This window comes from Hemicordylus capensis, chromosome 7, assembly GCF_027244095.1.
Source record: "Hemicordylus capensis ecotype Gifberg chromosome 7, rHemCap1.1.pri, whole genome shotgun sequence".
Lineage (NCBI taxonomy): Eukaryota > Metazoa > Chordata > Lepidosauria > Squamata > Cordylidae > Hemicordylus > Hemicordylus capensis.
Window position 1 is genome coordinate 4,570,657 of NC_069663.1, and position 60,948 is coordinate 4,631,604.

A 60,948-nucleotide genomic window follows, 5' to 3' on the forward strand; every position below is an offset into this window, starting at 1 on the left:
TTTGCTGCTTTATTATTTCCAGGACTTCTCTCATTTTCCTTGAATCTAGGTGGTATTTTTGGATCAGATACTGTTTGGTGTTTTCATTCTTCAGCTTCTTGTCTGGCATATCTTTCAATTTACTAGCATCTGATCTAAGCCTGGAGATTGTATTTTCTAATCAAATCTTCCATTTAGGTGATGTACTGCTTTCTTTTTTGACAGGTCCACTGATCTTCTATCCGAGCTCTTGTGTTGTTATTGTTGCTGCACTGTACATGAGTTGGTTTGTTTCTTGCAAATTATTAGTTGTTATTTCTGCAAGTGCAGCATTGACATCTTTTAATGCCTGAGCAAGTTGTTTTTTGGCAACTGTTTTTAGAGCGGGAAGTCGAACCCTGGTGGTTGTTTGCTTCATGTGCTCAGTTATTTTTTGCTTTAGTTCTTGTTGCTTTCCTGTTAAACGGCATTTGGGTTTTTGAGGTGAAGGCAAAGGGGAGGTTGCCTGGTTTTAATTTTAAAACAGTTCAGCAACGGTGGTATCCTCTATTTCCAACACCTCCTCCATCTGCGCCTGAGCAACTGCTTCCGTTGGTGGTAATTCTTCTTCCATATCTTGAGCCTGTGTTGCTCTTTGCAGTTCTTCCAGCTCAACTCCTGTGAATACTTTATTTCTTATTCTGAATCTTCTCTGGTCTGCTAGCCTTTGTTCTGTTATTTCTGTATCTGGATGCTTCTCTTTCCAAATTTGGTACATTCTTTTTAAATCACCTCTTCTAGTTGGACTAGACTTGTAATAGCAGATCATTATTTCCTTCTTGGCATTTTTTGTATATTTTTTTCGGTTAAGCGACGTTTCTTCCAGTAGCTTTGCTGTCTCCAGCCCTGGTTGCTCAACTGAAGATCCTGAGTCCTGTAGCCCACTTGCCACCAGATGTCCCGGGACTATAGCACCTGGCGCGGTCCTTGTTGACCCGGGCGATGACCAATCCGGTATAGATTTATTAAAGTTACGTCTCACCATATTGTTGATGGGAGAGGCACTCTTTGTCTGGATCCTCTGGTGAGACCTGTCTTGTAATAATTATTATTATTATTATTATTTTTAATAATTAATAATAATGATGATATTATTATTATTATTATTAACATTTATATCCTGCTCTTCCTCCAAGTAGCCCAAAGCAGTTTACTACATACTTAAATTTCTCTTCACAACAACCCTGTGAAGTAGGTTAGGCTGAGGGAGAAGCGACTGGCCCAGAGTCACCCAGCTAGTATCATGGCTGAATGGGGATTTGAACTCAAGTCTCCCCGGTCCTAGTCCAGCACTCTAACCACTACACCACGCTGGCTCTTCCGATAGCCTTTGAAGTACCCCTAGGGGTGCTTGTACCCCCTGTTGGGAACCCCAATCTATCTCAATATTGTCTGTTCTGTCTGGCAGTGGCACTCCAGAGTTTCAGGCAAGAGTTTTCCCCAGCTCTCCCTGTAGATGCCAGGGATTGAACCTGGGACCTTCAGCATCTTTAAGCAGATACTCTACCACTGAAATACAGCCCCATCCCTAACACAGTCCAAGGGACAATAAAATGCTCCTTTAGGGAATAATGTTTGAAAACTGCATGCAGAAGGTTCCATATTCCCTCCCTGGCAGCATCTCCAAGATAGGACAAGATTTTTTTTTATTTTTAGGACAAGATTTTAGGACAAATTTTTATTTTATTTTTTAGGACAAGATTTTTTTATTGAACCAACAAACTACGAAAGCATATGAAACCCTTGCCTGTAAACTTTGAAAAGCTGCTGCCAGTCTGTGTAGACAATACTGAGCTAGATGGACCAAGGGCCTGACTCAATATAGAGCAGCTTCTGATGTTCCTAAGTTCCTATATTCACAGTGAAGTCCTAAGTGTTTTGAAACGGAGGGGGAAAATGTTTAAAACTGAAAACCTGGACATTTTTGATGGAACTGTGAGTCTGGATTTGCTCAAAATGGCAAGAGGGTGGTGGACATTAGGAAGGCAGGAAGGCAGTCTAAATAAATATCATAGGATTTGTCTTACACATAGTCTTACACAATGCTTGCTTGTGGTAAAACTTGTTTTTGTTTTTAAAAAAGCATGTGGTTTCTGCATAGAATAAATGTGTGGTTTTTTCCCCTGGGGAAGAGCATGAGCAATACCCTGCTAACTAGGCAAAGAGGCACCTTTTAACGTTGTGATTCTCTTTATTTAGCAGGGGGAGAGTAACTGGCCCTATCCATCCCCAGCACAGCATCCCTCCAGTGACTTTTGCTGGTGTCTATCTTATGTTTCTTTTTAGAGTGTTAGCCCTTCGGGGACAGGGATCCATCTTATTTAGTTATTTATTATTCCTCTGTGTAAACCACCCTGAGCCATTTTTGAAAGGGTGGTATAAAAATCAAATGAATGAATGAATGAATGAATGAATGAATGAAATCTTACTTGCAATCTGAATAGGGGGAGGCGGTCCACAATTCTGAAAATGATGCTAATGCACCAAACTGGCCACGTGGGAAGCTTCGGGGCAGAGAGCGTCCAAGGCAGGAGCGTTCTTAAATTCTTCTTAAATTTGGATTCCCACAAGTTGTTTGAGAAGGAGAGCTGGTCTTGCGGTACTAAGCATCATCATCATCATCATCATCATCATCATCATCTATTCAACTAGCACTTTGCAGAGTTGTAATAAAGGCCTTGGGAAAGATATTTAGATGCCATGAAGTGTCTATACCTACAGAGATTAGAATAGTTTGGACAATTGTTTTCCCCGTGACACTCTGTGGATGCAAAAGCTGGATTTTTAAGAAGCAAGATAGAAAAAGTATTGACACTTTTGAACTTTGGTGCTAGAGAAGACTTTTGAGGATACCATGGATAGCCAGGAAAATAAACAAATGGATCACAGAACAAACCAATCCAGAATTTTCACTCAAGGCACAAATGACCAGGCTCAAACTATCATACTTTGGACACATTATGCGAAAACCCAGCTCCCTTGAGAAGTCCATAATGCTGGGGAAAGCTGAAGGCAAGAGAAGAAAATGGCCAGCAGCAAGGTGGATGGACCTGATCACGACAGCAATGGATGCACCACTGAGAGACCTTAAAGGCCAAGTTGAAGACAGATCATCCTGGAGAGAATCTATCTATGTGGTCGCTAAGAGTCGACACTGACTTGACAGCACTTAATCAATCAATCAATCAATCAATCAATCAGGGAGAGAGAGGGGGATATGTCTCCATCATCTCTCTAGGAGGAAACAAAGAAGATTGACTCACCACAGGAGGTACCTGAGGAGTCAAAGCAGGGTTCATAGAGTAGAGGCAAGCAGGGACAGGTGAGGAGACCCTGACTAGCTCCCTCTGATCCCAATGCCCCTAGTTGCCATTAGGTTAGTTGGTGCAAAAGGTCGATGCACTGGAACTCCATCTCCAACACGTATAGACAATAGTGAGCTAAGCAGACCAATGGTCCGGCTTGGTATAAGACAGCTTCCTATGTTCCTATGTACAACTCCCATAGAATCACAGGATCATAGAATGTCAGAGTTGGAAGGTACCTTAGAGTTCTTCAGTCCCCTACTCCGTGCAGGAAACTGCTACAGCAGCTCGGAGAGATGCCTGTCCAGCCTCTGTTTGAAAACCTCCAGAAAAGGAAAGCCTACCACTGCATGAGGGAGACTGCTTCGCTGTCGAACAGCTCTTACAATTAAGAAATTCTTCCTAATGCCTAGCCTAAATCTGCTTCCTTGCCATTTCAACCCATGGATTCTAGTAGCCCAGCCCTAAGGAGCAACAGAGAACCAGTCTGTTCCTTCTTCTATAAGGCCATGGTGGCCAGGGATGTTGTAGTTCAGTATCATCTGGAGACCCAAATATGAGGACCCCTGACCTTCGAATGATGAGTTAGTGTTCTAGCATACAGTCGAGATGTGCAACGAAACCAGACCACACCCTTGTGCAGCAACTATAATGTGCCAAGGGAAGGCAGGTAGTTTGCGTAAGAGAAAACACACTCAGAATTGATCATTTCTACAGTCCTTTTTAGTGCTTCACAATGGATATCACATTGCTCCTCTTCCGTTTCTGTTGTGAAATGTCATGATGCATCTCTTGAACTCCTCCCTCCTCCTTCCATGATCTTCTGGGTATTTGAAGACCATCTTTCCAGGCCTTCACAACTCTGGTCCTGCCCCCAGTAGAAACATAGGAAGTTGCCTTATACCAAGTCAGACCCTGGGTCCGCCTGGCTCAGAACTTTCTGGCACAATATTGTCTATTCTGACTGGTAGCAGCTCTCCAAGGTCACAGGCAGCTTTTCTCTGTTGCCCCCGAGGACTGGATTAGAAATTGGATTAGAAATTCCATGGGTTGAAATTGCAAGGAAGCAGATTTAGGAGACGACAGGGATCAAACCTGGGACCTTCTGCGAGCAAAGCAGACGCAATTCCAGCTCCGTGATTTCCAGCTCTCTGCTCTTAAATGATCGGGGTGGGGGTGGGGGCCAGTTCTCTCCTGCGTCTGCTTCCCTCTTCACTGTTCTAGCTATGTTTCTCAGGAAGACGGTTCCCAGAAGCAGTTTAACCCAGGCTGCTCGTCTGCAGCGCAGGCATCCCTATGGATCACAGTACTGCTGGCCCGCCTAACCCCACTTTGAAGCCTGGCCTTTAGACAAAGTTTAGGGTGCGAGCGTGCCCTTTACCCCGGCACTGGGATCAGATGGGTGCTCAGGCTGCTTGTTGCCTGAGTGCACACAGAGATGGGTGCCTAGAGCGCCCGTCTCAGAGGAGAGGAGAGCTGGTCTTGTGGTAGCAAGCGTGTCTTCCCCCCTTAGCTGAGCAGTGTCTGCCTTGGTTTCATTTGAATGGGAGATTAGACGTGTGAGCACTATAAGAGATTCCCCATCTGGGGATGGAGCCGCTCTGGGAAGAGCATCTAGGTTCCAGGTTCCCTCCCTGGCAGCATCTCCAAGATAGGACTGAGAGAGATTCCTGCCTGCAACCTTGGAGAAGCTGCTGCCAGTCTGTGTAGGCAATACTGAGCTAGATGGACCAATGGTCTGACTGGCAGCTTCGTATGTTCCTATCCCCCAATGCACCACGCTCGACACACTATGAATTGTGGGATATCCAAAGGTTGGGATGTGTCATCCCAGCCTCCAAAGATCCACACTGCTGGGAGCAGTGAGGATCATGTGAGCGCATGGTAGTATACCTGAAGAAAAGCAGAAGAATCATCTGGGGGGAAGATGAGTTGGACTCTGCCTACCCCACTGCCCGCCCTCCGCATCCCAGGACTATCATGTGAATAGCCTCAGGGTCTTACTCCTAGTCAGCTCTAATTCCAGCTTTAGCGCCAACTTTAAACTCTTCCTCCAGCTTTCACGAACTTTCTGCTGCAGGCAAGCCTCCTTTTATTCTCTTCCCCCCCACCAATTTTCCGAAACTAACCGATTTAAAATTGACTGCATGTTATGCTTTAAAAGAAAATTATTACAAAATGATGTATAGATGGTATATGACACCCAAAAAATTGGCATTAATGTATAAAAATGTATCAAACAAATGTTGGAAGTGTGGACAGTCTGAAGGCACTTTTTTTCCTATGTGGTGGACCTGTGGGAAGGCTAAAGCATATTGGGAGATGATATATAATGAGTTAAAGAAAATATTTAAAATGACATTTCCTAAGAGGCCAGAATCCTTCCTGCTGGGAATAATAGAAGGTGCAATTTCTACAAGTAATTCAACGCTTTTTATGTACGCTTCGGCGGCGGCTAGAATTATATATGCACAGAAATGGAAGAGTAATGAAGTGCCTTCAAAAGAAGATTGGCTGATAAAATTCTTGGAATATGCGGAGATGGCAAAACTTACAACACTAATAAGAGACCAAAATTTGGAATGCTTCAAAGAAGGTTGGAAACCATTCTTGTTGTATCTAAAGAACTATTTTCCTACTATGGACTTTACAGCAGGGTTCGAAATTCAGTAAAAAAACCTGCAGGTTGGGTGGATTAGCTGTGTTTGTAAGGATTTAAATTTATGTTTTGAACTATTATTATAGCAAGGGTGAACTTTATAGCTGATGATTCACAAAGAGATGTGTGCGGGAAGTCCACTTTTGTCTATTCGTAATCAATGACATATTAATATTGTTAAAAATAATAAAAATTGAATTTGGGGAAAAAACCAAACCAACCAATCAAAATTAATGCGAGCTCCCCCCATTAAAAAAACAAAACCAAACCAATCCAATCCAACCCTCTCCTCCCTCCAAAAACCAAACAGCAGGACTCTTTCCCCAACCAGACCAAACTGTCAAAGGGGAGCTGTGAACTCTTGATCCCTGCCAGCTTCTTCTTACAGAGCACAGGAAGGAAGCAAATACGCATTCAAAACAGAAATGTGAAGAGCACAAGAGGAGGTCAAGGCCTTGTTCCTGCACAAATGGCATTTCATACTTGGCAGGACTTTTTAATCCCTGGAATGTAATCACATGTCATATTTGGCTGTATTGGAGGCAGTCAGTGATGGTTTGTAAGCTTGCCAGGCCTTGCCAAGGCTGTGCTTTCCGGGCACTCGATTGGAAGGTGCAGCTTGCTCCCAGGATCCTGTGCCCAGCAAACCTCATTGGCGGCAAACCTCAAGTGGGCTCCTCTGGAGTGATCCAAGCCAATTGTCTGAGTGAGTGCTTCCAAGCAAGAGGCATTTGCATGGACCTGTAGCAGTGTAGCAGCGTCTCCCTCAGCCAAGAGGTGAGCTTGGGAGTCTGTGGGCACAAACGCTCCAAGGGAGATGAGAAGAAAAGAGGAACTCAGAAACGACTGGCTGTTAACAAAGTGGCAACTTTATTAATATACTTAAATAGGTTACAAATCGTCACTTAACTTTCTAACTAAAGGAAACAAAACAAGACAGAATGGAGTAGGCAAAAAAACTTTCCATCTCGGCCAATCTGTTGGAAAGCCAAAAATTCCTACTCGGCCCCCAACAGGGCGACCAGCAAAGCCCATTCTGCCCCTGGGAGGGAGAAGGAGGGAGGGAGGGAAGGAGGGAAGGGAGGAAGCCCAGGGTCACACAGAAGAAGGGAATGGCAGGGCAAACAAAATTGGGGGGAGTCCCAGCCAGCCCCCAACCCCACCCCACCCCCGCTCCTTGCAGGCACGTTCACTTGGTCTCCTCTTCTGGGGCGGATCGACTCCTCCAGCCGCCCAGCAGCAGCACAAGCCTGCAAGAAGCACAAAGCAGTGTCAGTGGGGTTGCCCTGCTCCTCCGCCCTTTCCACTCCGGCAGCCCAGCAAGCGGGGATTGGGCAGGGGGCTGGGGGTTGAGGGGGGGGGGGAAGCCAGAGAATTCTGCTTGACCTCGGGCTCCCCACTGTGCAGCCACAGCATGGAGCAGGAGGGAGAGGAGGATTCTCTGGCCTGCCACCGGGCAGCACCAGGGGGCGCTACTGGGGCTGCAGGGGGGCCCCAGAGTCTCCCAGGCTCCTCTGCTGCTGCACCGGTTTGGGAGGAAGGAGGAGGGAGCGGAGGGGGGAGTGAGGCGTGGCTGCGGGAGTGGAGGGGGGGAGGAGCACACCCTCGGCAGGGGAGGGGGCGGATGCCTGGATGGGGCTTCCCCTGCCAGGGGAAGCCAGGCCGCTGGGGAAGGGGAGAAAGGTGGAAGGAGGAGGGGGCGCTCCTTGGCCAGCTGGTGGGAATGGAGGGAGGCGGTGACCTTGCCCTCCTGCTGGGGCCACACAGCCTCCCCGGACCCAAGGGAAGCCCAAGAATGTTTCCAAAGGGCCACTTGGGGGCAGGGTGGTCCTGTAGCCTCCTCCCACTGCCTGCCAGCAGAAGCAAGGGGAGGGGCTTCTGCACCCCAGGGGAGGGGCTTCCTTGGGCCAGGGGAGTGGAGCCTGCTTCCCCCTCACTCCTCAGACAGAACTGCACTTCCCTGCTGGATGTCTTCTTGTGGACAGATCTTGTGTCCACGCGGTTGGAGGAGGTCTTCTGGGAGGCCCCTGCGCTGCACGGTCTTTCCTGAACCTCCCTTCAGCTGCTGATCTTCAAGGGGAGAGCACGGGGCTGTTGTTCCTGGAAAGAGAGAAGGACATTGGTTCAGAGATGGGGGGTCTTCTCACACTCTCCCCCATGACACCACCAAGCACCAGGGACTCCTGGCAGAATATCCGTGTCCTCATTTCCCAGAGGGAAGAGAGATCTTTCCTCTTTCCCTTGGGCTACTGGTACAACCAGCCACAAGGGCCGAAGTTGGCATTCCAACACGAGGGAGGGTTGCCCAGATTCCTGCCCACCCTTCCTGCAGCCCCAGCCCCCTCCCTAACCATCGGGGCCCCTTCAAGTGAAGCCCTGCCTTGGTCTGCTCACCAGTCGGTCAGGTGGAGAGATCACCGTACTCTGGCGGGTGTCTCTTCTTCTTACAGCCCGCCCACAAGCGCCGAACGGCAGCCCGCAGCCCGTGCCGGGAGTGGAGGGAAAAGGCCTTCTTCACGATCTTCTGTCTTGCAGGCAACTCTCCCGACCTCGGGGTCATGGTCGCCAAGCAAGCTCTCCAGCGCTGGAGGGATGAAGGAGAAGGTTTAGAAATGGCATGAAGAGATCACCCCACCCTTGGCCAAGCCCCACCATTTCCACACCAAGAGGGCGCAAGTCCTGACTCTTTCTCCCCTGCACTCTGGGAAAGCCTACTGCTGAGCATCCCTGAGGATGCAAGCGGGACCTTCCATTTGAGGGGACAGGTGGCCCATTCCAGCTCTGTGGTCCCTAAATCTAGGCCTCTCCCCTCACAGAAACCTCCCCTTCCCACCCAGAAACCGGCACTTACCAGCATGGAAGGTCTCTATGTTCCCTTCAGTGAGGATGCTGCCCTTTTTGTGGACCAGGTGACCTAAAAACAAGGGTGGAAGGAAATCGGACCACAGTTCAGGACCCTGCGCATGGACAGCCCACTTCCGATCATTCAGGAGAGGAAGTCCTCCCCTCTCTGCTCCCTCTGGGACTGACAGATTGAGCCATTCCTCCAGGGACTCTTACGTCACCTTGGAAGGAAATTAAACCAAGAGACCTCGCTAACGCTCACTGGGCCAGTCCTCCTGGGGAGGGAACAGCTCCTGCCCCTCCACACCCTTCTGGCTGTGCCTTCCAAGAGAATGAACCTTTGCCCACCAAGACGACCCACTAAGGGAGACCCCAAAGTCTTGTTTCGCTTACCGATCAGCAGGGCAGCCGTTCTCCTCACTGAAGGCTGCTCGCTGCGGAAGAAGCCCAGGATCTTGGTGGCCTCCATCTCCACGGCGATCTCTGTGCCGAGCTGCCGAATCTGGGATCAAGAGCAAAGACAAATCCCGAGTGAGCAAAGCATCGCCCAAAGGTCCTTGAGCCATTTGAGCCGAGGGATGGACAGGGAGGGCCTGCCCTTACCAGACGCTTGGCGATCTTGTGGAGCAGCTCCTGCAGGCTGTAAGTGTCCCGCGCCAGCAGCTTGCCCTCCAGGTGCCATAGGAGGGCTTCCGCCAGGAGGCTCAGATTGTCCTTCGCAGCCTGCCAAAAGAAAGACCGGAATGGGAGTGAAAAAGGCTGCCAAGGGATTCCAAGAAACCTCTTAGGGGGCTTCAAGGAGTAGGGCCTGGATGGGCCAAACCACAGCAGGACAGCTCGTGGATTCACCACCCCGTGAGGCTAACTCTGGGGCCTGCCACTGGGTGGCTGGACTTGGGGAAGCCTAAACACCTTTGTAGGGGTCGCAGGAAGAAGGGGGCCCTCACCTGTGCTACCTCCAGGTCTTCATCCTCCACATGCATCAGCACCGCGATGAGGGTGGTGATGTTCTCCTCTGTACCCTTGTGGTGGTGGTGGCGGTGCTGCAAGAGATCCAGGTGGGTCCTCATGGCTGCCCTTCGGATCTTAGCCTCCTCCTACAAAGAAGAACAGGGCTTGTTATTAGGGAGGAATTCCTCACCTCCATAATTGATGAAGAGCTTGCATGGGTCTCTAGGGGGTGTCTGGTTTCCCTTCTCCAACCCAGTCAGAACCTGCAGGTTGGCCGGCCCTCATAGAGCCGGGGCGGAGGGCTGGCGTGCAAGTACTCACGTGGTGGAAGAGAGGGCGGCACAGGGCAGCCAGGACAGCATTCACCGTGGCCTGGTGTTCTGATGGACAGTGCCTCAGCCGCTCCATGAAGGCCAGGACCCCCAAAGTGGCTTCCAGACTGGAGGTCCTGAGCCCTCCCAGGATCCCGGCACTAAAATCCTGGAGTTTCTTCGCCTAGGGAGGGAAAAGGTGGATCCTTGAAAACACATGCTAGTCGACCCACTGCTAAACGGACCACAGAGCTGTCCGTGTTTGATGCTGCTTGGCCACCATCCACTGCCTTGGGGAGGAGATGACTCAAGCCATCCCAGAGGCACAAAGAGCGGGGAGAATGCGGCATTGGAGCACGTGGTTAATCAGGCTCCTACTGAGAGATGCATTCCTGTGCCTTCCCTTAAGGATTTCTCCTTCGTCCTGTGGCAAGGGTTCCCCAGACTGAATGCACCCAACTGGAGAAATCTCCCGATCACACCTGGGGATGCCTAGGAACACCAGCCTCAGGAAGGGCTCCCCAAAGAGAGGAATCTCCATGCCTAGGGATGCTCCATGCCCAGGGATGTCACTCACCGCCTTCAGGGTGCCATAAATTTGGAGAAGTCCCCTTTCGCTCAGGTAGCGGATGTTCTGGCTGGGGTGGACTAGCCACGCTACCAGGAGCGTCCAGGTCTTCTCTAAGGCAGCAAAGTCTTGGTCTTTCAGGAGCAGCTAAAAGAGGGAAAGGAGGAAAACATCCATCAGCCTCTGGGGCCAGACCCTCCTCTCAGACAAGCCCACCCTGAGGAAGACGCTGCTCACCTCCACAAAGAAGGCCACCTCTGCGAGGGAATGCTCTTCTGGATCTTTGTCCAGGCTGAAGAGGGAAGCCAGGTATGCCTTCAGCCTGGCCACTGTGGAGGACCGTGTCTGGAGGAGAGCCCTGCAAATCACCAAAAGACCCTGCTGAGTCCTGGGCCGAAGGCCCAGAAAGAGCAGACCTGACCCAAACCACACCAGCCCCCAGGCCTCCGGAGAGATCTCCTATTCACTCCTACTTACCTCACCAAGAGGGCCACACCCTGGAGGCAGCTCTGCGTAGAGCACAGGGATTGCCAGCAGGTCTTCTCCGGGGTCACCTGTGCCACCCTCTCCAGCAGGGTCCGGACAATCTGCGCGGTCTCCCTGCAGAGAAGAGAAGGTTGCTGTCACCAAAGTGTGTGTCTCCTTGCGGGGTGGTGTAGTGTCAAGGGTGGATGGACTGTGTTGGACCATGGGAGGGAGACCACAGGGGTGAAGTGACTTTCCCCACAGCTGGTTTTTTAACACTGCAGACGCATTTTAAGGTTCTCTGCAGAGCCAAGAGGGCTGCAAATTCTGGGATCTCCCCTGTGGAGCTGAGGGAAGGGACCACCGTGCCAGAGTCACCCCAACAGGCCAGAAATGCTCCTCACAAATCAGAGTGGGACATGGGAGAAATGACCCTAGCCTGTCCTCCCAGAGTGCTTGAAGGAGGGCTTGCTGGCCCCGCTTTCCCCACCGCCATGACTTACTCAGGAGGCAGGTCTTGGCTGTCTCGGTTCCCGACTCCCTCGGTGGTGTTCTGCAGGCCGGTGAGGATCTTGTTGACCAGGCCCACCAGGAGTTCGGGGAACCTCTCCTCCACCTCACTGGCATACTCCACACACCGGACGACGTCCCCGATCTTCTTTGTTGCTCTCCCCTGCGAAGAAGAGGAGGGTCAGGCCTCAGCACTCAGTCCGAGGGACGGTTATAGGTCAGGAGAATCCCCAGGGCCAGGCCAGTGCCATGGGTGTCTGCACCCACATCTTGGCCTGAAGGGTGCTGCCTCTGGCTCAGGGTGCATGAGGTCAACTGGAAGGGAAAGACATCCACAAGGGGAAAGGGCAAGTCCCCACCTCCCGTGTGAACAGTGACTGCCATCCAAGCCGCCATCCTGTGTAGTGCAAGAAAGGTGGGGCAGAGGGGTGGAGTCAAGTCACCCTTGGTTTGCACCCATTACCTCTCCCAGATGGACCGAGGAGAACCAATCTGGGGCCAGCTGTCCTCTTCTTTCCTCTTCGCCGATGTTCCTGAGAGAGGAGAGGAGAGAGAAAAGCTTCTCAAAGAACTGTCCTGTTGGAGATGGCAGCCAGCTGAAGAAGAACACGGGCACCCAAAGAGATGCTAAGCAAAGATCTCGCCTCCCTTGGGAGGTGGCTGGCAGGGGAACTTCATCAGGCCAGAGATCTCTCAAGTCCAGCCTTTCGTTCCCCACTGAGAAGCCCTGGGAAGTGTTCAAAGGGGGCATCGAGACAGGAGCCCGCCCCTGCTCCTTCTCCCCAACACCCGCTCATGCCAACAACATGGGGGTCTCAGAGCTCCCTCTGCTAACAGCCAGCAATAGACTTGCTGGTGTCTGTCTTGCACCTGCTGCCAATCGGCCTCCTTGGGTGAACTCCCCCTCCAGATTTCTCAGGGAGCAGGTAGGAGGAAACATCCCTCTATGGGGCTCAGACATGGGGAGCTGCCCCTGTCCCCTGCAGCCATCTGCTGGCTACGCTAAAAGCCCCCCAGCTCCCTACTGGCTCCTCAGCTGAGACGAGGGTACCTACCTGGTCGAAATGGGGGTCAGCGGAGAGTCCCACACCTCATCCTCGATGCTGCTGATGTCATGCATCGTGTCATCCTCATCCATCGAGGAGCACTGGGGAGGAGAGAGAAGAGAAACGGGAGTGTTCCGGGGCTTGCATTGACCTTGCGAGGCTTCTGAGAGGAACCAAGCCCAAGGGACGGTTGGGAAGACATCCTGCTCTAAAATAAGACCTGCCTCTTGGTAGAAAAGGCATTTGGCATCTCAGCCCAGAAGAGCCTTTCACCACACTTTTGCCCCCTTTCCAATGCCTCAGATGCATTTCCTCCCATCCCACCAATCACAATCCCTCCCATCCTGCAGCATCTAGAACTAGAACCATTCCATGTTCTGTCTCCTGCTGGGGAACAGGGCACACACACACACACACACATAGAGACACACAACCTAGAACCCGTTCACATGAAAAAATGGATGATGAAATGGATCAGTTCTGACCTCCGCGGAGGACGAGTCTTCCACCGTGTAGGTGTTCTTCATCATCTTCTTGATGAGCCACTTCTTTGGCTTCTGGACTCTGAGAGGAGAAAGGAGAGACATGGCATAAGAACAGCAATGCATGCCCTGTGGATCAATTGAAAGACACGTGTAGCCCAGAACCCAACAGTGGACAGCCAGATGCCTATTTAGTTGTTTGTGAACCACTTGAGACCTGGTTACATGTGGCATTAAAGTGTGTTTATTCAGAGAGAGAGAGAGAGAGAGAGAGAGATCTCGAGATTCGGAGGTTCCTTGGCTGTCATGGGTAATAGTCTTCAACTGGCTTCTCCTCCATGAACATGTCTAATCAACCAAGGCTTCCAGGGAAGGTGATCCACCTCTATGATCCCTGGAGCGGCCCTTCAGCTGAGAAAGGTACCTGGGGGAACTGGTGGCATAGTCCTCTTCCGACCCCTCTTCCTCCACGCTGGCATGTGGAGTCTCGGCCCCCGGGAAGGAAGAACTCTGTGAAGGAGAGAAGGGGGAGAAATGGTTGCTCTGGCCCTCGCATTAAGCTTCCTAGGCTTCAGCAGGGAAAAGGCCAGCCTTCCAGCGGTCATCACCGGGTGAGCTGAACGCAGGAAGTGGGCCGGAAGGGGATCATCCCGTTCTGGACACAACTCTTCCCTCTTTCCTGATTTTCAACTTTCTTAAAAACCACTTTGGAGCCCAGGCATGCTGGCTGGAGGCAGGTGGGAGAGATGGCAAAAGAGCTCCTCTCTCGTGCCGCCTTCCTCGCAATGAGGTCGGTCGGGCTGATTTCAGGCCTTCGCGCACTCATGCAAATGGCAGAGGGGAAAGGCATCAACTCCCCCCACCCCAAGACATGCTGCGCTCCCTCACTCAGCTGGGGCCCCGATGGCTCTGGTGACTGGAAAAGACCACTTCCAGTCCACTTTATGCTTTCAGTCGGCTCCTTAGTGAGGACACTAAAGGCACGAGCAAAAACATGCCAAAACTGGGTCTCCTTTCCTCTTTCTTTCCCATTTCTTTCCCCTTTTTCATTTAGTTCATTTCTCATTGGTTTGGTTGAGTTTGCTTATTGTTTTGTATTTTTATTCATTCTTCATTTATTTGTCACTGTTTTTCAATGGTTGCCATTAAAGCAACAGGATGCTCCACCTTTAACTGTGAGATCTCGACCAGAAGTCAAGGCCATAGCCACCATCTCCTTGCGGCCATATTCTTTAATCCTATCACCCCCACCGTGCCACCATTGTGATGCAGTGTTGTTAAGGTCATGGCTGTCCCTTTACCATAGCTTTAAGCAAACAACTGTCAGAAGATGGCCGCCCACCCGGCAGCATCAAAAACTGGGGCCATTCCACATGCTCTCTACTCCTGGGCAACACGGGGGACCCACACGCCCAACCCACAGTTCTTCCAAGGGAGTTACTGGATGTTGAGGCTTCCTGACCTCTCCAAGGGATGGCTCTTGGTCAGCGGCGGTGTTTTGCAGCCTCCTCAACACGGTGCTTGGCCTCTGGACGCTAAGAAAAGAAAGAAAGAAGACACATGAGATCAGAACACGAGTGCTTAGAAAGAGCTCTGCTTGATGAGATGAATGAGGCATGCAGCCCAACACCCTGTTTCCAGGAGTGGACAGCCAGATGCCTGCAGGAAGCCCACGGGCTGGGCATGGAGACACCTGTCTCCATGGAATCAACCCTCCATGCTGCTCGGAGCTTCTCTCCACCCTTGGCTTCTTGCTAAACTAACCACCTCCACCCCCCAAAAACTTGCATGGGCTCCTAAGGAAGGTCCTCTACTTCCATGAGCGATGGAGCTGCCCCTCCAGGTGAGAAAAGAGTACCTTGGGGAACTGACAAAGCTCTCCACGTCCAGCTCCTGATCCCTAGTGTTGTCTTCTGGGATCTTGGCCTCTTGGATGTCAGGACTCTGCAAATGAGACAAAGGTTTCCTATGAGTGTACTCACTCTGATCTTCCTAGGGCCCAGGATTCGAAGGGAGTTTTCCCCCTGACATTTTCTTTGAGTTCATTTTTATTTCTTTAAATTATTTTGGTTTTTTTTTTTAAGACAAAAAAAAATTATAAAAAAGAAACCATGTGTTCTAATTCTAACTGGTTGGGAGTGCCAGGGCACAGCCACCACATGCTTGTGGCCATTTGGTTTCATCCTATGTCCAACAATGAACCTCCATTGTGATATGATCTACTGTGTCATTTCTTGTCATTTTTTCTGCATTCCTTTCATGGGGAATGGAAACAAACAGGAACGGGAACCACTGGCATCAATAGTTTGGCCCAGAGAGTCTTCTTGATCCCACCCCTTCATGTCCTCTTCTCTCCTCTCCCCAAGAAACAGGGTTAGCTCAGCCTTTCCAAAGGGAGAGACAAGGTGGGCCCCTGAGTCCGGAGTGAGGGCCATCCCTCCTGCTGTGGGCTGTTTTTACCTGAGGGGACCAGGATTGTCTCTCCAGAAATGCCTCTTCAGTCAAGAGACCTGGAGGATCTCTGCCAGGAAGACCCTCTCCTCTCCTGACCCGTCTCAGGGTCTTGGGAGCCGTTTGATGCCTCCAATCCAAAGCACACCAACCCAGAAAGGTGGCCATTGGAAGGAGAGGGAGAGGGTGGCAGAATCCTTCCCTAGCCACGACGTTCCCACTGTAATCCTCTGGCCAACATGCAGCAGCTGGATTTCCTCCCCTTTCAGGATCTGACCCCCCTCTGTCTCCTGACGGTGGAGATGCAATCTCCCCTCACCCCTCCACCAGCCCATCCACAAAAGCGACTGGAATCGTTTCCTCACCTCACAAGACCATTCGGTGTCCACGGTCTGGAGAAACCATCCATCCTCCTCAACCGTGAAGACACTGCAGGGAGAAATACAATGGCCTGAGTACCTCGGAAGAGCCTTGCTGGATCCGACCAAAGATGCATCTGGCCCAGCACTCTGCTTCCAATAGGGGACAGCCATCCGGCAGGCCTCCAGGAAGCTATCCTCTGTGCCCTTCAAGCTAGCGGACATCACCACCACATCTTGGAAGAGTGAATGCTTCTACGCAGGGGCGTAACTACCATGAGGCCGGGGGAGGCCGTCGCCTCGGGGCCCCACTGCCTTGAGGGGCCCCCCAGAGACACCTCCCATGACTCCCCATTGCCCCCTGCCCAGCCCCAAGACCCTTCAGCCACTTGCCCTGTTTGCCCTCCCTCCTGCTGGTCCTCCTGGTCGGCCATCCAAGCAGCAGGCAAGCTGCTTTTCTCCCGGGCGCCTCTCAGCTGATCGGCGGCTGGGCGGGGCTTCCAGGGAGGCCTCCGTGTAGGCCTCCGTGAAGCCTGAATTCGAGTAGGCTGGCCAGCCCCAGGAAGAAGGCTGGCAGTCAGAGTGGCCACTCCAGTTCTCTGCAGCAGACCCTCTTCTTCCCAGGCCAGACAGCTCAGCCGTGGCCAGGTAGAATGTGGATTCCTTTGGGTGGTCACACCCCGCCCCCCGCCCCCTATATCCAGGTAGGGATCTGCTTGCCATAGGGCTTGGATGGGGGGTGGGGAGACTGGAAGTCTCTGAATATTTCATGGAAGACTGATTGGAAAATTTGCTGGCATAAAAAAAACCTCTATAAAGTCCTATAAGTGGCTTGTTTCATGGCAGGAAATTACAAAAACTTCTGGAACAAATTTATTTATGTATTCATTCATTCATTCATTCATAAATACACTTCTGTTCAAGTTGTTTTGCAACCCAGGTCTGAGTGAGAACTGAGACATGAGTGAGAACTGTGACGCATGTGTTGTGCTTTTATGTTTTTTCCCCTTAGGGTCAATCTGGCCAACATGTGAATGCAGCACCTCCATTCCAGAGGAGATGTGTGTTAAAGGGCTTTCAAAGCCTCTTGTGAAAAACCTCCTGGAATCAAACTGGACTGAATTTGTTCAGAATTCTGAGAAAACAAACATAGGCTCACCCTGCATGGTTGAAAGTCTCCTTTGCTAATCTGCAGCAAGGGGCCCATCTTAATAATTAGTGTTTCTAGTGTGTTCTAGGCATTAAAAGTAGCACAAAGATATAGTATTCAATGTATATCACTATATATTGTGAAGTGTGTGTGTATTCAGTGAAATGTATTTCTTGGCAGCATACATATTTTGAAATATCAGACTTAAATCCTTGGAAGCCTGGGGTGTGTGGAAGCCCTGGACTTTGGGCGGGGGGCATTTTGAAATCTCTTCTCAGGGCCCACTCCAACCTTGCTACGCCCCTGAGTGCATTTGGCTCCGTTCTTAGAGCTCTACTTCGAAAACGGAGCACAATGCAGAGAGCTTCATGATTGAAAAGGGAGCTGCATCTGCTGTCCACAGAGCCACCACTGGGTATTACTTGCTGGCAGACTGGAAGTCGCTTAGATGAACTTCAAGCTCAAATCCTTGGTTTTGCAAATACACCACATGAAAAAGGAATTTTTGACTTGGAAATAGTTGTGCCTGAAAGGTATCCATTTGAGCCTCCAAAGATGCGCTTACTGACTCCTTTAAAAAAAGGTTTTACTCCCATATAATTCTTCTCTTCTCATTTGCTCAATTTTGTACATCTGTTTTTTGTATGTTTTGAATGAGGACAGAAATGTGAGAATAAAAGCCCCCTGCTTACGGGGCAAAGAGGCACCTTTTTCTCTTTGTAAACTGCCCCGAGGCATTTTTGGAAGGGCGGTATAGAAATCGAATTATTATTATTATTATTATTATTATTATTATTATTATTATTATTATTATTATTATTATTATTAAAAATCTCGGCGGGGGGCCCATTTAAGAATCTTGTCTCGGGGCCCACTCCAACCTAGTTACGCCCCTGCTTCTACACAATGTATGAAGACATCGTTTTTGTCTGCCCTGCACCTCTTGCCGGTCAGCGGCACTGGATCTATCCCAGATCCAGGCTGGCAGGGGGCAGAAAACCTTCCCTACACAAAAGTTCAAGAAGAAACTCTACCTCCTCGGGGAACTGATGGCATGTGCGTCTTCCAGGATCTCGTTCCCAGTGTTGACGGTCTGAATCCTGGAGCCATCCGAGAATGACTTCTGTGGATGAGAATGGAGAGAGGAATGGGTGCTCTGGTGCCCACTTGACCTTTCCAGGGCATCTGGGGTCCAAACGTCAACCCTTCTTCAAGAGGTCCTTCTTAACAGAGGAGCTTAAAGCAGGAGGTGGCTCCTTAGCACCTCAAAACCGTGTCTACCAACGTGTAACTGGGCTCAGAGAGGAAACCAAACCCAAGAATCTACTGAACCTCAGAAACCAGCTTTCCGCTTATTCCTGGGCAGTCGGGTGAGATCATGGGTATTACACAACATTTGGAGTGGCAGGATCCCGAAGAAGAGTCAGGCCTCCTTCTACATGGGACACTGTGGTTTCTTGAATGGTGCCTTTAATTAAGGAAAGCCTAGCTAAGTTCTTCTCTTTGCTGGGCAGAGCTATTGGCCACTTGATGCTGCAGACCCGTGTTTTGAGGCCCTTTTCAATGACACCAGAAAGTGGGCCATGAGGAGCCAAGAAGTGGCAGTGGGGGAAGAATGCACCATCTACCCCAAAGAAGACTTTCCCACTCTAGTTCCCCTCCAGACTGCTCCCTTCCTGGACGTGTTTTCTGCTTGGTAGTCCAGAACAAAATCAAAGTCTAGAACCCTGGGGGAGGGAGTGATTTGGGGCAGGAGAGCGGAATGAAGGAGCGAGGTTGGAAGATAGGTAGACACACCCCTCTTCCCTCTCAGCACTTCCCATCCCAAAAGTTCCCATGATGCTTCCTCCATAGCGAGGGTCTCCAACCTTTGCCTGAGTCACTTGTAGTTGAGCCGGGATTGTCACTCATCCCACCCACCCAATTCACTGCTACTACCACTGCAAATATCAAGGCATATGGCTTTTCCAGACAAGTTCTCAAAGCATCCCTTCAACCTGCTAAGACTGGATCTCTACCACACGCCCTCTATTCTTGCTCGAAATGGGGTCTATCCCACCCCCTCCCAGCCCTGACATGTACAGACTGGGTTTTCATCTCTTACCAGTGACCATTTGCTCGTTTTGGCCACGGAGCACTCTTCATATATCTCCTGTGGCTGGAAGTCACTGAGAGGGAAAAAGGACAAAAGACACAAGTTAATGAGTGAGTGAGTGAGTGTGTCAAAGGAACCCAGAGTAGCCAGTTTACAGCAGTGGGCAGGGGTGAAGGTAAGAACCCTCCAAGCTCCTTGCAACATAAGGGTTACTTTCTTTCTTTATTTTATTTTATTTTATTTTATTTTATTTTATTATTTATATACCCTCCCCGCTCTCCACAACATAAAGGGCTTTCTTTCTTTCTTTCTTTCTTTCTTTCTTTCTTTCTTTCTTTCTTTCTTTCTTTCCTGATTCATTCATTCATTCATTCATTCATTCATTGGATTTATATATATTTATATACTGCCTAATGTAAAAACCTCTAAAACAGCTCAGCTCCCTTGGTTGGGGTTTGGAGAGCGGCTACTTGTCAGAATAGAGCAATGGTCTGACTCAGCATCACCTGTTCCGAGGGGCTGCCACGGCCCCCTCCTCTGCCCCCCAGAGGGGCTTCCACTGCTCCCCATCCCAGTTGCTCCCTTTGCCCTGCAACCACTCAAGGAGGCACCAGCAGATCCAGCCCTGAAGGAGCAGCCAGCCACACCCTGGCTCCAGTCTCCTTCTCCCGCTCTGGGTGGCTGCAGGGCTCACCTGGAATCCAGGGCCTGAGAAATAGTGGGCCAGGCCCACCAGCCCATGGAGCCCCACAGCCCCTCAGTCCTCAGAGAGGGGACCGATCCCCCCACCCCATCCATCCTCATTTGAAACCCTAGGGAGCAAAATGTGCACGAGAACCCTCCCTGGCCTCCTGTGCCTGAACCCCTGGATCCTCTCCCAGAACCCAGCTAGCTCAGACGGATCGGCTCTTCTCCTTTGGAACTCCCTTTGCCTGCCCCTGCTCTCATTCCTTTCTGTCTTTCCCACATTCCAATAGTCAGAACTTAGACTGGGTGCCCCTTGCAAACTGGGACCTCTTGGGGGTTTGGGCTTTAATGTTGGGGGTCATGACTTCTATGGCAGAGTATTCAGGAGCTAATTCACTCCCATTACAGCAGAAGTCAACAGGGTCTCCGGGGCAACAGCTTGTCCATGATAAGCAGGGAGATTCACACAAGGTTAAACTAATCTGCTTTATTCAGAAGTAGATGCTGAGAGGAAAAGACCTCTATCTGACTTCTGGCTACGTGTTGGTCAGAGAGAGACCTGTCGTGGTCATCAGGGTTACTGGTGCCAAAGGCCGATGGCATCTGGAGCTGGATCTCCAACAATGAAACCCTGGCAGGGGCCATGTTTCTTGAAAGGATCACAAGTGGTCTTGAAATCCAAGGTGCCATAAATCAAGAATGGGCCCAGATAACCCAGGAGGAGCAGGAGGACGTACCTGAGAGGAGCCACAGGAGTTGCCTCATCAAGGCTGCCCACGCCGCGGAGTGAGGGGCATCCTTCTCCCATGTCCTGTCAAGGAGAGAGGAGAGCAGGAGTGAGGATGGGCTGGGCCAGTTCACACCCACCGGGGTCATTCCTAAGCAGCCAGTGGGGACTCCCACCCTAGATTTCTCATCAAACCGCTTTGAGAACTTTGGTGGTCTTTCCCCCACATTGGACCTCTTTGGAGCAGGGTGGTGAACCCTCCCTCTAAACCCCCTGCCGGAGGCCATGTTCAGCGCTCCCACATGGCCCCAAATGGACCAAATTTGGCATGAGCCGCAGGGGAGACAGGTTGCTCTCCCCCTGCTAAATATCAGAGGATGACCACTTTGAAGGGGTCTCTTGGCTCAGTTAGCTGAACTCCCTGGGCCCCGTGGTTGGCATGGCTGGTCAAGCTTTTGCTCAGAGCAGAGGAGCCTGGCCACATCAAGAGGCAGCAATTCCCATCTTCCACAGAACCTGCACCTCCCCCTTGGCAGAAATGGCCCTTTCGGTCCTCCCTCCATCCCCCTTCTCAACATTTCATTTCTTTTACCGAAGAATGACCAGTGTTGTTTTCTTTACTCCCTCATATGGCCATCCTGCCACTCTGAAGGGGGAAGCTGCAGGGATCTCGGAGAGACCAGAAACCCCTTCCCTTCCTCTGCAGTTCCTCGCTGGATGAGGTCCTGGAGTAGGGAGGGGGCTGATGGGGCTCTGACCCATCGATGGGGGGCTGCTACTCCATGAAGACCCCGTGAAGATGGTCTGGGCCAGTCCCTTCCTGCCCTACAAGGTCAGCCCAGAGGGGCCAGGACAGTCTCACTTCCTAAATGTCTCCACCTTGACCCAAATCCAAACCCTGGGGGTTTCCCCACCCCCAACCCCTTCATCGAGAGGGGGCAATTCCCGTCCTCCACATAAGTGCCACTTGGCAGATCTTGCCATTTCTATCTTCCCTCCATCCTCCTACACAACATTTCATTTCTTTTCTATCCTACTTTTAGTTTAAAAATATCAAAGAGGCTTACAAGCAATAAAACTTGTATTATTTCATTCTAAGCTACTGAGGAAGAAGCCTTTCAAAACAAGGTCATCATCACCATCAATCCAGGGAGGGAGGGAGGGAGAGCGCCTCTCTGCAGGGGTGTTGCTGGATGCTGAAAGTGCTCCCGAGTTTGGGCTCTTTTCACCATCCATTCCAGTCATGCTCAAATACCAAGAATGACCAGTGTTATTTTCTTCAAGTCCCTCATATGGCCATCCTGCCCCTCTGAAGGGGGAAGCTGCAGGGAGCACGGAGAGGCCAGGAACTCTTTCCCCTGTTCTGTGCGGGTGGCTCCACTTTGTGCTTTCTCGCTGGAAGAGGTCCTGGAGGAGGGAGGGGGCTGGCGGAGCTCTGAGCCATCCATGGGGGGGCTGGTGCTCTATGAAGACCTTGTGAAGGTGCGCTGGGCCAGTTCATTCACGCCCACCTTGGTCAGCCCAAAGGGGCCAGGACAGTGTTGCTTCCTAAATGTCTCCACCTGGACCCAAATCCAACCCCTCTGGGTCTCACCTGCCCCCACCAAACACTGAACCTATTTGGGGCAGGGCGGTGGACACTCACTCTGGAATCCTTGCCCGAAGCCATTTTCTGCACTCCCTCACGGCCAAAATTGGACAGAAATTGGCCGTGAGCAGCAGGAGAGGCCAGAAAGTCTTCCTATCAACTGTGGAGTCCAGAGAGTTTGAAGGCAACAGTGGAACCTCCAGCCCCATCAGCATCCGTTGCAACCGGTAAACACACCCAGCCGGGGACTCCCCCCTCCAGCAACCGCCATGTTTGAATGTACACAAGGATGGTGGAACTCCCAGGCCCATTGGTGGGCACGAGGCACCAGTAGGCTGGGTTGCCAACTCTTTACCTGGTCCTGCTCCTGTGACTTCAGCAGACGCCTGACATGCAGATCTTAAGCTGGTGAAGCAGTTTCCCATTTCTTTGGGCTAGGAATGCCTTCACCTGCTCAATCTGCTCAAGCTTTTGCTCAAAGCAGAGGAGCCAGGCTACATCAAGAGGGGGCAATTCTCATCCTCCACATAAGTGCCACTTGGCAGATCCTGCCATTTCTATCTTCCCTCCACCCCCCCCCACCTCAACATTTCATTTCTTTTACCCAAGAAAGACCAGTGTTGTTTTCTTCACTCCCTAATATGGCCATCCTGCCCCTCTGAAGGGGGGAACTGCAGAGAGCTCAGAGAGGCCAGGAACCCCTTCCCTTCCTCTGTGCAGGTGGCTCCACTCTGCACGTTCCTCGCTGGATGCTGTCCTGGAGGAGGGAGGGGGCTGATGGAGCTCTGAGCCATCCATGGAGGGCTGCTGCTCCATGAGGACCCCGTGAAGCTGCACTGGGCCACTCCCTTCCTGCCCTACAAGGTCAGCCCAGAGGGGCCAGGACAGTGTCGCTTCCTAAATGTCTCCACCTGGACCCAAATCCAACCCCTGGGGGTCTCCCCCGCCCAAAAAACATTGAAACTATTTGGGGCAGGGCGGTGGACACTCACTCTGGACTCCTTGCCTGAGGCCATGTTCTGCGCTACCTCACGGCCAAACTGGGACAGAAATTTGCTGTTAGAAGCAGGAGAGGCCAGAAAGTCTTCCTGCCAACGGTCGAGTCCAGAGAGACTGAAGGCAGCAGCGGAACCTCCAGCCCCATCAGGATCCGTCACGACCGGTAAACACTCCCGGCTTGGACCCCCCCCCCAGCAACCGCCATGTTTGAATGTACACAAGGATGGCGGAACTCCCATGCCCAATGCTGGCCACGAGGCACCAGCAAGCAGAGTTGCCAACTCTCTACCTGCTCCTGCTCTTATGCTTTTAGAGGAAACCTGGCATATAGAAATTAAACTGATGAAGATTTCCCCATCTCTTCATTTCCATTGCAGCAAAAGCTTCATCTGCTTAATTTTGGACTGTCAAGCTCTTTTTCAAGGCACAGGAGCCAGGCTAGCAAAGAGGTTGGCAACCCTGCAGGATCCAGACTGAAGTCCATCCCTGATCACAATGGAAGGGGACAACAATGATGTGAATTTGGTTCGTCCCTGGGTCTGCCTTTTAGCCAATCAAACAGACACAGTGGGAATCTCTTTTGAGGTGTTTATTGCTACTGCAGATTAGCAAGGTATCCAGTGGGCTTTGGCTCTGCACTGAATACAAATTGGTTATAGGTGCATCTTACATTTATACAAACAATCTGAATGATGCTGACACCCTAGACATAGTATACGTGGCAATAAAATGGTGGGCTAAGTATCTAGTACGCATGCGAATGATTCATTGTTCATCTGGTGATTACTCCTTATTTGGTTACATCCTGTTTTCTTAATTGTCAGCAAAGAACAGTGAGAATCCTGTGAGAACCAAGTTTGCTTAGATACAATTTAGTGGAGAGAGATAACGACGTTGATCATGAGAGGCCGTGATGGGCCTGAGCTGGGCTGGGGTTACTTTCAGTCAGACTGAGGTTTTCTAAGTAAAATGGAGTTACTTTGGTTTTCTAAAACACATCAATTCCCCCCTGAAACACTGGATCATCCTGAATCTTCAGGATATATGGGCTTGTAAAGGTACAGCTGTATGTATGGGTCTTACATTATGGCAAGGTTGAAAGGTTCTCATAAACATTTGGATTCAAGCTAGAATGCATTATAAGCAGCAACATGTGATTATCAATAAAAGGAAAATACATACTATAATTAGAATTATCTTCTTTGCCCATAAATCAAAAGGCTCTCCATATTAGTTAAATGAAAGTCCTAACTGTTTGGAAATATTAATACTAGCTCTTTCTAACACATCAACTCCTAATCTTGGAAATATAGTTCTGTGTTTTGTGTAGCTAAAGGATTTGGGACATAAAGGTGCTGAAGGGGCTGTACATATGGCAATAAAACTAGATACATTGCATATAATATCCTAGAGCTACAAACATAATTAGTATAATTCTGATTTGATATAGATAAAAAGTTTTACACATAGCAGCAAGGTTTACATATAAAGATCATACAACTTATAGCAAGCAACATTGTTTTAACCCATCTTTATCCCAAATAAGGTATCAATAACAGTCTTGCATTGTGGAACCAGGTGCTTCTAGTGATTAATGGATTATCAGCTTGTGGAAAGCGATAGCAATGACAAGTCATGTACAATCACATTGCTTAAATACAAGTGTCTATAAAATTAGCAGGTCAAGCTTGGGCTAGCTTAATGTCTTAGAGCACAAACTTGGGGATAGGTGCAGACTTGCAGGTAAATGCTCTGGGAAATGACTGGAGAGCAAGCATGTGAGGTCCATGTCCTTACAGCACAGGAGATAGCATGGTTTTCAACATAATGATAGCACATAGTCACTACAAGAAAGTAATCTAAGAAAGTGGTGTAAATCATCAACTCCCACCACTCTTAGTGTCCTCTAGAGTCTGTCATGGCCAAAAAGGAAGCCATGGAGAGCTTTAGAATTAAAATTAAAAAAAACCCTAAGAGTCCTTGGTAAAAAAAATATTTTAGTCCTTCAGTTGAGAACCAAATGCTCTTGTACAACGTTGCAGGATTTTGGCTATCCTGGATGTTCTCTGATCCGTGTTGTTTTGGCTTGTTTGGCTAGTGTCCATAGACAAGCTCGAATGTTCATGTGTTTGGGAGCCTTGACTCCCCCCCTTGTGGGCAATCTGAAATAGTCTCTTTGGCAGAATTTGAAATAGTGTCTTTGGCAAGGTATCTTACCCAGGTAGGATGGTTCCAGGGCTTTACAGCTTGGGGAGATGCTGTTAAGTATGACTCCAGAGAAAAGTGGCAGTCTTCAGGCATTTGTTGTCTATCCCTCTCCTATAGCACTTAGGAGCAGGAAGATGAACTGTGCATTAGGCCTTCTTCTTCAAACACAGGACAGGGTAGCAGATGGACGTTCTGTCACCATTGGGTTGGATTGGAAATTCAGATAGGGACTGCCCTCGGGTAGCTGCTGCTGCTGCTGGTTAGTTTTCCTGGGTCAGTGTTGATGTCCCTTGGGATCACGTTCTGGCGCTGGATCCAGGTATTCCTTCATTCTGGGGAGGACCAATCCTTCTTGGAAAGACAATTCAAGGCACTGTTGGTTGCAAACCTGTTTACTTGAGAGAAAGACAGGCAAGTGAGTTGCCAATTCCCTCCCCCCATGTAGGGACAGCGTCCTGAGACTAAGTCTCTGGGTGCCAACCATCAACACAAAAGGAAAAGTCAAGTTTTCAAGGCAAATAATACAAAGGATGGATAAAACCTGAGGCTATTTTCAATTTGGTCTTTTGGCATTTTTTCTTTTGTTCCTATGTTCATGGAGCCGCTCTGGGAAGAGCATCTGAAGGTTCCAAGTTCCCTCCTTGGCTTCGCCAAGATAGGGCTGAGAGAGATTCCTGTCTGCAGCCCTGGAGAAGCCGCTGCCAGCCTGTAAAGACAATACTGAGCTAGGTAGATCAGTGGTCTGACTCAGTATATGGCAGATTCCTAGGTTCCTAGGTTCAAATGATCTGGCTGCTCACAGTTACAGTGGCAATTGTCTGCATAAGGAAACACCGTCCCCATGATGGCCAGCACTTCTGTGATCAGCAGTATGTATGACCCTCTGAATATAAATATTTGTAGTAGTTGTAGTAGCAGCAGCAGCAGTATAGTATATAAATGTGCTTAAGTAAATAAATAAATATGTATGTAATATTTCTATTAAACATATGAAAATTACAAAATATGAAATATGAGATAGAAAGAAAGAAAGAAAGAAAGAAAGAAAGAAAGAAAGAAAGAAAGAAAGAAAGAAAGAATTAGTTTGTGAGGAGATACAGTGATGAGGAAGCCACTTAATTGTGCAGCAGAGAAATGACTTGATTATCAAGCCAGAGGTTGGTGGTTCAAATCCCCGCAGGTATGTTTTCCCAATATAGGAAGATGCTTAAAGGCATCATCTCATGCTTCAGAGGAGGCAATGGTCAACCCCTCCTGTATTCTACCCAAGCCATGTTTGTTTTTAGATTGTGAGCCCTTTGGGGACAGGGATCCATCTTATTTATTTGTTATTTCTCTGTGTAAAGCTGGACTTGGAAGAAGCAAGATAGAAAAAGTATTGACGCTGCTGGAGAAGACTTTGCTGCTGGAGAAGACTTTTGAAGATACCATGGACAGCCAGGAAAACAAACAAATGGATTATAGAACAAATCAATCCAAAATTTTCACTCAAGGCAGAAATGACCAGGCTTAAACTTTCATACTTGGGACCCAGCTCCCTTGAGAAGTCTATAATGCTGGGAAAAGTTGAAGGACAGAGAGAACGAGGAGGACCAGCAGCAAAGTGGATGCACTCAATTACGGCTGCAATGAACGCAGCCCTGAGAGACGTTAAAGGCCAGTTTGAAGACAGATCATCTTGGAGAGAATCCTCTATGTGGTCACTAAGAGTCGACACCAACTTGACGGTACTTAGTCAATCAATCAAGAGAAAAATGACATTGAGGACAGATTATGGGGAGGTAAGTCATAGACAGGAGGTGATTCAGCACTTGAATCAGATTCCCTCCTCCTAGTTCTTACGTGACTGTGTGAGAGTGAGAGCTGCATGTAGAGAGACTGCTCTGCCACTGCCATGTCTAGTTTGGCTCCCAGTCAGACCATTGGTCCAGCTAGCCCAGAACTCCGTGCTCTGACAGGAAGCAGCTCTCCAAGATCCCAGGGGATGGGGCCGTAGCTCAGTGCTAGAGTATATGCAGAAGGTCCCAAGTTCTGGCCCTGGCAGCATCTCCAGAGAGAGCTGAGAAAGACTCCTGCCTGCAACCTTGAAATGTTTTAGCTGGACTTCACTGAGCAGAATGATTAACTGCACTTCACTGAGCAGGTGTGAATGGGTAGAAGGCCAAAATCTGTCATTCTCCTGGGACAATTAATTACCTGGGATTATCAGCAGGTAGCCATGCCCATGACATTTCTGGCTGATTCCGGCAGTTAAAGGCATGGGGAAAGGGAAGAACAAAGACTCATAAAGTCCCCATTCCTCCTGGTCACCTTGACCCTCTAGATTCTTTTTAACAAATACATGTCTGTGGATTTCAGCCTTTCGCCTTCCACCAAAGTCTAGGAAATGTTTTTTAAAAGAACACATTACATCATGAACACATTACAACCAAATCCAGTCCAGCTACATCCATGCAGTTTCCAGGCCTCCCGACTTTGTGATGTTTACCTCCTGGCAACTTTGAGCCGTGTTACTTCCTTAATTCGTTCTCTTGTGGCCGTTTCGAGGAACTGTGGGCGTCACTGGCCCTCTAATTGCACTAACATTTCTCCCGGGGGAGGAACAGCGGAACAGGTGCTGGAGGCGAATGGTTTGGTCGAAACCAGACTCAGCTGGAAATCTTGGCATTTCCCTGGGCCTCTTTTGGCCTTGTGGGACTATTGATGGCTCTGCTTATATGCAAACGTCCGTCTACAGTTCCAGAAGTGAAACACGGCAGGGGGAGAGAGGAAAGTAGATCTGGTGGAGAACATGAAGAGATGTGCGTACTCCCGTCAGTGACGGAGACCCTGTTGCTGGCTGTACCGGTGACTCCCATTGAAATGAACAGAACAAGTCAACTTGTCCCATTCATTTCCATAAGACTGCTTAGAGTCAGCCGCAGAGGGAGGCCAGCGGTGACCCAGGTGCTGCCCCCACCGTGGCCCCCTCCAGCCCAACCCCCTGCGTCTGATGTCAGATGCAGGCGTGTAGTTTTGCTCCCCAACAGGCCCACGTGGCCCTGTTTAGGAGCTCAGTTGGCCAGCGCTGCGTTCACCTTCAAAAGTCAGGGGGAGCTGCTCTGGCCGCACTGCAAAGGTAGTGCTGGCCAATTTCGCTCCCAAACGGGGCCACAGGGCCCCATTTGGGAGCAAAATCTCACACACACCCCTGTATCAGACAACTTAATCTGGATTTAAGCCAGTCAGTGACTGGAGTAGCCCATCTCATGGCTGCTGCACTTAATTGTGTGTGTGTGTATACACATATATACACAAAAACACAAATTTAAGTGGTACAGAGACTATTGCAGTCACTGGTTCACATCCACACTAAGTTACTCATAAGCAGCCTGATTGAAATTCATGGGACAAGTGCAATTTTCTGAAGCCTGTCGCTTAGGCTGAGGAGGAGGGATACGCTGAGCTTCAGCACATAGCCAGCCAATCAGCAGCGGAGGGGGAGGGTCTTCACGCTGCTCCCTCCCCTTCTGCAGCAGACACAGCACTGAGGACACCTCAGCTTCAAGCCGGCAATCCTGAGAAGGGGAACAAAGAGCACAGCTGCAGTGTGGGGGCAGGAGGGCTCTGAGCCCCCCCTCGATATGATTTATTTATTGATTTATTTATTTACATAGACAGGTGTTATTGACTGGTTTGTTTTATCCAGACATCGAGTCCTTCCCAAGGACCTGCGATGGCTGAATTTTATTGTCAATGTTGTTGCTGTTGTTATAGATATCGGCGCAGAATATAGGCTGTTCCCAGTAAAGTTGCTTTTTGTAATTGGCTGATGGTGATTTCTGTGGCCCCTATGGTGTTGAGGTGCTCTTCAAAGTCTTTTAGAGCTGCAACCAGGGCGCCAATGACTACTGGGATTATTTTGGTCTTTTTCTGCCACAGCCTTTCAATTTCAGTTTGTAGATCTTTGTATTTTATTATTTTTTCTATTTCTTTTTCTTCTATTCTGCTATCCCCTGGTATGGCTATGTCGATTATTTTGACTTGTTTTTCTTTCTTCTCGACTACAGTTATATCTGTTGTATTGTGTGGCAGATGTTTGTCTGTTTGTAGTCAGAAGTCCCATAATATTTTTGCATCTTCATTTTCTTCAACTTTTTCAATTTTATGGTCCCACCAATGTTTGGCTACAGGTAGCTTGTATTTTTTGCAGATGTTCCAGTGTATCATCCCTGCTACCTTGTCATGCCTTTGATTGTAGTCAGTCTGTGCAATCTTTTTACAAAAACAACAACAACTATTATTATTATTATTATTATTATTATTATTATTATTATTATTATTTGCATTTATATCCCGCTCTTCATCCAAGGAGCCCAAAGCAGTGTACTACATACACAAGTTTCTCTTCACAACATCCTTGTGAAGTAGGTTAGGCTGAGAGAGAAGCGACTGGCCCAGAGTCACCCAGCTAGTATCATGGCTGAAGGGGGATTTGAACTCGAGTCTCCCTGGTCCTAGTCCAGCACTCTAACCACTACACCACGCTGGCTCTTCTGATAGCCTTTGAAGTACCCCTAGGGGTACTTGTACCCCCTGTTAGGAACCCCAATCTATCTCAATATTGTCTGTTCTGTCTGGCAGTGGCACTCCAGAGTTTCAGGCAAGAGTTTTCCCCAGCTCTCCCTGTAGATGCCAGGGATTGAACCTGGGACCTTCAGCATCTTTAAGCAGATACTCTACCACTGAAATACAGCCCCATCCCTAACACAGTCCAAGGGACAATAAAATGCTCCTTTAGGGAATAATGTTTGAAAACTACATGCAGAAGGTTCCACATTCCCTCCCTGGCAGCATCTCCAAGACAGGTCAAGATTATTATTATTATTTTTTTAGGACAAGATTTTAGGGCTGAGAGAAACCCTTGCCTGAAACCTTGGAAAAGCTGCTGCCAGTCTGTGTAGACAATACTGAGCTAGATGGACCAAGGGCCTGACTCAATATAGAGCAGCTTCCGATGTTCCTAAGTTCCTATATTCACAGTGAAGTCCTAAGTGTTTTGAAACGGAGGGGGGAAATGTTTAAAACTGAACACCTGGACATTTTTGATGAAACTGTGAGTCTGGATTTGCTTAAAATGTCAAGAGGGTGGTGGACAGTAGGTAGGCAGGAAGGCAGTCTAAATAAATATCATAGGATTTGTCTTACACATAGTCTTACACAATGCTTGCTTGTGGTAAAACTTGTTTTTGTATTTAAAAAAGCATGTGGTTTCTGCATAGAATAATCATGTCTGAGCTTTTCTCCCCCCCCCACCAGAACGAGAACATTGAGGCGCTCCAGAGGATGATCAGGGCTTTGCTGGAGGAGGCCCCCTCTGTCTGGAACTTAATCAGCATCTTGAAGGTAAGAGCAATGAAAGCCCCATTCAGACAGTTGGTAGTACATGTGTGCAGGTGTCTGAACATTGGTACGTGATTCTGTGTGCATGACTGTAGTTGCTTCATTTTAAAAGTGAACCTGGGCACGGGCCCCTCACAGGCCTGGTCCAGCTAGAAAGTGTCATGCAGTGCCTGAAAACAGGACTGCCTAATGGTTACATGGTTTCCATTCACCCCTGAGCTCGTTCATGGTTCTTCTCTGCAACTTTGCCAGCTCTAACATAATCTGGCTGAGCTGGGCTGACCAGAACTGCACCCCATATGTCAAAGGTCTCTGCCCCAAAGCGTTGGGGCAGCTGTCTCCACCCAATTCCTCAGCCAGAAGGAGGACGGTGCACCACCTTGAAGCCTATTGGGCTACCTGTATTGCTGCCCCTCCTTCTGTTCTGCACTCCTTCCTTGCCCCATTGGCCCCCTCTCCTGCCAATGTTTGCTTAAGGGTCGCATTCTTACCTTCTCCCTGCTAGGTTGTGAAGTGTCTGCCTTTGCTGTAGGCAGATCTTTAAATCCTCCCCCACCAGTGACTCTAGCAAGGGTAAGCCACCCAGAGGGAGGTTCTGGTGACTAACCAATCATATTGAACCCACTCCAGCTCCACCTCCAACTCCCTCAAGGGGCACCCCAGCTGTCTCCGGAGCCACCATCGGTGATGAGGTGCCCCAGGCTCCTGGGGAATGGTTGGGACTGGGGCTGACTCTTTGGGGAAGGTGAGCCAGCTGGTGCTTGGGAGCCCGGAAGCCAGCCTGAATTGCAACAAAGGGAATTCCCGTTGGTTAATTCCTCATGGGAAATCAAGTCCTGAATCTTCCCTCCCTTCCCATTCTTCTTCCCTTCCAGGTCTGACAACTGTCCTGGAGGAAGTGGACAGAGCTGAGGTAGGGAACCATTGAGTAGTGGGCCTTCCTCCACAGAGCTCAAGACATCTGTGTGAGAGGCATTTCTTCCATCCGGGATCTGGGAGCACCCACTTTCTGCTCGGATCCTTTTCCCAGTTCTGCAGTCTCCCTGAGAAGCAGAAGTTGCAGTATATTCCATGGAGCGAATGGTGTCCCCAGAAAGGACTTGAGAGCAGCCCACCAAGTAAGGGTGCCCGCTCCATTTCCAGGAAGGCACAAAGAGTCCTTCCATTACTAACAGTTCAGTGCTTCTAATTTTCAGGTCATCTTCAGCTGGATCCAGTTTTTGTCCGCCATAATTGAGGATGTTAAAGACGGTAGGTCGCTGGGTGGTCAACTCCTGTCCTATGATGAGGCTGAGGCCGTGGAAGCCGTACTGGTGAGTGAGATGCGGCAGAGAATGAAAGGGAATGCCCTAGTGTGGGCTCAGTCCAAAGTGTGTGTTTGGGGGTGGAGCTATCCCAAGGAAGTTGGGGCAGCTGTCTCGACCCAATTCCTCAGCCAGAAGGAGGACGGTGCACCACCTGGAAGCCTATTGGGCTACCTGTATTGCTGCCCTCCTTCTGTTCTGCACTCCTTCACTGCCCCATTGGCCCCCTCTCCTGCCAATGTCTGCTTAAGGGTCGCTTTCTCACTTTCTCCCTGCTCTCTTCTAGGCTGCGAAGAGTCTGCCGTTGCTGCAGGCGGCTGTTTAAGACCTTCCCCACCAGTGACTCCGCCAAGGGCAAGCCCCCCAGAGGGAGGTTCTTTAAACGGAAACACCGCGTTGAGCCTACTCCAGCACCACCTCCAACTCCCACAGGGGGCTCCCCGGCAGTATCCAGAGTCACCATCGATGAGGAGGTGCCCCAGGTTGGGACTGGGGCTGACTCTTTGGGGAAGGTGAGAGAGCTAGTGCTTGGGAACCTGGCAGACTTGTGGGTCCGAATGAAAAGGCCTTTGGTGAGCAGTCGCTTCCCTTTGGGAGATGCTAATCTCTCATTATTCATATAGGCTGGCTGACTTGGGCTGTAACCTAGAACTGGTAGCCCGCCTTAATTGCAAGAAAGGAAATCCCCGTTTTTAAATTCCAAATGGGAATCAAACTCCTTAAACCCACCCACCCCCGACTCTTCTTCCCTTCCAGATCTGACAACTGGAGTGGAGAAAATGGAAAGAGCTGAGGTAGGGATCCATTCAGAAAAGGGCCTTCCTCCCTAAAGCCCAGGACATTTCTCTGAGAGGCATTTGCCCCATACGGGATCTGGAAGCACCCACTCTCTGCTCTGATCCCTTTCCCACTTCTGCATTCTCCCTGAGAGGCAGAAGCCGAATATTCCATGGAGGGGGTGGGGTCCCCAGAAAGGACCTGAGAGCAGCCCACCAAGTAAGGGTGCCCGCTAAATTTCCAGGAAGGAACGGAGAGTCCTTCCATCACTAACAGTTCAGTGCTTCTAATATTCAGGTCATCCTCTGCTGGGCTGAATTCTTGACGTCCGTTATTGACGGTATTAAGGATGCCAAGTCCTGTGAAAGTGAGATGCTGTCGTATGAAAAAGACAAGGCTGTGGACGCCGTACTGGAGAGTGAGATGTGGCAGAGAATGGAAGAGGATGACCAAGCGCAGGCTCAGTCAAAACCTGACTGCCAAAAGTGTGTGTTTGAGGCTGGTGCTGTTCCAATGAAGTCCATGGGTACTGACCAACTCTCTTCTGCTCTTTGATCTCTGCCAGGAAATTATGGAGGACTGTCTGTGGCAGGACTCCCAAGTGGGCATGTCTCAAACTCTCAACCCCTCTCACAGGGGTAAAAATGGTTCTTGCAGGCAAAGACCTTGCAGCAAAACTGTGAGGTCTGGAAGCCATGCTTGCCTTCTGCTTGGGGAACCCCAAGGCAAAAAGTGACCCATTAGACCCTCCTCCATTTGTTCAATATGTAGAAGTCCCTCCTTACCTAAATCAATTAACATCAGAATATTACGTCTTTTCTCTTCTCTTCTCTTCTCTTCTCTTCTCTTCTCTTCTCTTCTCTTCTCTTCAGATGGCCTTGTCTTCGAGGACTTCCATGAAAAGGAGGAGTTTGTCTGATCGCCCATTTGCTTCCTTTTCTTTTTAATGCTCCTAAAGCTAGGAGAATAGCTGCCTGGAAGTATTATATGTTTTTAAGAATACATATCATACCATATCATATCATATTACATGATTGATCTTAACAATGACTTTGAAATGGTTCTGTATTGTATTTTGTATTTCCTTCACCCCTCCCCCCTTTTCGATCTGTTATGATTTAATTTTTGTTTTTTTTTATCTTAATAAGTACAGTTTATTGTTCTTATTCTTATTTGCATTCTTATTCTTACTATTAGTGAAACTGCTATATATCTTGAATTTCTGCCCAGACATTTATGAAGCGACATAACAGCTGGGGGAAGCACCGTGCCTTGCAGAGGTGCACCAGGCAGAAATTCATCTGGGGCATCTCTAGGAAGTGGATTGGGGAAGCTGCAATTCTGGAATGTCTGCCTAGACACATCCCTCCCCAGCCCAATGTCCAGCTGAGAGATCAAGGCAAAGTGTGGCTGCATGGAGCCTCTTTGGAAAGCCACCATACGCTCCCAGACTGTACAAAGTCTTGACAGCTTCTATGGTGCGGAATTTAACATGGCCACCTTCGCTTGGAATTTCCGTGCTTTTTAGAGTAGAACTGGAAATGGAAAGCATCTCAACTCTCATCTGAAAGAAGAGGTTTTTGGATGACTGGAGAACATTGAAGCCCTATTGAGTTGCTATATCTAAACCTTTTCTGATCAGATCCGCTTAAAGTTAAAAGACGAGGCCACCTGAAAAGATGACACTGCTTCCAAATGACAGTCAGGAGAGCGCTGAGGACTAATGTAGAGAACGAAGAAGGACCTAGTTTGGGGCCTTCTTATGTGGACCAGCTCAGTCTTTCTCCTATTCCAGCTGGACGACCGCAAACATGATTAATCTCCCCAAAGGGAAGAACTTTCACAGCTCTTCCTTTTTAATGAAACTCTTACCTTCAGCATCATTGATCTCAACTAGAAATTAAAATGTCTTACTCCCTGAAGCATATCACACCATCCATAGATGGCAGAAGTAAGATTAAAGTAGCAATCCTAAACATAGCTGCTTGGAAGTAAATCCCTTTGAAATCAATAGGGCTTACGTTGAGTAAGCATACTTCAGTTCAGGGCTGTAAGATCCGAAACATTCCAATTCACAGACTAGCCCAGTGGAGCAGAACTTCTCAATGATTCTATTGACAGGCTTTTGATCTTGCTTGATTTTGGGCTGTGTTGCGTGGAATCCGATCGAATCATTTGGAAGTCTTGTATATTATTGCATAAGTCTATATACACTGACGTAATGAGGAGGTTTGGAGAGAAGAGGTTGCAGAGGAGCTCTGTACTGACAGCAGTGCTGGATGATAGTCTTGACATAGCATCTTTTATTGTACACACCATTTTCTTTGTGGGATTAATCTGCACATAACTGGGTGAGTCATGATAGCTGCTGTTTCACCAGTGGGCAGGCAGGATCACAGTGTGACTTGCTCAAGACCACCGGTGAGTTCATGCCTGAGCACAGATGTCAGCCGGAGTCCAGATCAAGACTGCTGTCCCACCCCACCCCACCCCCATTACATTTATACCCCACTCTTCCTCGGTGAGGGTAGAGTTCTCCATGTTATCCTTGCAACAGCCTTCTGAGGTAGGCTAGGCGGAGAATAGTGACTGACCCACGGCCACCCAGTGTGTTTCATGGCTGAAAGAGAATCTGAACCCAGGAGAGGTGGCTCAGTCATGCATTATGAGAGGCTGTCTCCACAGGAGCACCAATGGCCATAGGGATGGATTTGGGGCTTGATCCTGCTCTCAGTTTACAATCCTGCTGGAGGCTCAGCACTTGATTAGACAAGAGGACATCTGGAATTTGGTGATGCGAGCACCAAGCCCTCTTTCTTTCATGCCGAGACATTGAACAGCTGGCACCAGACCTTTATGACCAATTCAGGTTTTCTGTTAGGCGACTCCGGAACAGCATTCCTTCCGTGACTCGCACTAGCTTCTCCCTTGTGCTTCTTTTTAGTTTGCGAGCTCTTTGGGGGGACAGGGGGCCACTTTCTTCTCCTTTTTGTATGTAAACCACTTTGAGAACAGTTGCGTTGAAACATGAGATATAAATAAGATAAGTAGTTGTTTGCTTCGGTATTCCATTTCTCAACATCCTTCCTTCACAGAGGGGGAAAGTGCCAGTTGGACTTCCAAGGAGACCCTGACCTGGATGAAGCTGGCTCACTTTTGAACAATATCGTGGCTTGAGTTGCCCTCCGAACAACTTGAGTTGCCCCCCGTAACGTCACGGGCTTGCGACGATCTCTAAACTGCACAGGCGTGCAGTTCATTTGCTTCAAGCCACCATCCCTCCCCCCTCGCTGCCACCCCTCAGCCACCAGTAGAGTCTTTGGTTTGGTTTTTTAATGGAACTTTGGTGGGGTGGGCCCCCCAAAGGAAGTTTTGGGGAGCCTCGCATGGGGGTGGGGGCTCGTGGCTGGGCGGTCCGGATGCCCAAATGACCTTGGTGTGTCCCTAGAAGGATCTGCTCTGCTGCTAACACCAGACATGGATCTCCTGACCAATGACCCGTTTAACCACTGCCACCAAGTAGACTTGTGTGTTCTAGACTGAATCTACCGCAATGGCCTTCCAACCTTCCGTTGCAAAAGCAAACTTCTTTCAAGGTAGTAAAGCCTATAGGCGTGGGGTGGAGTCCACAGAAGCTAGAATTTTCCTTTCGCTATTACAAGAAATCTGACTTTGTGATTAGTTCACTTCAAGGTTGTTTCACACGTTCAGTACAAACCAAAAACAACAACAGTAACTAACAGAGCAAAAGGAACAGACAAAATGTGATCAAAAACGCATCCAAGATAGATACGTAGATCTCTGTCTTAACATGTGGTTATGAAATGTCTTGGTTTGATGTCTGGTCACAACATAGCTATGCATCTTATTGATCTTATTAGCAAAGCGCCAAAAGGAAGCTACCCACACCAGTTACGGAGTAGAGTGCAGAGTTGAGTTGTTGCCATTATGTGAAGAAGACACATGGAGATTGTTGTACAATCTAAACGAAAAAGATGTATTGGTGAAGTACATTTAGAGAGGAAAAACCTAGTCCTATCTATCAGCTACATAATGAATAGGAAGGGAGAGAGAGATGTTTCCATCTACTCTCTCAGAGGAAAGGAAGAGGACTGACTCTTGACTGGGAATAGCTGAGGAGTCGAGGCAGGGGCCATAGAGGAGAGGCAAGCAGGGACAGGTAAGGAGGCCCTCACTAACTACCTCCACGCCCAATACCCCAAGTGGTCATTAGGAGAGCTGGTGCAAAAGGTCGATGCACTGGAACTCCATCTCCAACTCTAAGAGTAGTAGCTTCTTTACAGTAAGTGCAATTTCTGACCTAATTCCAAAGGAGCATGGAAGTCTCTTGTGCAGAGTTCTCTCTCTCTCTCTCTCTCTCTCTCTCTCTCTCTCTCTCTCTCTCTCTCTCTCTCTCTCTCCATCATAGTTTACCCTGTAGCAGAGGCCTGTACAGAGCAAGCCAGGCTGCACATGGGATATCTCAAGCTCTTTGATGTGGCTTGTCATGCACAGAAATCACGCTTGATGTGGAAGAGGGGAGTGGACTTCAATGTTCTAATCAAAGAGCTGCATCTGAGCTGGCACAATACAAGTGCCTGTTGCTATTCTCTTAGAATGAGCCAGCCCTATTGGTATCCCAGGTATATTTTGGTGTACTTAAGCTTTGCCCATATATGGCAAAGCTTTTCTGCAAGCAAATCAGAGTGTGAAAAGTCAGACCAGATATTGGTGGTCACCAGGGAGCTGTTGCTTTAAACGGCCTCCAAGGATCTGATCTCCATCTTGTTGCTAACACTTAGAAGCATTGTGTACATGTGACAATTGAACTGGGATTCTCCATGTCTCCTTCGAATGGGCTTGTGGAGATTTACAGTGTGGTTGCTGCATTGTAATTTCACCTAGTACACATGCGCAAACCCAGTGAAGGTCATTCACTTCAAGGAGGCTGTTGTTGGGCTTTGTGATTATTTAGCAAAGCACCAAGGAAGCTACCAGGCATTGGAGAAGATCCTTTATCTTCTGCTTCTGGTGGAGAAGGAATGCCCCTTCTGGTTGTGGTACAGATTCTTCGGGTTCACGGTCTGGCTCTTGCATCGTGAGACATCTTGCCTCTTTCACCTGGATCTCTGGCACAAGTTCTGGCACATCAGCCCTAGTTGGCCCTTGTCCCTCATCAAAAGACACCACATTGCAGATCCTGACCTCTCCATTTGTAGGATCAAGGGTTCTCTATCCCTTTTGGCCATGCGGATATCTAACCAAGACTCCCAGTTCACAGTTGCGATTGAGTTTGGTTCTCCTGGCCTTTGGGACGTATGCATAAGCTCTCTATCCAAACATTTTGACATGCTTTAGAGAGGGTTTGTGCCCAAGCCATCGTTCAGATGGTGTCTTGTCTATTGCTTTGGCTGGCAATCTGAGTGGCAAGGACTTAGGAACACATGGGAAGCTGCCATCTCCTGAGTCAGACCATAGGTCCATCTAGCTCAGTATTGTCTGCACAGACTGGCAGCGGCTTCTCCAAGGTTGGGAGAAGGTTGGGGTCCACCCTGGTTGCATATGAATGGGAGGCTAGCACTGTAAGAGATTCCCCTTAGGGGATGGAACCGCTCTGGGAAGAGCAGAAGGTTCCAAGTCCCCTCCCTGGCTTCTCCAAGATAGGACTGAGAGAGATTCCTGCCTGCAACCTTGGAGACGTCGCTGCCAGTCTGTGTAGACAATACTGAGCTAGATGGACCAATGGTCTGACTCAGGAGATGGCAGCTTCCTATGGTTCTATGACATCAGAATGTATTAGCTCCAAAGGACACTGTGACTCTGTCTGTGCAGAAAAGCTGGCTCTCACCCCTTGATTCAGTAAGCAACACTGACCCCTTGTGGCAGCTTCTCTGCATGACTCCACTTGAAAGTCCTTCCGAATGCCATTTCCCCCAAGCTCATTTATCACATGGATTTGCCTATGTGCTAGTCTTTTCGGCCATATGGTCGAACAGTTCTTGTCTTTGCATGAGGCTGCAAGCCTGGCCTGTTCAGTTACACAGTCCAGTTGAAAAAGCACATCTTTATGCATATAGGCTATATATATTATGCATCAGGAAATCATCCTTCTTAGCTGATGTAGCAAACGTTGTCCTGCAAAGTTACTTTGCAACTTTGATTGACTCCATCTCCCACAGAGGTCAAGTTACTCACCCATATCAGGGACTAAGAGGGCATCTTGGATCAAAATCTTTTCCATTTCCCCATCCAATTGCTTACTAGACAGTTCAGCAGTTCCTCTCCTGGATGAATAACTATTTTTCCCATCAGCAAACCAAACAGCAACTTTGTCATTTTTGTCTAAATCTATAAAGAGTTGAGGGGAATTCAGGATGTTTGGGGTAGCGCCTGAATCAATAACAAAACGATTCCTCTCATTCTCTCTCTCTCTCTCTGTTTCCCGTTCTTTCAATCCAACCTGCTGTTTGCTTCTCTGTCTGTGAGAAACGGGTATCCTCCTTTCTATTGTGTACACAGACTGTCAGTCATCTCTGGAGCTATGCTGACCAGAAACAGACTTCCCCAAGTCTTCAAAGGTCATCAGGCAATGGCTGTGCTGTTAACCATAATATCAGTTGTCAGCTCTACAGCCCTATGAAAGCAATGTAGCTGCAGCTTATAGCAGCGAGCAATGTTGGTATCCAAGCAGTTGTGGAAAGCTAAACAACACTTGAGATTGACCCTCATGGTTGCCCACTCGCCCTTTTAGGACAGGGAACTCCCTCTACTTGTCAACCTGATGAGCTGGTGAGGACTCAGCCGTTAAGAGTTCAGAAAACTTTTGCTCTCCACCGGAAAGAGACATCCCACTTCTCAGAGAAGTTGAAGGTCACCCCTTCAAACCTGCACATACACTTCACTCAAGCCATTTCCAGACTTCTCTTCCTTGGGTGTGCACCCAAACGGACCAACTCCAGCATCCATGAACTCATTCTTCTACCTGAATATTGGACCCTCCAGGTATGACTGATGCATTGCCTCCAAGCAGGTTTTGAAGTATGACTCCAGAGGCAGCAGGGAGAAGACAAGCGGCTGCCTCTCTGTGGTTGACTGCTGCACTATTACGTCAGTAGCCTCCTCCCTCCTTCACTTCCACTGGGTCTCCTCCTCTCCAAGCATGGGAAGGAGAGCCCTGCTGTTCCCCAAACAAGAGGGTCCAGAGGGAAGCCAGGCAGCTGTTCAGAGCTTCCTTCCACTTGGGGCATCAGCTCTTGGCTTTGAGACTTAGAGGGAGGGAGGGAGAATCCTGCTGCTGCCTCTTCCGCCACCCTCCGCTGAATAATGCCAAAGTCAGCGATGAAGAGGCAGAGTGGAGAAGGCTAAGCAGCCACCGACCTGCTCCACGCTGCCTCCTGGCAGGCAAGTGACAGCATCGCCACACTCTGGAAAGAGCAGAGAGCAGTGGCCAGAGGGCAGAGCCAGCAAAGTGATGTGTGTCCCCTCAGGTGAGAATCAGTGTCAGGATTGCGCTGAAGGAATGAGTCCCCGTGTCGTGCTGAAACAAGAGCACATCCCAGCAACCAAGGTGGCTCTCGGGATGAATGGCAGTGGGCGGAGGTGGAGGGGTCTGCTCTGAGGGGCCTGTGGTGGTTTTGCTTTCAACATGGTGGGGAAGAGAGTCCTCTGATTTCTCAGATCAACAGACATATGAACAGGAAGGGTGAGGTTTGGAAGAACTTCTACTACTACTACTACTACTACTATTGATATACCGCTTTTCGACACAAGTTTCCAAAGCAGTTTAAGTGGAGTAAGAATCAAGGAATAAAGATGGCTCCCTGCCCCCAAAGGCTCACAATCGACCGAGAAACCTAAGTTTGACACCAGCAACCGCCACTGGAGGGTTACTGGGCAGGGGGTGGGTAGGGCCAACTGCTCCCCCGTGCGGCCTCTGTTCAATAAAGAGAATCAGCCCTTTGAAAAGGTGCCTCTTTGCCCGCTTGGCAGGGGATGCCTCCAAGTCCTGAAGCAACCACTAGAGGCAAGACGACCAATGGCCACTGCTGAGGCTCATGACACATCCTCTTTTATGACACCTCCGGGGCTCAGCTGCTCTTTGTGGGTGAGTTAGGCGAGGAGGGAGGAGGCGAGGTGGAGAGGAGTTGGAGAGATAGTGAGGAAAGAGTGTATTAGAGAGTCCGTTTCCGTTTCTGTTTCTGTTGATCCATCTATTTATTCATCTATTTGTTTATTTATCCATTTATTGATTGATCTATTTATCCATTTATTTATCCATTCAGTGTTACAGTTAGTGTTAGTGTTTGTTATTTTGTTGCTTGTTGTTTGTTGTTTGTTTGGGGTGGTTTGGGGAGGGATCTAGGGGGGAGGGAGGGACAGTCAGCTTTTAGTAAGAGGAGGGATAGTTATTCAGGGGGGAAGAGTTAGACAGGGAGGGAAATGGGCGAGAAGATGAGGAAAGGCTTCTTTGCACGGTTAGTAGGAATGCATAACAGCTTTGCCTTGCTCCCTCTGTTCCCGGACAGGTCTGACTAGAGACCCATTCTCACCTTCTCCCTGCTCTCTTCTAGGTTGCGAAGAGTCTGCAGATGCTGCAGAAAGTTCTTTAAGACCTCCCCAAGCAGTGACTCCGAAAAGGGCAAGCCCCCCAGAGGGAGGTTCTGGCCACGAAGCAAGCGGGTTGAGCCGACTCCAGCGCCACCTCCAACTCCCTCAGGGGGCACCCCGACAGTCTCGGGAGTCACCATCGGTGAGGAGGTGCCCCAGGCTCCTGGCGAATGGTTGGGACTGGGGCTGACTCTTTGGGGAGTGTGGGACAGCTGGTGCTTGGGAGCCCGGGAGCCAGCCTGAATGCCAACAAAGGGAATTCACCTTGCTTAATTCCTCATGGGAATTCAAGTCCTGAATCCCCCCTCCCTTCCCATTCTTCTTCCCTTCCAGGTTTGACAACTATCCAGGAGAAAGTGGACAGAGCTGAGGTAGGGAACCATTGAGGAGAGCGCCTTCCTCCACAGAGCTCAGGACATTCCTGTGAGACGCATTTCTTCCATCCGGGATCTGGGAGCACCCACTCTCTGCTCGGATCCTTTTCCCAGTTCTGCACTCTCCCTGAGAAGCAACAGCTGCAGAATATTCCATGGAGCGGGTGGTGTCCCCAGAAAGGACTTGAGAGCAGCCCACCAAGTAAGGGTGCCCGCTCCATTTCCAGGAAGGCACAGAGAGTCCTTCCATCACTAACATTTCAGTGCTTCTAATTTTCAGGTCATCTTCAGCTGGACCCAGTTCCTGTCCGCAGTAATAGAAGACGTCAAAGACATCAGGTCGCAGGGTGGTCAGCTTCTGACCTATGATAAGGATGAGGCTGTGCAAGCCGTACTGGTGAGTGAGATGTGGCATAGAATGGAAGGGAATGCCCAAGCGAGGGCTCAGTCCAAAGTGTGTGTTTGGGGATGGAGCTATAGCAAGGAAGTCCGTGGGTAGTGACCACCTCTCTTCTGCTTTTTGATCTCTGCCAGGAAATTATGGAGGATGTCAAAAAGCATCCGGACCCTGGGTTCCTGCTGCGGTTAAGCCTGGATGCCGTCACGGAACTCACGTATGCTTATAGCCCACGGGGATTAAATAGGAGGGGGTTGTGTCAGGAAAGGGCAGTGGCAAACCAGGCCAGATCTGTAACTGGATCTCCCCTTTCCCAAAAGATGGCCATTAATGTGAAGGTTTTTCTTTTAGAAAGAAATCTTCTTAAGTACTACGGCCTTTTGCGAACCAGGGCCTCCCCAGACGGGGACTGGTCATTTTTGGAAAAAAGAAGGGAAACCATCACAGACCTGTCGTCGTTTTTGACGCTTGCTGGGTTGCCATGTTCCTCTTCTCTAGAGGAGCTTCCATTGGCTGGATCACCAGCCCTCCTCACACTACGAAATCTCATCTGTCTCCCTCCAGCAAAATGAAGCCGCCTATGCCCTTCAATCTCAAGGCAGCAGTCCTCAATGTGGCGGTGTCCGGGCTGAACCAAGTGGACCCAGGGACCCAGGTAAATTCTTCTTGGGTTTTTTTCTCTTGCGAAGAAAACGTGATAGCACTGTCAGTACCAGTGATTTTTCAATGTTGTATTCTCCAGACCGGTTGTGTCTCCTACTCATGACTGATCTTCTCTTTCCCCCCTCGAAGGAGAACATGGCATCCTTTAAGAAGATGCTCAGGGGGCTGCTGGAGGAGGCCCCCTCTGTCTACAGCACCATTGGCATCTTGAAGGTAAGCGCAATGAAAGCCCTATTGGGACGTTAGGTAGTAGATGCGTGCAGGTGTCTGAACGCTGGTACGTGCGTGACTGTAGTTGCATTTCTTTTCAAAGTGAACCTGGGCACGGGCCCCTCACAGGCCTGGTACAGAGAGGGAGTGTCAAGCAGTGCCTCTATTCAACAGCATGTATGAATTGCAGTCCCTGTGTCCAGATCTGCCCCTGTGCACTCTCCACTCGTGGTCCGAGTGTGCAACATAAGGTGTGAATGGGGCTTCTTTCTTTATCCTCTCCCACATCCGAACGTGGTCTGACAGAAAGAGGCAGCAGACCCCATCCACTTGGTGTATTCAAGATACATCTAGGTCACTTCCTTATTAGAAGACAACTGGCTGAGAAGACAGAGAAAACCATCACTCTCATAAGCAACTTTCAGAAATATTGATCAACTTTAGAATTGACTTCTAGAATTCTGAATGACAATTCAGAAATATGTCAACTTTATTGCGGGGGGGGATGTTTATATGGAATTTGATCCTCCTTAGACTCCTTTGGGACACAACCAAGGGATGTTCCTGTAGTGGAACAAATTCCTTCCGGGCTTAGCTCTCAGTAGCATGGCAAGGGATGATTTAGGCCAGTGCGATGACTCTGAGCTGCTGTTTCAACCCACAGGAGCTCCACAGGTATATTGAATCAGAGGAGCCCCGGCTGCAGGCTCTGGGCTGAGAAGCCTACGTCTACGTCCTGCAGCATGTGGCCAGACTGCCCAATGTGGAAGTAAGTACCCTGCTGTGGACATGGCTTGGCTCTGCTTCAGCATCCTCTGGGACCCCTTGTCAGCTTCCAGGTTCAGAAGAAGACCTCCCATTGGTCCCTGGTCACACGGGGGCAGCCTGGCAGCACACTTGCTGGAGAGGGGCTGTTTCCACTGCAGCTCACCGAGGAAGAGGAGGAACAGGACAGAGCTGTCACCCGCCCCCACCCCATGTCTCTTCTGGCTGCCCAGTGCCCAGAAGAGCCACACTCCATCTTTGGGAATCCTCAACTTTGTTCCCAACGGGATCATCTTCAATTCTTCACTGCTTTGGATATGGTGTCACACTGACATGAAAAAAACATGTCCGTCTTTATTTCTACAGCTGACCACACACAAGGCTCTCTTGCGCATTGAAGATGACTTGACTCATCATTTGATTGAAAGCACCATCAAAGGTAATGCCAATTTCCAGGGAAGTGGGGAGGGCAGAACTGTCTCCTTGGAATCCCAGAATGGGCCTGGGCGACAAAGGTCATCATTCGTCCAAGGAGCCCCAGTTTTGCTCTGACCTCTCTGTGGCAGGCCTCCCGAGTGGGCATGTTTCAAACTCCCAACCCCTCTCACATGGGCAAACACGGTTCTTCTTGGGAAAGTCCTTGCAGCTAAAGTGCGAGGTCTGGAAGCCATGCTTGTCTTCCGCTTTGGCAATCCCAGTGCAAAAAGTGACCCATTAGAACTGTGGTCTCTACTCTATGACCCCTGATCTGACTCTTCCGCACTTCCTGTGCTGATGAGTCTCAATCCTTCCTTTCCCAATCAATCAGGGCAGCTGGAAGGAAGGGCACGGCCCGCTCCCCACCCGTTAAATGTGTTGAAAGTTGCTCTTTATGGAAGGAGCGGAGGCAGCAGTGCCCGGGCTGATGCCTTGCCTGCACAAGCTCCAAGCAATGTGCTTGCATGATGGCCACTTTGAAGAACTACTCCGAGAGAGAGAAAATAAGATTCCAGGATCAGAGTTCCAGTATCGATTGATTGATTTTATTGAACGTATTTATGTACCACCCGAAACGTATGTCTCTGGGAGGTTTACAATAAACAGTACACATGAAAGAAAAATAAAACATGAAAATCGTTTATTGTCCTTGCTTGGTGTCAAAATGTGAAAGACACCAATTTTTGTATGATACTGAAAACAAAATCCCGCAATTAATACATCCTTTATTGGCTCTGTTGGGCAAAATGAAGAAAGCATCTCAAAAGGGAAAACCTCTTCTGGCCATGACTTCCTGATGGGGGAAAGAAGGGCTGGATAAGGGCCGCTTCTTGGCCATGCTGGTGATGGACTTCCTGGCCCCTGCTCAGCGGTCGCTGCAGCGGTGCTGGCGAGAGGGAAGACAGGGAATGTGGTGGCACTCACGGCAGGAATCAGCTGGACCTGCTCGGCTGCTGGACAGTGGAGCGCCACAGGATAGATCCAGCCCACGGACCCTGAGTTGGACATCCCTGTTCGAGGTTGTTGTGTCTTATAGACAGGTCAGTAGAGTTGAATGACGTCTTCCCTTTCATCTGTGGGCCAGATCCCATTGGGCTGTACATTGGGTAGTGAGGTCTTGCAGTCTCATGCCTTCACAGATATCTTCCATGGTTGGCTTCGATGTACTGGAGGGCTTCACACGGTACACGTACCCTGAGTTGTATGAACTCGGTCCAACAGAGTGTGGATTTGGAAAACAGGGACCTATGTAACATAAAGGGGAGGAGGGTTAACACAATGCAGTTTTTAAAAAAGCCTTGCCATGAACTGGAGCACAACTTCTTATGATGCTGTTATTTGGAAGAACTGCATGCAGACAGCACTGTGTGTGCTGTCAGCCTCAATTCTGTGTGTGCACCGACAGCCTAAATTCTGCCACAGGCAAGGTTGAGTTCTGCGATGGGATAACTGGTGCAAATTAAACCACTTCCCATTATTTCTCTCACTTTGAACAAAACTATTGTGCTTCTGTTGACTATAGGGATGGAAAGGGAAGGGTACACAGCCATGAAGTTGTGGCCTCTGGACACTGGAAATCAACAACAACAACAAATATTTCTATACCACTTTCAACAAATGTTTCCAAAGAGGTTTACATAGAGAAATCATATATAAATGAGATGGATCCCTGTCCCCAAAGGGCTGACAATCTAAAAAGAAACCTAAGAGTCACTGGAGGTGCTGTGCTGGGGGTGGATAGGGCCAGTTACTCTCCCCCTGCTAAATGAAGAGAATCACCATGTTAAAAAGGTGCCTCTTTGCCCCGTTAGCAGGGTCCTTCAGCATTCAAGGTCCAGGGGTCCTTCAACAGTATCAACATCCTCTTAAGAACCATTTGCGTACCTTTCTAAAATCACAGTGCCTAGACATTGGCTTTTTGTTTCAAAGAGGGACAGAAAGCTGAGACTCAAGAAGCTGAATTCTGTAAGCGGATTCTGAAGACATTTTGGCACTTAAAAAATGCTGAAAATGGTCCCAATAACTACACAGCTCTGAACAAGATTCTTCTGCCATCCATCCTCTTGCAGTCAAAGCTCCACATGATTGACCCTTCCAAGAGAATTAACACCTCTTTGGGAATATCCTTTTTTGTATGTATGAGGGCAAGTTGGGTTCCAGCATTTTTCAAAAATGGTAGGGCATGCTATTCAGTTTAGCCCTCCCTTTCTTGGCTCTAGGTGCTGAAAGAGCTTCAGGTACTCCGAGGGAGACAGAGGCCTGGGATCTCCAATTGGATCTGAAGGTGTGGAACCCCATGCGATGTCCAGAGCTGTTTCAGCATCTTCCTCTGAGGCGGATTCTTCAGTTCAGGAATTTGGTGGTAGAGGGTCAAGGTCCGGCTGCTTAGGTGGTTGAGTTCTTTGGTCTCTTGACTGAGACCAAGACCGGCAGTGCTGAGGAGAATGTGATCGGGACCGAGCGTCTGGATGGTCCAATCTCCCCGGATATTGGTTTCGATGTGGAGCCCAAAGCAAGGGTGAAGATAGCGTCCTCTATCACCAATGCCAGATCTGTCGTCGAAGAAGTTAGTGGAACGATCAGGCATGATCAGATGGAGAGTAGTCTCAGTGTCGAGGTTCTCAGTAGCAATATGCCAAATCCTATGGGATAGTGTTTTGGAGAGTACAGATGGTGAGGGGATTCCCTGTGGCCCGGAGAGCGTTGGTATCACGTAGGGTCTCTTCTAGATCATTGGTATCGTGCAGGAGACTCTTTTCAGTCCGGAGGTGGCTGGTCTTGAGAAGACCAGCTAGTGTTGATGGTATCATGCTCCATATGTGCTTTGTCGATGTCACCTTCAGGATCGGAGGGTGATCTTGGTGTGACTTCTCTGGGGTCTCCCTTGTTGGGAGTGGAGCGGTCTCTCGAGTCTATGTTGGGATGGTAATGATCCCTGTCTTGGCCTGGAAGTCACTGTGCAGACTTAAGGTTTGTAGATACCCAAGTCAGCTTTTTTGGAATCAGAGCTGATGACCGAGACTTTTTTGTGGACTTTAGGCAGTAGAGATATCAGGGTGGGAGTGACGAGCTTCACGGGCCACACTCTATTGGCAGCACAGTGTAGTGTGTGCATTGGCTGAGGAATCTTTTCATTCGTAGTTGGTGAAAAATGCTGAGAATAGAAAGAAGTAGAGAAAGACTTGATTTAGTTAGGATGCACATTCCAAAGTCCTGGGGAACCCTAGAAAAGGCTGGGTTTGGGTCAGCACCAGCTGAACCAGTGGCAACTGCAACCAAACCTCCCCAGATGATCTGAATAGGCAGCAGCAGGGTTCATGAAGAAGGTAGCATTTCCTTTAATATCTTGGGCCCAAGCCCCAGAGACCAGCCTGGCTGCTGTATTCTACATACATTCGGCATACTACAGACAAAAACTGCCCAAAGTACAGTGCATGGCACTAGTGCAGAATGTCACTAGCATATGCGCCACTGTTTCCAGCTGGTCTATCTCCAGGAATGGACGTAGCTGGCGTATCAGCCTAAGCTGATAGAAAGCCCTCCTGGCCACTGCCTCAAGCTGAGAGACCAGGAAGAGGCTTGGGTCCAGAAGTACTCCCAGACTACATACGGGCTCTTTCTGGGAGAGTGCAACTCCATCCAAAACAGGCAGATCTAAGCCACTTCCTATGTCCCAACTTCCCAACATGCGTACCTTTGTCTTCCTTGGATTGAGCCTCAGTTTGTTCTCCCTCATCCGGCTCATCACGGACTCCAGGTAAGTCTTTCGGGAAGTTAGGCCATTACCTAATGAAGTTGAGATGGAGAAAGAGGTTTGGGTGTCAGTATATGGATAACACCCTGCTCCAAATCCCAGACGATTTCCCCGCACCGTTCCATGTAGATATTAAAAAGCATTGGAGATAGAATGGAGCCCTGTGCAACCCCATACAATAGCTCTCCTTTGGAAGAGCAACAATCTCCAAGCAACAGCATCTGGGACCAATATGAGAAGTAGGAGTGGAGCCACCGCAAAGTGGTGCCTCTCACTCCCTACCCCTCTCCCTACCCCTTCAGGAGCTCCAGGAGGTGCCATGATCCACTGATATCAAAAGGATCGGCTGAGACATCCACAAGGATCCACAGGCTCACACTCCCCCTGTCAATTCCCAATTGGAGATCACCCAACAGGCCAACCAAGTCCTTCTCAACCCCATAGCCCACCCGGAAGCCATTTTGAAATGGGCCCAGATCATCTCCTTCTTCCAAGACTCCTGGAGCTGAGATGGCACTACCCTCTCAATCCCCTTGCCCTACCATGGGAGGTTGGAGACAGGCCTAGAATGGGATCCAATGCAGGTTTCTTCAACAGTGGTCTAATCATGGCCTTCCTGAGGCAAGGAGGCATCCTGCCCTTCCTCAGAGAAGCATTAATGATGCTTCCAAGACCTAATCCCATCACCTCCTTGCTAGATGGTATAAGCCATGTTGGGCAAGGATCAAGAAAACAGGTAGTCAAGTGAAGTCTCCCAAGCAGCTTGTTCACATCCTCCGTGCTCACAAATGGAAAATGATCCAATTTCACTGTGCAAGAGGAGCTGCCGGACACCTCCACAGTAGGCTCTGCACTACCTGTAGAGTCTGTTCCATTGGATGAAGAGAGTTTTTATCTGCAAACATCTCTTTAAAATGTCAAAGTGGGTAACTGATGGATCCAAATACTCATTCAAGGGAGGAGGGTCATGTACTAACCCTTTCACAACCCGAGACAACTCTGCTGAACGTGAGCTTGCAGAAGCAATGCGGGCAGAAAAGAACTGCTTCTTTGTGGCACGCATGTGATTGATGGATGGAGTGCTGTCAAGTCGGTGTCAACTCTTAGCGACCACATCATTTTGATAATGGAAAGGCAAAATGTTCATAATAAAAACGATTTTGCCATCCCATGAATTCTTTGCTTTGCATCAATATTGGGTTTCTGTATCATGTACCTTTTTCACATTAGAAGTAATATAGCTTCTCCTGCTAACTTGGCAAAGAGGTACCTTTAACTTGGTGATTCTCTTTATTTAGCGGGGGAGAGTAACTGGCCCTATCCACCCCCAGCACAGTATCTCCAGTGACAGTTGCTGGTGTCTGTCTTATGTTTCTTCTTAGATTGCGAGCCCTTTGGGGACAGGGATCCTTCTTATTGATTTATTATTTCTCTGTTTAAACCTCCCTGAGCCATTTTTGGAAGGGCGGTATAGAAATAGAATAAATTATAAAAAATAAATACTTCCAAATTGGATCTATCCGGTTTCTAATGTCAGAAAATGAAATTAGAGCCAAAGAACATGTTTCCCATTTCAGGAGTAACCTGAAGGGTGTCTGTAGGGTGAGACCACTGTGCTTGGAATTTGAGCAAAAGCTTTACAGATCCTACACACGATTGCTGTCTGGAACACAAGACCGAAGGGATGGAATCAGGATGACAGAAATGGGGATCTGCTGAGTCAAAGACAGCAGCCAAGACAGGAGGTTCATTGAGGCCGGGTGGGCCAACGTATATGACGACACTTGGCTTGGTGGATCCTGGCTGGTTTAGAGCTGCATTCAATGTTTGTGTACACTTCCATATGGGAACACGAACCAGTGATCCTGTTCTTACGTGTGCACGGAAGGTGTCAGGGTTTCCATATGAGAGCCACTTTCACTTTGACAAGCAACACTACTATAACACTGGGGGAAAACAAAATATAAAATTGTAACCCTCAAAAGAGTTTGCATTGGGGAAGACTTATTACTGAATGACCTCAAACCTGAAAGAAAGAGCCAGCTATTTGTACTTACATTCAATAAAATGAGAGAGAGAGAGAGAGAGAGAGAGAGAGAGAGAGAGAGAGCTTTCCTCTAGGAACTGGGATGGCTGTTTTGGAATTTGGACTGTTAGCCCATCCATCAGTAGTTCTAGCCTGTCATGAAAGAAAGAAAGAAAGAACGTCACATGATCCAGGCCAGTCAATCTAATACAGCAGAAGTGACTTTCTTTCCAACTAGTATCATAAAGGGGAGATCGAAAAATACCCAACCCACCAACCAACCCATTCACAAGAAGCAACTCCAGACGCTCACGGCACATAGGCAACTAAGCAGGGGGAAAGTATCTTTTTTCCAGAGATTGGCATCGGAGGATAAAATGGGCCACAAGCTGGGGCAAGTCCTCTCCGCCTTTCCCTGTTCTTTCTTCTGTTTTTCCTCAGCATCCATTCCCTCAGAGGGATACCTGCAATCCTTCACCGGGCTCCCCAGAGCTCACCTGTCTATCGACAGACCTATCTTCCATTAATTGGCGTAATTCTTAAGCGAAGCCGGTGGCACTCCCGACATCTCGAAGGGAATCCCGCAACATAAAGATGCATTGTGCAAAGCAGTCTGTCCTGAATCTACTGCCACTGGGTAACCAAGTTCTATTATTGTTGGAGTAGTTGTTCTCTCTCAGCCTAGAAAACCAAACAAAAAGACAAAAGATTGAGTCTCCGGCTCAAATGGCTATTCAACCACTCCCACCCGCTCCATTCTGATACTCATACAATTAGCAGACTCCTCCTCCTCATTGAAGTCCTCCAGGACAAGATCATCTGAAGGGAAGAGAAGAGAAAAGATTGGGTTTTCTTCTTTCAATTGGCTAAGAGAAGAGTGAAGGAGGGACAGGTCCATGTTGAATAAATGAGGAGGTTCTAATGGGTCACTTTTTGCACTGGGATTGCCAAAGCGGAAGACAAGCATGGCTTCCAGACCTCGCACTTTAGCTGCAAGGACTTTCCCAAGAAGAACCGTGTTTGCCCATGTGAGAGGGGTTGGGAGTTTGAAACATGCCCACTCGGGAGGCCTGCCACAGAGAGGTCAGAGCAAAACTGGGGCTCCTTGGACGAATGATGACCTTTGTCGCCCAGGCCCATTCTGGGATTCCAAGGAGACAGTTCTGCCCTCCCCACTTCCCTGGAAATTGGCATTACCTTTGATGGTGCTTTCAATCAAATGATGAGTCAAGTCATCTTCAATGCGCAAGAGAGCCTTGTGTGTGGTCAGCTGTAGAAATAAAGACGGACATGTTTTTTTCATGTCAGTGTGACACCATATCCAAAGCAGTGAAGAATTGAAGATGATCCCGTTGGGAACAAAGTTGAGGATTCCCAAAGATGGAGTGTGGCTCTTCTGAGCACTGGGCAGTCAGAAGAGACATGGGGTGGGGGCGGGTGACAGCTCTGTCCTGTTCCTCCTCTTCCTCGGTGAGCCGCAGTGGAAACAGCCCCTCTCCAGCAAGTGTGCTGCCAGGCTGCCCCCGTGTGACCAGGGACCAATGGGAGGTCTTCTTCTGAACCTGGAAGCTGACAAGGGATCCCAGAGGATGCTGAAGCAGAGCCAAGCCATGTCCACAGCAGGGTACTTACTTCCACATTGGGCAGTCTGGCCACATGCTGCAGGACGTAGACGTAGGCTTCTCGGCCCAGAGCCTGCAGCCGGGGCTCCTCTGATTCAATATACCTGTGGAGCTCCTGTGGGTTGCAACAGCAGCTCAGAGTCATCGCACTGGCCTAAATCATCCCTTGCCATGCTACTGAGAGCTAAGCCCGGAAGGAATTTGTTCCACTACAGGAACATCCCTTGGTTGTGTCCCAAAGGAGTCTAAGGAGGATCAAATTCCATATAAACATCCCCCCCCCGCAATAAAGTTGACATATTTCTGAATTGTCATTCAGAATTCTAGAAGTCAATTCTAAAGTTGATCAATATTTCTGAAAGTTGCTTATGAGAGTGATGGTTTTCTCTGTCTTCTCAGCCAGTTGTCTTCTAATAAGGAAGTGACCTAGATGTATCTTGAATACACCAAGTGGATGGGGTCCGCTGCCTCTTTCTGTCAGACCACGTTCGGATGTCGGAGAGGATGAAGACGGAAGCCCCATTCACACCTTATGTTGCACACTCGGACCACGAGTGGAGAGTGCACAGGGGCAGATCTGGACACAGGGACTGCAATTCATACATGCTGTTGAATAGAGGCACTGCTTGACACTCCCTCTCTGTACCAGGCCTGTGAGGGGCCCGTGCACAAGTTCACTTTGAAAAGAAATGCAACTACAGTCACGCACGTACCAGCGTTCAGACACCTGCACGCATCTACTACCTAACGTCCCAATAGGGCTTTCATTGCGCTTACCTTCAAGATGCCAATGGTGCTGTAGACAGAGGGGGCCTCCTCCAGCAGCCCCCTGAGCATCTTCTTAAAGGATGCCATGTTCTCCTTCGAGGGGGGAAAGAGAAGATCAGTCATGAGTAGGAGACACAACCGGTCTGGAGAATACAACATTGAAAAATCACTGGTACTGACAGTGCTATCACGTTTTCTTCGCAAGAGAAAAAAACCCAAGAAGAATTTACCTGGGTCCCTGGGTCCACTTGGTTCAGCCCGGACACCGCCACATTGAGGACTGCTGCCTTGAGATTGAAGGGCATAGGCGGCTTCATTTTGCTGGAGGGAGACAGATGAGATTTCGTAGTGTGAGGAGGGCTGGTGATCCAGCCAATGGAAGCTCCTCTAGAGAAGAGGAACATGGCAACCCAGCAAGCGTCAAAAACGACGACAGGTCTGTGATGGTTTCCCTTCATTTTTCCAAAAATGACCAGTCCCCGTCTGGGGAGGCCCTGGTTCGCAAGAGGCCGTAGTACTTAAGAAGATTTCTTTCTAAAAGAAAAACCTTCGCATTAATTGCCATCTTTTGGGAAAGGAGAGATCCAGTTACAGATCTGGCCTGGTTTGCCACTGCCCTTTCCTGACACAACCCCCTCCTATTTAATCCCCGTGGGCTATAAGCATACGTGAGTTCCGTGACGGCGTCCAGGCTTAACCGCAGCAGGAACCCAGGGTCCGGATGCTTTTTGACATCCTCCATAATTTCCTGGCAGAGATTAAAGAGCAGAAGAGAGGTGGTCACTACCCACGGACTTCCTTGCTATAGCTCCATCCCCAAACACACACTTTGGACTGAGCCCTCGCTTGGGCATTCCCTTCCATTCTATGCCACATCTCACTCACCAGTACGGCTTCCACAGCCTCATCCTTATCATCGGTCAGAAGCTGACCACCCTGCGACCTGATGTCTTTGACGTCTTCTATTACTGCGTACAGGAACTGGGTCCAGCTGAAGATGACCTGAAAATTAGAAGCACTGAACTGTTAGTGATGGAAGGACTCTCCGTGCCTTCCTGGAAATGGAGCGGGCACCCTTACTTGGTGGGCTGCTCTCAAGTCCTTTCTGGGGACACCACCCGCTCCATGGAATATTCTGCAGCTATTGCTTCTCAGGGAGAGTGCAGAACTGGTAAAAGGACCCGAGCATAGAGTGGGTGCTCCCAGATCCCGGATGGAAGAAATGCCTCTCACAGGAATGTCCTGAGCTCTGTGGAGGAAGGCGCTCTCCTCAATGGTTCCCTACCTCAGCTCTGTCCACTTCCTCCTGGATAGTTGTCAAACCTGGAAGGGAAGAAGAATGGGAAGGGAGGGGGGATTCAGGACTTGAATCCCCATGAGGAATTAAGCAAGGTGAATTCCCTTTGTTGGCATTCAGGCTGGCTCCCGGGCTCCCAAGCACCAGCTGTCCCACACTCCCCAAAGAGTCAGCCCCAGTCCCAACCATTCGCCAGGAGCCTGGGGCACCTCCTCACCGATGGTGACTCCCGAGACTGCCGGGGTGCCCCCTGAGGGAGTTGGAGGTGGCGCTGGAGTCGGCTCAACCTGCTTGCTTCGTGGCCAGAACCTCCCTCTGGGGGGCTTGCCCTTTTCGGAGTCACTGCTGGGGGAGGTCTTAAAGAACTTTCTGCAGCATCTGCAGACTCTTCGCAACCTAGAAGAGAGCAGGGAGAAGGTGAGAATGGGTCTCTAGTCAGACCTGTCCGGGGACAGAGGGAGCAAGGCAAAGCTGTTATGCAATCCTACTAACCGTGCAAAGAAGCCTTTCCTCATCTTCTCCCCCATTTCCCTCCCTGTCTAACTCTTCCCCCCTGAATAACTATCCCTCCTCTTACTAAAAGCTGACTGTCCCTCCCTCCCCCCTAGATCCCTCCCCAAACCACCCCAAACAAACAACAAACAACAAAATAACAAACACTAACACTAACTGTAACACTGAATGGATAAATAAATGGATAAATATATCAATAAATAAATGGATAAATAAACAAATAGATGAATAAATAGATGGATCAACAGAAACAGAAACAGAAACGGACTCTCTAATACACTCTTTCCTCGCTATCTCTCCAACTCCTCTCCACCTCGCCTCCTCCCTCCTCGCCTAACTCACCCACAAAGAGCAGCTGAGCCCCGGAGGTGTCATAAAAGAGGATGTGTCATGAGCCTCAGCAGTGGCCATTGGTCCTCTTGCCTCTAGTGGTTGCTTCAGGACTTGGAGGCATCCCCTGCCAAGCGGGCAAAGAGGCACCTTTTCAAAGGGCTGATTCTCTTTATTGAACAGAGGCCGCACGGGGGAGCAGTTGGCCCTACCCACCCCCTGCCCAGTAACCCTCCAGTGGCGGTTGCTGGTGTCAATCTTAGGTTTCTCGGTAGATTGTGAGCCTTTGGGGGCAGGGAGCCATCTTTATTCCTTGATTCTTACTCCACTTAAACTGCTTTGGAAACTTGTGTCGAAAAGCGGTATATCAATAGTAGTAGTAATAGTAGTAGTAGTAGTAGTAGTACTAGTAGTAGAAGTTCTTCCAAACCTCACCCTTCCTGTTCATATGTCTGTTGATCTGAGAAATCAGAGGACTCTCTTCCCCACCATGTTGAAAGCAAAACCACCACAGGCCCCTCAGAGCAGACCCCTCCACCTCCGCCCACTGCCATTCATCCCGAGAGCCACCTTGGTTGCTGAGATGTGCTCTTGTTTCAGCACGACACGGGGACTCATTCCTTCAGCGCAATCCTGACACTGATTCTCACCTGAGGGGACACACATCACTTTGCTGGCTCTGCCCTCTGGCCACTGCTCTCTGCTCTTTCCAGAGTGTGGCGATGCTGTCACTTGCCTGCCAGGAGGCAGCGTGGAGCAGGTCGGTGGCTGCTTAGCCTTCTCCACTCTGCCTCTTCATCGCTGACTTTGGCATTATTCAGCGGAGGGTGGCGGAAGAGGCAGCAGCAGGATTCTCCCTCCCTCCCTCTGAGTCTCAAAGCCAAGAGCTGATGCCCCAAGTGGAAGGAAGCTCTGAACAGCTGCCTGGCTTCCCTCTGGACCCTCTTGTTTGGGGAACAGCAGGGCTCTCCTTCCCATGCTTGGAGAGGAGGAGACCCAGTGGAAGTGAAGGAGGGAGGAGGCTACTGACGTAATAGTGCAACAGTCAACCACAGAGAAGCAGCCGCTTGTCTTCTCCATGCTGCCTCTGGAGTCATACTTCAAAACCTGCTTGGAGGCAATGCATCAGTCATACCTGGAGGGTCCAATATTCAGGTAGAAGAATGAGTTCATGGATGCTGGAGTTGGTCCGTTTGGGTGCACACCAAAGGAAGAGAAGTCTGGAAATGGCTTGAGTGAAGTGTATGTGCAGGTTTGAAGGGGTGACCTTCAACTTCTCTGAGAAGTGGGATGTCTCTTTCAGGTGGAGAGCAAAAGTTCTCTGAACTCTTAACGGCTGAGTCCTCACCAGCTCATCAGGTTGACAAGTAGAGGGAGTTCCCTGTCCTAAAAAGGGCGAGTGGGCAACCATGAGGGTCAATCTCAAGTGTTGTTTAGCTTTCCACAACTGCTTGGATACCAACATTGCTCGCTGCTATAAGCTGCAGCTACATTGCTTTCATAGGGCTGTAGAGCTGACAACTGATATTATGGTAAACAGCACAGCCATTGCCTGATGACGTTTGAGGACTTGGGGAAGTCTGTTTCTGGTCAGCATAGCTCCAGAGATGACTGACAGTCTGCCTACAGAATAGAAAGGAGGATACCCGTTTCTCACAGACAGAGAAACAAACAGCAGGTTGGACTGAAAGACCGGGAAACAGAGAGAGAGAGAGAGAGAGAGAGAGAGAGAGAGAGAGAGAGAGAGAGAGAGAGAGAGAGAGAGAGAGAGAGAGAGAACTCTGCACAACAGACTTCCATGCTCCTTTGGAATTAGGTCAGAAATTAGGTCACAAAACAGCAGGTTGGATTGAAAGAATGGGAAACAGAAAGAGAGAGAGAGAGAGAGAGAGAAGTCTTTCATTGTAGCAACCAGGAATGAGAGGAATCGTTTTGTTATTGAGTCAGGCGCTACCCCAAACATCCTGAATTCCCCTCAACTGTTGATAGATTTAGACAAAAATGACAAAGTTGCTGTTTGGTTTGCTGATGGGAAAATAGTTATTCATCCAGGAGAGGAACTGCTGAACTGTCTAGTAAGCAATTGGATGGGGAAATGGAAAAGATTTTGATCCAAGATGCCCTCTTAGTCCCTGATATGGAGAGTAACTTGACCTCTGTGGGAGATGGAGTCAATCAAAGTTGCAAAGTGACTTTGCAGGACAACGTTTGCTACATCAGCTAAGAAGGATGATTTCCTGATGCATAATATATATAGCCTATATGCATAAAGATGTGCTTTTTCAACTGGACTGTGTAACTGAACAGGCCAGGCTTGCAGCCTCATGCAAAGACAAGAACTGTTCGACCATATGGCCGAAAAGACTAGCACATAGGCAAATCCATGTGATAAATGAGCTTGGGGGAAATGGCATTAGGAAGGACTTTCAAGTGGAGTCATGCAGAGAAGCTGCCACAAGGGGTCAGTGTTGCTTACTGAATCAAGGGGTGAGAGCCAGCTTTTCTGCACAGACAGAGTCACAGTGTCCTTTGGAGCTAATACATTCTGATGTCATAGAAACATCGGAAGCTGCCATCTCCTGAGTCAGACCATTGGTCCATCTAGCTCAGTATTGTCTACACAGACTGGCAGCGACTTCTCCAAGGTTGCAGGCAGGAATCTCTCTCAGTCCTATCTTGGAGAAGCCAGGGAGGGGACTTGGAACCTTCTGCTCTTCCCAGAGCGGTTCCATCCCCTAAGGGGAATCTCTTACAGTGCTAGCCTCCCATTCATATGCAACCAGGGTGGACCCCAACCTTCTCCCAACCTTGGAGAAGCCGCTGCCAGTCTGTGCAGACAATACTGAGCTAGATGGACCTATGGTCTGACTCAGGAGATGGCAGCTTCCCATGTGTTCCTAAGTCCTTGCCACTCAGATTGCCAGCCAAAGCAATAGACAAGACACCATCTGAACGATGGCTTGGGCACAAACCCTCTCTAAAGCATGTCAAAATGTTTGGATAGAGAGCTTATGCATACGTACCAAAGGCCAGGAAAACCCAACTCAATCGCAACTGTGAACTGGGAGTCTTGGTTAGATATCCGCATGGCCAAAAGGGATAGAGAACCCTTGATCCTACAAATGGAGAGGTCAGGATCTGCAATGTGGTGTCTTTTGATGAGAGACAAGGGCCAACTAGGGATGATGTGCCAGAACTTGTGCCAGAGATCCAGGTGAAAGAGGCAAGATGTCTCACGATGCAAGAGCCAGACCGTGAACCCGAGGAATCTGTACCACAACCAGAAGTGGCATTCCTTCTCTACCAGAAGCAGAAGATAAAGGATCTTCTCCAGTGCCTGGTAGCTTCCTTGGTGCTTTGCTAAATAATCACAAAGCCCAACAACAGCCTCCTTGAAGTGAATGACCTTCACTGGGTTTGCGCATGTGTACTCGGTGAAATTACAATGCAGCAACCACATTGCAAATCTCCACAAGCCCATTCGAAGGAGACATGGAGAATCCCAGTTCAATTGTCACATGTACACAATGCTTCTAAGTGTTAGCAACAAGATGGAGATCACATCCTTGGAGGCCGTTTTCGGCAACAGCTCCCTGGTGACCACCAATATCTGGTCTGACTTTTCACACTCTGATTTGCTTGCAGAAAAGCTTTGCCATATATGGGCAAAGCTTAAGTACACCAAAATATACCTGGGATACCAATAGGGCTGGCTCATTCTAAGAGAATAGCAACAGGCACTTGTATTGTGCCAGCTCAGATGCAGCTCTTTGATTAGAACATTGAAGTCCACTCCCCTCTTCCACATCAAGCGTGATTTCTGTGCATGACAAGCCACATCAAAGAGCTTGAGATATCCCATGTGCAGCCTGACTTGCTCTGTACAGGCCTCTGCTACAGGGTAAACTATGATGGAGAGAGAGAGAGAGAGAGAGAGAGAGAGAGAGAGAGAGAGAGAGAGAGAGAGAGAGAGAACTGTGCACAACAGACTTCCATGCTCCTTTGGAATTAGGTCAGAAATTGCACTTACTGCAAAGAAGCTACTACTCTTAGAGTTGGAGAAGGAGTTCCAGTGCATCGACCTTTTGCACCAGCTCTCCTAATGACCACTTGGGGTATTGGGCATGGAGGTAGTTAGTGAGGGTCTCCTTACCTGTCCCTGCTTGCCTCTCCTCTATGGCCCCTGCCTCGACTCCTCAGCTATTCCCAGTCAAGAGTCAGTCCTCTTCCTTTCCTCTGAGAGAGTAGATGGAAACATCTCTCCCTCCCTTCCTATTCATTATGTAGCTGATAGATAGGACTGGGTTTTTCCTCTCTAAATGTACTTCACCAATACATCTTTTTCGTTTAGATTGTACAACAATCTCCATGTGTCTTCTTCACATAATGGCAACAACTCAACTCTGCACTCTACTCCGTAACTGGTGTGGGTAGCTTCCTTTTGGCGCTTTGCTAATAAGATCAATAAGATGCATAGCTATGTTGTGACCGGACATCAAACCAAGACATTTCATAACCACATGTTAAGACAGAGATCTACGTATCTATCTTGGATGCGTTTTTGATCACATTTTGTCTGTTCCTTTTGCTCTGTTAGTTACTGTTGTTGTTGTTGTTGTTTTGTACTGAACGTGTGAAACAACCTTGAAGTGAACTAATCACAAAGTCAGATTTCTTGTAATAGCAAAAGGAAAATTCTAGCTTCTGTGGACTCCACCCCACGCCTATAGGCTTTACTACCTTGAAAGAAGTTTGCTTTTGCAACGGAAGGTTGGAAGGCCATTGTGGTAGATTCAGTCTAGAACACACAAGTCTACTTGGTGGCAGTAGTTAAACGGGTCATTGGTCAGGAGATCCATGTCTGGTGTTAGCAGCAGAGCAGATCCTTCTAGGGATACACCAAGGTAATTTGGGCATCGGGACCGTCCAGCCATGAGCCCCCACCCCCATGCGAGGCTCCCCAAAACTTCCTTTGGGGGGCCCACCCCACCAAAGTTCCATTAAAAAACCAAACCAAAGACTCTAATGGTGGCTGAGGTGTGGCAGCGAGGGGGGAGGGATGGTGGCTTGAAGCAAATGAACTGCATGCCTGTGCAGTTTAGAGATCGTCGCAAGCCCGTGACGTTACGGGGGGCAACTCAAGTTGTTCGGAGGGCAACTCAAGCCACGATATTGTTCAAAAGTGAGCCAGCTTCATCCAGGTCAGGGTCTCCTCGGAAGTCCAACTGGCACTTTCCCCCTCTGTGAAGGAAGGATGTTGAGAAATGGAATACCGAAGCAAACAACTACTTATCTTATTTATATCTCATGTTTCAACGCAACTGTTCTCAAAGTGGTTTACATACAAAAAGGAGAAGAAAGTGGCCCCCTGTCCCCCCAAAGAGCTGGCAATCTAAAAAGAAGCACAAGGGAGAAGCTAGTGCCAGTCACGGAAGGAATGCTGTTCTGGAGTCGCCTAACAGAAAACCTGAATTGGTCATAAAGGTCTGGTGCCAGCTGTTCAATGTCTCGGCATGAAAGAAAGAGGGCTTGGTGCTCGCATCACCAAATTCCAGATGTCCTCTTGTCTAATCAAGTGCTGAGCCTCCAGCAGGATTGTAAACTGAGAGCAGGATCAAGCCCCAAATCCATCCCTATGGCCATTGGTGCTCCTGTGGAGACAGCCTCTCATAATGCATGACTTAGCCACCTCTCCTGGGTTCAGATTCTCTTTCAGCCATGAAACACACTGGGTGGCCGTGGGCCAGTCACTATTCTCTGCCTAGCCTACCTCAGAAGGCTGTTGCAAGGATAACATGGAGAACTCTACCCTCAGGGAGGAAGAGTGGGGTATAAATGTAATGGGGGTGGGGTGGGGTGGGACAGCAGTCTTGATCTGGACCCCGGCTGACATCTGTGCTCAGCCACAAACTCATAGGTGGTCTTGAGCAAGTCACACTGTGATCCTGCCTGCCCACTGGTGAAACAGCAGCTATCATGACTCACCCAGTTATGTGCAGATTAATCCCACAAAGAAAATGGTGTGTACAATAAAAGATGCTATGTCAAGACTATCATCCAGCACTGCTGTCAGTACAGAGCGCCTCTCCAACCTCTTCTCTCCAAACCTCCTCATTACGTCAGTGTATATAGACTTATGCAATAATATACAAGACTTCCAAATGATTCGATCGGATTCCACGCAACACAGCCCAAAATCAAGCAAGATCAAAAGCCTGTCAATAGAATCATTGAGAAGTTCTGCTCCACTGGGCTAGTC

The 60,948-nt window shown here is 49.1% G+C and overlaps 1 protein-coding gene across 1 annotated transcript; it reads left to right on the plus strand.

The window, feature by feature from the left end:
- The first annotated feature begins 33,211 nt into the window (after positions 1-33,211).
- Positions 33,212-44,341, plus strand: LOC128332913 (uncharacterized). Its single transcript, XM_053267734.1, has 9 exons — positions 33,212-33,371; positions 41,457-41,635; positions 41,827-41,864; positions 42,148-42,264; positions 42,402-42,481; positions 42,829-42,919; positions 43,057-43,140; positions 43,802-43,906; positions 44,269-44,341. Exons 1-8 carry the CDS (start codon positions 33,259-33,261, stop codon positions 43,853-43,855), a joined length of 756 nt encoding a protein of 251 aa, XP_053123709.1. The 5' UTR covers positions 33,212-33,258; the 3' UTR covers positions 43,856-43,906; positions 44,269-44,341.
- Positions 44,342-60,948: the final 16,607 nt, after the last annotated feature.

What these genes read in the sequence shown, in the direction of transcription:
- LOC128332913 (XM_053267734.1), top strand. Translation starts at nt 33,259, where the DNA reads ATGCTGTCGTATGAAAAAGACAAGGCTGTGGACGCCGTACTGGAGAGT. An exon ending in AGTCTCGGGAGTCACCATCG is followed by an intron (nt 41,636 to 41,826) that starts GTGAGGAGGTGC and finishes CTTCCCTTCCAG; the next exon opens with GTTTGACAACTATCCAGGAG. An exon ending in AGAAAGTGGACAGAGCTGAG is followed by an intron (nt 41,865 to 42,147) that starts GTAGGGAACCAT and finishes TCTAATTTTCAG; the next exon opens with GTCATCTTCAGCTGGACCCA.